Consider the following 53425-nt stretch of genomic DNA (forward strand, 5'->3'; position numbering starts at 1 on the left):
TTAACAAAAAAGCAAAAATAATAGCTCGATCCAAGGCTCCAGCAAATATATTTTGAAAAAGTTAATTTGAACGGTTTGAGAACCATATATGATCATAAATTGATACACAACAACAAGAGCAATTAAAATTACAAGAATTTGCAATTCAAATTAAGAGTGTGACATTTGGAGGTCACGAATTACACATATTTTCCTCGATCATGCAAGTTGGGAGCATCGCCATCTTGAGAAGATCCCACGTTTTTGCCTTTGAAATTGACCATACTGACCCCATAAGATATGGTGATACTAATTATAGTCCTTTCCCCATAAGATATGGCTAGATTTGTCTGAAAAAGTGACAGATAAATTCTCTGTCACAATAGATCGATGTAGATCACTACTAACTGGTGTGGCACAAACAACAAGCCATAGCTAAGGCAGCCACTAGTGAAAAGATAATTCGATACGGAAGGCAGAGAGGCAACCCATGCGGGCATATAATATATATAGGCTCCTTCTGTTGAGGTATACCTCAACAGAATGAGCCTGATATACAGGCTCCTTCTGTTGAGGTATACCTCAACTTATTTATGTTGAGGTATACCCTGTTAGCATCTTCATTGATAGATCATCCTTGCAAAAAATTAGCCAAATCGGAAACCATTTGCTTATCTAACTTTGATAAAACAAATGGACGGTTTCATCGAAAATACTTGGTTCGTCCATTTATTTGATCAAAGTTAGATAGGCAAATGATTTCCGATTTGGCTAATTTTTTGCAAGGATGATCTATCTATGGAGATGTAAAAATTGAACGGTTCGGATCGACACAAAACGACTCGTGTGGGCCCTAACAGGGTATACCTCAACATAAATAAGTTGAGGTATACCTCAACAGAATGAGCCTGATATACAGGCTCCTTCTGTTGAGGTATACCTCAACTTATTTATGTTGAGGTATACCCTGTTAGGGCCCACACGAGTCGTTTTGTGTCGATCCGAACCGTTCGCAAGGATCATCTTCATTGATAGATCATCCTTGCAAAAAATTAGCCAAATCGGAAACCATTTGCTTATCTAACTTTGATAAAACAAATGGACGGTTTCATCGAAAATACTTGGTTCGTCCATTTATTTGATCAAAGTTAGATAGGCAAATGATTTCCGATTTGGCTAATTTTTTGCAAGGATGATCTATCTATGGAGATGTAAAAATTGAACGGTTCGGATCGACACAAAACGACTCGTGTGGGCCCTAACAGGGTATACCTCAACATAAATAAGTTGAGGTATACCTCAACAGAATGAGCCTGTATATATATATATATGCGCACTTGCACCAAACCAAAGACCATGCGGGCATATATATATATTATATAATATATAATATAAATATACATAGACTCTTGTGTTACAACATTGATATAGAATAAGCTAAAGACCATGCATGCCCTCTTAATTTTCCTCATAACTCCTATTCATTTACATATATTATCATATAGATGTGATCTCTATATCTGACCTAAACTTACAACTGATATAATATAAAAGTGATCCTAATATAATTATTAGCTAGAATATTGAAATTTATTTACTTTATTATAGGATTATAATTAACCAACTTCAAGCATTGGTTGAAGTTAGTTCCACATTGGGTTTAGGTTTCTCTTCTACGTCTACACTAATACTGGTACTGCGCTTGTAATGATACCCCATAGCACAGTAAACGAAGTAGAAAAAATTGAGAGCCCCAATCCCAGCCAAGAGGAAGTAGAACAAGTCCAACCTCCCAGCATTGATATCATTGGTGAGCCAGTCCGGTTTCCGGTGCGTCTCTGTAACATGGTGCACAATGGTCACCAGCAGGCTGCTCAAGTAGCTGGACCCAGCAAAGGAGCAAGACAAAAGCGCATTCCCAATACTCCTCATGTGGTCCGGAAACTCCGTGTTGAAAAACTCAATCAGTCCAATGATAGCGAATGCCTCACAGAGTCCCATCAGAACAAGCTGAGGGGCTAACCAAATGAATGAGACGGGCTCATGCGGCTGCAAAATAGCCATGGATCTTCTTTCTTTTTCAATTAGTCCGGCGGCTATCATGGACATCACGGAGAAAATAGTCCCCATCCCGATTCTTTGGAGGACTGTAATCCCGCCCTCGTGGCTTGTGACTTTGCGGAGGGCGGGGACGAGGAACCGGTCGTAGATTGGGAGCCAGAGGCCGATTGTCAGGAGGGAAATCACGCCGAGCGACCCGGCGGGGACCTCGAAGTTTGGGCCGAGGTGCCGGTCCATTTTCAGGGCTTGGGACACGGTGAAGGTTCCTTGTTGGGTCATGGACGTCAGGCTGACGATGGCGGAGGCCCAGACCGGGATGGTTTTCAGTACGCATTTCAGTTCTTCGATTTGTTGGACGCTGCAGAGCCTCCAGTTGTTGGTCGGAGAACCGTCGGGGTTTAGATCCTTGTCTAATATTATAGCAGCCTTGTTCAAGCACCTATTGAAAACAAAATGAAACAACAAGCAATTAAAAAATTAAAAAATAAAGAAAAATAAATAATAATATGGACAAATTAAGAGCCATTGTTCTTTATCAACAAATCACACTATCACAGTCTCATATTCGGCATTGCGTAATGAATAAACATACACTTATTAGAGATTTGCTGATAAGAATGAATAACTCTTTACGTGTAAAAAACAGACATATTTTAAGTTAGAAAATAATTAACACCACCAAAATAAAAAAAAAAAATTAAAAATACAATTACTTCATGTCATTTAGCCACATTTTTGACTCATATATTGTATGATAATGAGTTCACCTTTCCCTTAATAGGACCTAGCTAGTTTTTTCACGTTTGGATGTGGATGTATAACATCAATGATATTCTCCAAAATATAATCAAGTGGCAATTAGTCACAAGACTCACAACAATTAATTTAGAAAATATATGGTTCCAGAAGCAACTGAAAGTAGGCCCCCCCACCTTATTCAATCTGAGCCTTAATCAATGTGATGGTGGATAATATGATCGACTGACTTATTCATGAAGAGGACTTCTAATTAGTTCAATTATCAGCATGCATTACTTGATTTAGGTATATGTTTAAGTTCTATTACTCAACTTGAGATCTAGGTATATGTAATTAATAGTGCAAGCGATTCCTCCAGAAAGAAACACAACTTAATTTGCCAATTCTCTGTCAGTATACCTAAAATGAATGGTGAGCAATTAATTAAGCCAACTCATCCCTTTCATGATTAACGATAGTAATTAACTAACAGTTAATAATATGAGGTTATCGACAGTGATTTGTCACCTGAACTGGTTGGTGAGAGGCAGCTTTGACACGGAAACCCCCTCCACTGGAGGATCATACAACTCATTGCCAATATCCAATATTTGTTTGTCCTCCTCCGGAAGCTTAAGCTGACGTTTCTTGTGAGCAGCAACAACAACTTGTGCAATGTTAGAGAACATGCTGCCTTGTGGCTTTGCATGCACATAAATCCTGGCCCCAATAAGCAGAAGCACAATTGAGCATCCCATGAGCAGGGTTGGTATCCCAAAACCCAAACTCCAGCTCACTTTGTCTTGGATGTACACCACTAGGGTTTGGGTGGTCAATAGGACAAGTGTGAATTAGGGCTCACCAAATAGCCCAAGGCCCGAAGCCCACCCGAAGCCCGCCCAGCCCATTGGGCCCGAAGCCCGATGTGGCCCGACATTTGGGCCGGGCCGGCCCGGCCCGAAAATTTTTTGGGTTGGGCTTGGGCCATCCCCTTGAAGCCCACGGCCCGCCCAAAGCCCGGCCCGCTTAGGCCCGCTCAAAGCCCGCCCAAAGCCCGGTCCAAAGCCCGGCCCGAAGCCCAAAGCCCAAAGCCCAAAGCCCGAAGCCCAAAGCCCAAAGCCCGTTTAATATCTTCAATAAAAAAAATATAGGATTTTGGCTATGTTCTAAATCGAACTTGAGACCTCATAGAACAAATTTCAACTCTCAACCAACTGAGCTAACTAGTTTATTTGTCTAATTGGTGAATCATAACATATTTAATAGGTTTTTCGTTTGTTTATTCTAATAAATTATTAATATGTTTATTAAGTTATTATATAATTCTATAATGTTAGTAAATACTAAATAGTAATAGTGTAAACTATACTATGTAAGTATGTAATACCATAAATAATAAACTTTTAAAATTATATACAACATTACAAATTTACAACTATAATAAAACATAAATGTATATGTGCATATACAATTTTTATAATACAACTATAATTGAAGTTATTAAACCATGATGGCATGATTGTTCATTACTTTAACAATTTGAACCGTTCATTTTATATGTTGATAGTCAAATATCATCCTTACAAAAAATCGGTCGAATCGGAATTCATTTACTCGTTCGATTATCATTAAAAAAACCATGATCGTTAATTAATTCGACCATCATTACGTCATTTTTACATCTTTGATTGAGCTAATTTTTTGCAAGCAATCTCTTTGAGTGGGGAACTAAAACTTGAACGGTTCGGATCGTTGAAAACACGATCGATATATGAGCTTCTACATATAAATACACTTGAAGAGTTGAAGAGTATAATTCTAATAACTTTATCGTTGAAACCTTATTGTTTTCATAATTGTGAAGACCACAATGTGATTTCAACAATCTGAACCGTTCATTTTCTATATTCATAGTCAAAGATCATCCTTACAAAAAATCAGCAAAATCGGAATTCATCTACCCATTCGATTATCATTAGAAAAACAACGATCGTTCATTAATTCGACCACCGTTACGTCATTTTTACATCTCTGATTGAGCTAATTTTTTGCAAGGATTCTCTTTGAGTGGGGAACTAAAACTTGAACGGTTCGGATCGTTGAAAACACGATCGATATATGAGCTTCTACATATAAATACACTTGAAGAGTTGAAGAGTATAATTTTAATAACTTTCTCGTTGAAACCTTATTGTTTTCATAATTGTGAAGACCACAACGTGATTTCAACAATCTGAACCGTTCATTTTCTATATTCATAGTCAAAGATCATCCTTACAAAAAATCAGCAAAATCGGAATTCATCTACCCATTCGATTATCATTAGAAAAACAACGATCGTTCATTAATTCGACCACCGTTACGTCATTTTTACATCTCCGATCGAGCTAATTTTTTGCATGAATTATTTTTGAGTGAGAAATTAAAATTTGAACGGTTCAGATCGTTAAAAACACAATTGCATCATTTGTTTATAAAACATATGTAATAAAATATATAATAAAGCATATATTACACATGTAATAAAATTAAAAAATCCAAACCCCATCCAAACCCCATCCAAACCCCATCCAAACCCTGAAACCCCATCCAAACGGACCAAACCCCATCCAAACCCCTAAGCCCAAACCCCAAAATACCCTAAACTAATAAAATATTAAACCCTAAGTCATAAGTATATAAACGTCTCACACTCTCACTGTCTCACACTTTCACTATAACCCTAACTCTCAACAGTCGCCGCCTCCTTCACACTCTCAACATCAGTCATCAGTGATCTGTGATCTCGCCAAACTTCACACTCTCAAAGTCTCAAACTTCTCACTTCTCAAACCCTCTCGGCCTCTCCATCATCACCATCATCACTCTCGCCATCTCGCCACCTCGCCATCTCGCCATCCACCTCGCCACCTCGCCATCTCGCCACCTCCGCCTCGCCATCTCGCCATCCACCTCGCCACCTCGCCATCTCGCCACCTCGCCATCTCGCCATCTCGCCACCTCGCCATCTCGCCATCTCGCCATCCACCTCGCCATCTCGCCATCCACCCTCTCGGCCTAACCCCTAAGGCCCTAACCCCATCTCGCCATCTCGCCATCTCGCCACCCTAACCCCGATTCACCATCTCGCCACCCTAACCCCTTCAACATCAGACTCTCAGACCCTCTCGGCCTCTCCTAGGGTTCACTCAGTCTCAGCCTCTCTCCATCATCACCATCATCACCGATTCACCATCTCGCCACCCCCAACTCCGATCGAACCCAGGCTACCTAGCAACCCAGCCTCTCTCCAGAAAGCAAGCCCAACCCACCAAACTCCGATCGATCGGACTCGATCCGATCAATTAATGATCAGATCGAGATCTGAACTGCGATCGGATAGTTGATAGCACTATCGCTCAGACAGTCCGAGCACCACCGCAACGCCACCTTCGCACCAGCGACTCCGCCGCAAGCTCCCTGCCAGTTTGTCTCCCTTTGCGTGTAACTGTGTAAGTGTAAGTCATTTTCCTGCCAGTTTGCCTCCCTTTGTCATTTTTGTGATTTCAGCAAAAAATTCATCACTGTTTCACTAATTGTGTTTTTTTTTTGTTGTGTGTGTAGCTGTGGTGAAGATTAATAGCTTGTGGTGAAGCTGTCCTGTGTAGGAGTTGGCCTCTTGTGTTGGTGCTGGTGCTGGCTGCTGTGTGAGTGGCAAATGGCAATTTGCTGAATTTCAGTTTATTTGCATTTTGCTGGTATTTTTTTTATGATAAGATCTGGTGTTTATGATAAGATCTGGTGTTTATTTGCAGTTTGCTGGTATTTTTTTTTGCTGGTAGTGTTATTTGCAGTTTGCTGGTATTTTTTTGCTGATAGTGTTATTTGCTGGTATTTATTTGCTGGTAGTGTTATTTGCTGGTTATTTGTTGGTAGTTTTTTTAGGATGTCTACTCACCCAGAGTCTAGTGTAATTGGAATCCATGAATCCATTGGTTCCCCCCCATCCACACCCCAATCTAATTCTATTCCTAAATCCAGTAGAAGTGAAGTGTGGAACTGGTTTGAAAAAGTTGTTGAAATTGAAAATGGTAAATCTGTTACAAAAGCAAAATGTGCAATATGTGGAAAAAAATTAGATGGCAGTTCTTCAAATGGTACTACTCATTTAGCTCGTCATTATAGGAAACATCTTGAAAGCCAAAATGTTAATATTGGTAATCAAATGCTTTTACAATCAAATGCTGCTGGTAATTTGTCAAATTTTGTTTATAAAGAGGAAAATGCTCGAAAAGAAGTAGTTGATTTTATAGTTAGGGCAGAATTACCTTTTACTTTCGTGGAAAAACATGATTTTAAAGGAATGATTCAAAGAGGCTTTACTCCACAATATAAAGGAATTTCTGCCACAACTTGTAAAAGGGATGTTATGAAACTGTTTGTTGAAGGAAAATCTCAATTGCTGTCTTATTTTGAAAAATATGAAGGCAGAATTTGTTTGACTTCTGATGTTTGGTCTTCTAGACAAAAAATTGGTTTTATGTCATTAACTGCTCACTTCATTGATGCTGATTGGAATTTAAATAAAAGGATTATTTGTTTTAAAATGATTGAGTATCCACACAGTGGACAGTCACTTGCAACTCATATACATGAGGAACTCAACTCTTGGCGTATCCACAATAAAATTTTTTCAATTACACTAGATAATGCTTCAAATAATGATGTTGTTGCTGATTTGCTGCCTTTATATCTTATGATTGATGATGTGCCTAGACAAATGTTTCATGTGCGTTGTTGTGCTCATGTTATGAACCTGATTGTGCAAGATGGTTTGGCTATTTTAGGTCCTTCTATTGATAAAATTGTTGCAATTGTGCGTAGTTTGAATTCTTCAAATAAGAGACATGAAATTTGGAAAAAATGTTGTGTTGATGTTCGTTTGGATAAGAGAAACATAGACAATGATGTTCCTCATAGGTGGAATTCCACATATGCATTGTTAGAAGTAGCGATTCAATATAAAGCTGCCTTGCATAGATATGTTCAGACAATAAATCAATCAACTAGAAGTTCTACTTTACCGATTCCATCTGAACATGATTGGCTTGTTGCTCAGTTTGTTTGTGGTTTTTTAAAGACTTTTGATTCTTCAACAAAAATATTATGTGGTGTGTATTATCCTACTTCTAGTCGTGTGCTGACTTGTTTGATTGATATTCATTGTGCATTTCAATCATATTCTCATATTAATGCATTTGAAACTGCTATGGTTGCTATGAAAAGTAAATTTGATAAATATTGGGCAACTTTTCCTAAATTGTTTTGTTTTGCTACTGTTATGGATCCTAGGTTCAAAATTTGGGCAATTAGTGAGTGGTTAAATGTTATTGGTTGTGAGGAAGATGACATAAAGGTAAAGGTAGATGAAATTAAGTCTTCTCTGTTTAAATTGTATGACCATTACAAGACTAATGTGCCTGCTGCATCATCACGAAACTCTACTGAAACCACAACTAATCCTCAAAGTACTGTTTCTGGTAGTACTAGTTCTTCCCCAATTTCTATTCCTAACTTTCAAAACAGTGCTATGAGAGCCTTGAAAATGGCAAAGGTGCAATCCTCTGTTTGTTCTACTTCTGATTTGCAATACTATCTTGATGCACCGGTTTTAGATGATGTTGATGAAACTGCATTTTCTGTTTTGGGATGGTGGAAATCACATGATACACAATATCCTGTGCTTTCCATCATGGCCCGTGATTTGCTAACTGTTCCAGCTTCAACTGTTGCATCCGAAGCTGCTTTTAGTGCAGGTGGTAGAGTGGTATCGGAGAAGAGGGCTAGCTTGAGTCCGAACACTATAGAAGCTCTAATCTGCGTCAAAGATTGGCGCTTAGCTGAGGCAAGAATGCAAGAGGCTGCTCAAGAGGAGGATTGGGCAGAGGATCTAATGAATATCAAGCTATCAAGACCTGAATTTGTTGAAGAAGAGAGCCTTTCCCCTGCTGAATCAGCCACCTGATTAACTGATTTTATTTTTTCAGTTTCACTATTGGTTTGTAATTTGTAAACTCCATAAGGAGTTAAGCACCATAACTCATAACTGCATATTGTTACTTTTAGTATAATTAAATCAATACATTTCAGTTTTGAGGGTTGTGTATGTGCCAACCTAGTTGGGATGTACATGTGAAATGCAAATGATAGATAGGTTGTGTAGGTGCCAACCTAGTTGGGATGTACACATTCTATAGTGATGCATTTCCCCCTCTATTTATAATTAAATTATATGTTGTTAACTTGTTAAATTGTGACTTTGAGAGCTGACATTGCAAAATTTTGGCAAGTTAAAACCAATGAATTAGTCAAAACCAATGAATTAGTATCTGCTAAGTTTTATAACTAGACATAAATTAGGCAATAAATTAAGCAATTTGAGAAGCCAAAAAAGCCTAATTTGGGCTGCCCGTTCGGGCCTATTGGGCTGCCCGTTCGGGCCTAGTCCGGCCCGGCTCTAAAGCCCGTTAGTCTCAAGCCCGATGGGTGGGCTTCGGATTTGTGTATTCAGGCCCAAGCCCAGCCCGGCCCGGCCCGAAAGTTCTGTTGGGCTCTTGTAATTCAAGCCCGAGCCCGGCCCGAGCCCGAAAGATTGGGCCTGGGCCAGCCCGGCCCGGCCCATTGCCGACCCCTAGTGTGAATGTGGCATAGTACCAATTGAAGAAGCTTTTGATTCCTTTCTTTCCTTCATCAGTGGTTGGGTCAAATTGGTCAATGCCAAAGGGAATGCTGCATGGCCTGATTCCACCAGCCCCTATGGAGAGAAAGCCTAGACCCAGCAGCAAGAAACCCAGTTGAGGTTTGGTTGGACCTCTGCATTGACCCAGTGATTGCAGCTGTCCTGGGCTGCATGGTGGAGGGTGCAGCTGTGGCAGCCAGGCTGTTAAAGTCACTGTCGCCATTCCCTGTCGATCATAGAGATATAAATGTTACAGTATAAACAGATTTAACCATAAAAAGATTTATACCCTAACTAATTAGAAGAATGTAAACTAATTAAGATCTAAGGATTAAATGTGTGTTTGTATGTCATACAATATTTGTGTGGTATAATTTTTCAATTTTAATTAATTAAGTCATTCTATTAAAAGTTTGTGCATTGAAAAGTGGCTTAGCGCGCAGTTGAGATATTAAACATTATAATTTGTTTATGTGGTCGAGCTAATTATAAAGCAGATTTGTTCACAGTTGAAGTGAGCTTCTTAACATGTTGAAATTGACATTAAGGTAAGTGATAGATGGAGATGGGTTGACGAACAATAAAAGGGTTCACAAACAAACAAATGAGACAATTTTTTTATATCTGGGGGAACAAATGAGACAATTAATATTAGTAAGAGTGAACGACATGACATACATGATACATACAGATATATATGTATGCATTAATTATCAATTATTGAGTTGTTTACTTTAAATTAATTAAACATATTACTTACATGCTAGGTACACAATGAACCATTATTAATTAGTTATTAATGCATGATGAGGGCCATACAAAGGGTGAACAAGGTAGAGAACATGTAGTAGTAGTAGTGTAGTACTAAAGATAATTTTAATTTTCATCACCATATCTGATAATATATCTCAGTAAGGCAGCTAGCGGTTTTACAAAACCAGAGCCACTCAAACCACCAAAAGAAAAACCACAGTTTTAATTAATTAAAATTAATGAGAAAGTATTTTATGAGACATGTTTTATGAGACATTTTTTTACAATAAGATGTATTTTACGTTTGTGGATCCCACCTAATTATGGAGAATGCTTTATATGACGTACTCTATTAAAAAATTAGTAATAAATCACATAATATGTACATATAACAATAATGACTTAAGTAAAGAAACCGGAGTTACATACAGATGGAAGTAGTTTAGGAGAAAATTAGAAAAAAGGACAGATTAAGAGAAGAAGAAAGTACCAGAAAAGATGCAAAAGATGCAAAAGCAATAGTGCGAAACCGTCCGACATAGGCATCGGAGATAAAGGCACCGAGGAGAGGTGCGAAATTGGTGACCCCAGACCAAACATAAATAATGTTGGAAGCTGAAACCTGGTCCAGGTGGAGCAACCTCGTCAGGTACACCATAAAGTTTGCCTGCAAACCAAATGAGGCCAACCTCTCAAATGTATCATTTCCTGCATGATATGCAGTCCCAGAAGTGTCAAAAACGTGTGTACTTTTGTCATTTACTGACACACTCATGTGAATAATTGAATATGTCTCAGTACTACTCTCTCACTTTCTGTCATTTACTAGCTAACACACATCTAACAAGTTAATTCAATAATAAATTTGATTACAAAAAAACAAAAAGTTTGTAAATCAATTTTTTAAAATTTGATTTTCATATTTTGAAAATATCTAATTTTCATCAAACTCATGTATTAAATTTTTTGATATGGAAAAAGGAAAATTCATATTTTTTTGAAGATTAATCTGCAAAATAAATAAAAATATCATTAAACTATTAGCGAGTAATTCAAATACATAAATTTTGTGTGTGCTTTGTGCACTCTAAAATAGTGCAAGAAGTTTTCTATAGGGTGCAAATGAATAGCACTTCCCACATATTTCACAAGTAATATGAGAATATGAGTGAGAGTGAGAGAGAGACCTAAGATGTAAGGCATGGCCTTCCATCCTCCTGGTTTTCTGAGGGTAGTGTCTGAATGATCTGATGGAAGTTTGCCACTTTTTTCATCTCCCTTTTCTTTATTTGGACCTGGTGATCTGTGTGATGGAAACCTCGAATTCTTGTCTTGGAAGCATTTTGTGACGTAGAGGCAGTATGAGGACGAAGAAGAGTTTGGCTGCGTCATCTTCCTCTTACCTTCAGACATCATCATTTCCACGATCTACTAAGCTTGTAACAATTTTGATCAATATATCATCACATATATGGAACTAATTAAGCACACACACAAACACAAACACACACACTTTCTTCAAGATATATGAAGAAGTTATGAGGTTGAGTTAAAGGGTGGGGTGTGGCACACCTATATATATATATATATGCCACACCGACAGGGATACCAAGATGATAAAACCACTGGCGAAATTAATGTGGGTGTCTTGCGTCAGCTAGCCTTCATGCATACTGTGCTGCCAAGAGAACATTACAAATGTGCACAAATGCACAATACATGAATTAAAGTAAAAGGCAAGCCCAATTATTTGACTAGAACACAAAAGATCAGGCCCAATTTTGATTGTTGATACGAAATCAGGGAATGGGCTTAAAAATTGGGTCATTCACTGTCGTTGATTTTAGGCCAAATGATACTTTTGGTTTATGTATTTTTATGAAATTTCTACTACTTGATCTTGTATTTTTATTTTTGACAATTTTGATGGTAATGGCGATGGTAGTGGTATTGTGATTAATTGGCAATATAATGGGTGGACATGAATTATTTTTCTTTTGTAAAAATTAGAATTTTGAAAATAACATTAATTTAGGTGAAATTTAAAGTTGAAATTTAGAGCTCTCAAATCCAAGTTTTTTTCACATAAAAATTACAAAATTATGTATTTATGGATTTCAACAAAAAAATTAGAGTATATAATTTTTTAAATGCCCGGAATTTTGTTTAAATTTCAAGTTTTTTTTTTCTCATCCAAACACATCAATGAAATTCATTACTTCTCACAAATACACAGCTTTCTTTGTCAAAAAATCATGAGGTTCAACTAATTACATACCAACAAGGTTTAATTAAATAATCATTCTTGTTAGACAACAATGTCGGTCTGATGATCTGCTGCTTTTACACTAGCCTTGTAAGTATGTATACCCACGAGCACAATACAAAAAGTACACAAAATTCAGTACCCCCAACGCAGCAATTAAGAAGTAGAAATAATTAGGGCTGGGTCGGTTTGCCCGAAAAACCGAGACCGTATCCGAAACCGCTCCAACCGATGCCGAGAATAACCGTACCGGAGAGAAACCGTACCGAGATATCGGTTTGCCAACCGAACCAGTATGTTCGGTTCCGGTTCCGGTTCTCAGATCCTAGAACCGTCGGTTTACCGAACCGAACCGAGTATATATAACATTTAATTTAAATATTACATTTTTATACATTTCTATATCTTAAAATACATTTCTATATACATTTTTATAATTTATATAAAAAATATATAAATTTATAAATCCTAAACCCTAAACCCTTTCTATACCCTAAACCCTATAATTAATAATTTATATGTTTTTTAATTTATAGAATACATTTTTTTATAAAAACTAATTAAAAATACCCTAAACTAATATTATAACATATCCTAAACAATTTATACCATATAACTATCAACTAAATATTAAACCCTATATCATATTCTTATATCTCATACCCTAAACCCTATTGTGTATTTTATCAAATCTTATACCTTATAAGGCTTATTATATCCTATACTGATATATTATATACCATAAGACTATAATTGATAATAATTTAATAATTTAATAATTTATAGTTGGTATATAACTAATAACTATTGTCTATATAAATGTTTAGTATGATAATAGTCTATAACTAATAACTATAGTCTATATAAATGTTTAAAGTATAGAAATGTATTATATAAAATATATTTTATATAAATTACAAAATATATTTAATACAAGTAAAAACTCCAAACCCCAAAATATCCTAATGTCTAAATTACTAAAATACTAATTTTTTTTATTTTCTCTTTCTTTCCCATTCTTTTTTATACTTCTCTAAAGCAAAAAGGTTTGTTCCCATAAAAATTACTGACACATACAGCTACAAGCCTACAACTAGAAAAATTGACATTTACTCACTTCTAAAAGAAACAGACCTATATAAGTATATAACCCCATCTAAACCCCTTTTTCACTGTGCGTGCGCACTGCCCAATGCCCCACTATCCTCCCTATTCTTATCTTCCTCTTTATTTTCTCTGTAACCATTTCCTCTCTCATTCTCTCTCACTTTCTCTCCATGCGCGACCCTGCCCGGCCAAGATTCACCGTCGCCGGCCACCTCCCAGCAATCCAAGGCCATTGGTCGACTCCCCAAGCCGGCGCCAACACAACCCAGCCGCCACCTAGCTCGGCCGGCCTCCCCACGCGACAGAATCACCACTCCAAGCCGTGCCTTCCTCGCCGGATTTCTTCAAATTCCGGCGGTATTTTCCGTCGACCCAAGTATCAAAGTTTATCCTCTCTTCATTCTCCATCTAATTATATAAATGGATTGGGTTGTTGCTTAAAACTGAAAACCCTCTGTCTCGCTGCCCTCTCGCCACCTATTCGTTGCACCGTGTCGGTCAAGGCCCATACCGAGCCGAGCCGACCGAAAATGCCGGTCAACCGAGTGCCGGTTTACCGGCATTTCGGTTCCGATCTCGGTAACCAAAAGGGCCATCCGAGAGGGGTTCGGTCGGTTGCCGGTTTGGGGTTTTCGGTTCGGTAACCGGACCGAACCCACCCCTAGAAATAATCCAGTCTCCCAGCATTGATATCATTGTCCAACCAATTGGGTCTGCCATGCTTTCTTGTAACACTATGCACAACACTCACCACTAAACTGCTCAAATAGGTGGCCCCAGCCGCGCAAAGATAGACCAGAGAGGTCCCAAAGCTTCTCATTTTCTCAGGAAACTCTTTGCTGTAAAACTCAATGTGCCCAACAATGCTGAACACCTCAAAAAGGCCAATCAAAACAAGCTGAGGAAATAGCCAAAACACAGATATGGGTTCCACCCCATTTGGGGAATTAGCCAAAGCTCTTCTCTGTTGCTCAACCAATCCGGACACCACCATGGACAGAATTGAGAACAAGTACCCAATTCCTATTCTTTGGAGGGTTGGGATTCCATCTTCATGTTTGGTGACCTTTCTTAGGGCAGGTTGTAGGACACGGTCGTACAATGGAAGCCATAGGGTCATTGTAATCAGTGGCATGATTTGGACCGACCCAGCAGGGATTTGGAACTTATTGGGTCCGAGGTGTCGGTCCATTTTTAGGGCTTGTGATGCTATGAATGTTCCTTGCTGTACATATATAGGCAATCAAGCAGATGGCACCAGAAGCCCATATTGGGAGGGCTTTTATAACACATAGTACTTCTTCAACCTGCTGTATGGTACACAGCCTCCATGGATTTGCACAAGACCCATCATGGTTTAGTTCATTGTCCACTATCAAAGTAGCCATTTTCAAGAAACTGAACCAGCAAAAATAGCACTCGATTCAGCAAGAAGGCCAAAAATGTTATTTTGCTAGACAGTCTATTATATTGTAATGTTAATATACATTATGTACGATGTCAGATTGATAGTATTATGACATAACATATCAAGTATTTATAAGAAAAAACTCCGAATACATAAATTTCTTGATTGGAGATATACATTACCTAAATTGTGTGGAGAGAGGCAGCTTGGACGACACTACATTTCCATTGGATAAAGCATCAAAGAAAACTCCATGAACCCTGGGATCATTGTGAAGCTTAAGATGGCGCTTCTTATAAGAAGCAACAAGAACTTGTGTAAAGCTGAAGAATGTGCTTCCTTGTGGCTGGGCATGCACGTAAATTTTGGACCCAGCCCAAAACAGGGGAATTGCACACAACATCATGAGCAGGGTGGGTATCCCAAAGCCCAAGGCCCAACTAACAGAGTCTTGAATGTATACCAGCAGTGTCTGATTGATCAACAAGATCACTGTGTTTAAGGTGTAGTACCAATTCAAATATGAATTGGTTGCTTTTCTTCCTTCCATAGTGGTTGGGTCAAATTGATCAATGCCAAAGGAAATGCTGCAGGGCCTAATTCCACCAGTGCCTATGGCTAACCAGGCTAGGCCCATAAGCAAGAACCCAAGCTGGGCTTTGGTGTTGGAGGTGCATTGCTCGAGATGTTGTTGCTTATCAATTAGGATGCAAGGTGGAGGTCGTAGTTGTGGAACAGAGGCCGTCAGAGTTATTGTTACCATTCCCTGTAAATCATTAAGTTGTGTTTCACTAATCTTATTCATATATATGAGGTTTAAGTGAACCCTGTTGGAATAAATGGAAAACTTCTGAACTATGTGCGATACGTCCCTTTACCTCTAAAATTCATTTTAAGCACTTAACTACTTCTTTTGTTTCAAATTACCTCATTTTGTCAAGTCTTATTAACACAAGTATAATTTAGACTTTAGAGAGCAAAGTAAGTCAAGAAGAAATTTCAAGTTCAACCATATGCATATTTTAGGGGTAAAGTGAGGCACGATGTATAGTTCAAGGCACAAATTAAGTCTAAGCATAATATGTTACAAGATTTGACATCATTTGATGAGTCTAATAGTGATCATTGAGGAAAAAAAAATTGGGGGGGGGGGGGGGTGTCCAAGGTGATAGAATGAGTAAGTGAAAGTGTACTAAAAGAGTTGAGAAGGATGCGAAAGCAATAGTGAGAAATTTGCCAAGAAAGATATCAGCAAAGGAGGCCCCAACAAGAGTCAATAGGCAGTAGGCGCAGGTCCACAAGGTAAGAATGTTGGCAGCAACCATCTGATCCATGTGATACTCTCTCACCAAATACACCATCATGTTTGTTGTTACCCCATACGTTGCCATCCTCTCAATTACTTCATTACCTGTTTAATTAATTTCTCAGATGTACATAAATAACAACCTACAGTCCTACGACGTCGTTTCTGTGAGACCTACCTAAGATGTAAGGCATGGCCTTCCATCCAGGCTTTGTTTGGAGAGCTAGATCGTCATTCCTTTCTGGCAATATTAATGGCTCTGAGGATTGAGACTCATCACCATAAGAATTGCGTTTTCTAAATTTGAAGCAGAATAAGCACAAGAAATAAGAGCCTTTGATCTTCAATAATGCTAGTTGTCCCACATTTTTTTTCCCACATTTGTATCCCACATGATGTGTCATTACTTTACTGGAAGGGTATTTCCTTTTTCTTTTTTAGGTTTTATTTTTTAATTTTTAGTGTCCAATGTATGAATGCCATGTAAGATGGTATAAAATTGTGGTATAAAAATGTGGTAAGTGTAGCATTACTGTTAGATCTTATCCCCCACCATTTTTCTCTCAGCCATGTTTGGACTCTCAAAGTTCTCAACTTTGGATTTGGATACCATCAACCAACCATATATGCCTGCTTCCTATTTTCTCCTATCCAAGCAATTGAGCCCCTAGATATACAATTAATGTAATGTAGTATCATCAAAAGCCTGGATATACAATTATTTCAGTATCATCTATAATTTTTCAAAAATAAGATATCCAAGTAGGCAACTACCAAATAACAAATTAAAATTTATATTATCTTATGGACTTTCAAAATTTCCAAGTTTGTATAGAAGATTCTTAGCCCAAATATTAGGAACAACCTAGTTAGCTAGTAGCTAGTTCAACCTAGTTAGTACTGGCCGGTATCCTAGCTAGCTAGGTTTATTTGTTTTCTATAAATAGTGTCCGGGTTGTTTTTTTCAGTTAATTTTTTTTTTCAAAGGACACAACAGAGTTACAAAATTTACAAAAAATGAGGGTTTATTGAGCAAAGGAAACTCTAATAGAATCATTTCGCTTTTCGAGAATGTATAATATTTACACTTGAACCACAAGGCTTAAAAACAATAGTAAAATATATACTAGTACCAAATTGCTAATAAATTTTGTGTAAAGGATCTTAACTTAAGAAGTTTGTGTATTGGACAATTTTTTAATTTTTTTACAAATAAACATGTTGTATTTTTACAAATGTATTGGTTTTTTTTTCATAGATGCATTGATTTCGCAAATGCATTTGTTGTATTTTTACAGATGCACTGAATTTGAGTTGTATTTTTTTTAAAGCATTTGTTGTATTTTTTTTTTCCAAATACCTTAAATTGACCCTTATTTGAATTTTGGCCTTCAACTCAACTTATTTTGTTAATTATCCTTTAGACCAACAATTTTAGTTGTTGGAACCTACAATCTAACAGACCCTTTCACATTTTTGTATTTAATTTTTGCAGGTCATATGATGACTTTCTCCTTTGATGTCTAGAGGTAAAAAGTTGTTTAAAATAAGGGCTGGGTAAAAATACCGAAAAATACCGATACCGAACCGATTTTATACCGAAAAATACCGATACCGAAAATACCGATGAATTCGGTAACGGTATTGGTTTACAAAACCCGGTACCGACGGTATACCGATACCGACCGCATATTAAAAAAATATAATTAAAATAATTCATTTTTATACATTTCTATACTATACTGGTATATCCTAAATATAAAATACTTAGTATTACCTTTCTATATAATTTACAATTTTATATAATACATTTCTAATTTTCTATAATTTATATCAAACATATATAAATTTATAAACCCTAAACCTATAACTTATATGTTTTTTAATTTATATAATACATTTTTATATAAAAACTAATTAAAAATACCCTAAACCCTAATATTATACTAAATTATAAACCCTACATAGTATATAGTATATGTATATGATATCTCATACTAAATTACTAATTTCGATACCCTAATAGTCTAATACTATAAATTTATAATTCATAGATTCATAATTGGTAACTTAGAGTTTGGTATATAGTATATAATATAATACTAATATGATATAATATGGTATAGTATAGTTTAATATGATAATTTTAGTAATTTAGTATATTAATATAATATGATAACACTAGAAATTTAAATTTTTATTCAACTATGGTTTTAAGAGGTTTTTAAAGGATGTTGAATTGTGAAGCCCCGTATTTATTTCCGAAGGTTTATTTTGAAAAGTATTTTAAAGATTTTGGAATTTATTTGGAAAATAAGAAGAGTTTTGATTTAATTTGGGCTTGACTCAAAGTTGACTTTTAAAACTAGTGGATTTTTGATTTTGACTTTTGGCCCATTAGAAAGGTCTCGAGCTTACGATTTCATAGACACGTAACACACGTTGATCAGAATTACGGTTTAGAAGTTACGGATCATACAAGTGTGAGTCAATTGTGTAAAATTTGCATAAGGGTTTTAAAAACTCATTTTAATTTCTGAAATCCCTCATTCTCTCTCCTCTCTCCAGAAATTTCAACAAGTTTCTCTCTCTCTCTCTCTTATTCTCACTGACTTCTCTCTCTCGGGCAGCACTCCCCTGCGCACACCCATCTCCACCCAAGTCCAGCCCCTCCGACCACTTTCCTCGACAACCCATGATCATCGGCGGTGAGCTGTTCTCGCCGGCGCCAACCCCCCCAGACCAGTCCCCTTTGCCAGCCCGCCGCTCTCTCTCTCCTCTGTTCTCTCTCTCCTTCGCGCCCCCTGCAAGCGCACATGGCCCAGCCACCATAGCCACCTGACGCCGACCACCTTCCCCGGCCTCTCCTCCAGCCAGCCCAACTCTCGTGCGCGACCCCTGCTCGGGAAACCTCCAACAGGACCGCTGGCTCCTCCAATTTTCCGATCGATCTCCTCTGTCGCACCCCCTCCCTCTCTCCCTCTCTCCCTCTCTCTGTCTTATCTCTCCTGTAGTCGGCACCGCCACTCTCCGACCGATACCGCCACTCTCCGACCGATACCGAAGTGATCGGTTACCGACCCATATCGGTCGGAATTCGGTATGGGTGTTTCGGTACGGTAACCGTACCGAACCCACCCCTAGGCCTCAGTGTAAAAAATGAAATTATTGAAATAAGCCAAAACCTACTTAAAAAAAAAAAAAACAAAAAATAAATAAGCCAAAACCTGAGGTTTTACGGTTGGAATGAACTCTATGAAATAATGCTATCCAGGCTATCCAGCCAAGCATGCCCAAACAGCAAAAGCGAAACCAATCGCGTTCTCACTTTCCGAGCCGAAATGTCAAACACAGAATCAGTTGTCGTATTATTAATTAAGAAAACAAAACTCTTTCTAATTATGTGCCTCAGATAATTTGGCATTTAATGCGCGTTACGCTTTTCGGTGATTTTGTTCGTTGCTTCGCTCGCGCTCACTCCCTTTCCCATCAGCGTTTGCTCCGCATATTTCCATCTCACCTTGCCCGCCAAGTGTTCGTCGAAATGCCTGAGCGATGCTCTCCTTCACAGCCCCCACGACCAACTTGCTCGTCTCTACCTACTCGCTCCCAAATTTAATCCCTCACGCATTTCCTTCGTTTTTTTTCGTCGCTCATTCAAGAACCAGAACGAGCCAGCAACGTTTTAAGCTCGTGAACCTGGCTTCGGTATCAAAATGCGGGTGTTCTTTGTTAGGGTTTTCAGACTGGACGAAATGGTATGCTAATTACAAGGGGTTGTTGCACTGTGGGTGTTCTGGGTTTGTGAGGCGATGTAAATTTGGGGACAGAGAGGGCGAGGGGGATTTTGCCTTGGAAGCTGAGATTTTGGAGTTCATGAAGAGCTCAAAGAAGCCCGGGGCGTTTCCGAGCAAGAAGGAGTTGGTTGAGGCTGGGAGAGGGGATTTGGTCGTTGCTATTGTGAAGAAAGGTGGCTGGCTTTCGTTGGGTTGGGATTTGGAAGAAGAAGAAAGAGCTCAACAAAGTAATTTTGGCCACTGGGATTCGGTAATGGCTGAAGAACACGAGAGCAGTGTTTTGGGTGGCAATCAAATTGGCGCGGTGGTTTCTTCGTTTTCTGATGATTCTTCCCAAGCAGCCTCGTCGTCTGGTAGATCACTGTGAGGATTCTATATTGTTGAAGTTTTAATTTGTGTTATTTGCTGATATATTGTTCTATTCGTTTTCTATACCCATTTTTGGGAACATATGTGCAAAACGTTTTATATCTAGGACCAATAGATTGACTTAGAACCACTTTAAATGGTAAATTTCTCATTGAATATGTGGACCATAAGTTGCAAGTGTAAGTTGTACACTGTTCCTTGATTATCTATCTTTAATGATTGAATCAACCATTGATTTTTTTGGGACAGTGAATCAACTCAACTTTCTTTATATGTGTAGAGAAGCTGCAACGACAGAGGATGATACTGGAATCGAGGGTATATTGAATCGCTTGGAGAAACAGAGAAACTTGACCCTTGGGTTTGTTTTGGGAGATAAAGAAGATAGTATGTTCTTGGCAAATAAGGATAATAGATATGATCGGAGTACCAAAACGTCAACTGATGCTGTCGGTAAGTTTGTTTTATTTACCTCAACATTGATTACGTCTTTTGGTGCATGATATTCTAGGCGAAAGCTTATATGTACCTTTATCATTGTGAGGTGATGTTGGATATTCAGAATTGAAATGCATTTTTGGTAGATTCCTTCAGGATTTCATATTTAAGAAAATTTGAATTCTAACCTATCAGCATATGTTAATGAAACCAAAAGTATGTTTTGGTCTTTCCAAATTAAGTTGTTCGTACCATTATTTTTTATCTGAGTTCATACCGTTGAAACTTGAAAGAGAGATGATAACCTTTATGTTTGAACTCTACTGAGTGGCAGTCACCACCACAGCATCTGGCTGAAGTAATTTATTTTTAAGAGTTTGATGTGATTGTTTCTTTGCATGTAGAAATTCTAAAACATAATGTGTGATGCTTGTTACATTGTAAAAGACAGTTTCTGGCCTTGTTAGAAGCAGCATACCTGCATCATTAAACTCCAACAAAGCCATTTTTAATGATTCAAGAGGCAGGCCTAATCACAACGAATTTCTTTCAGAGGTTGGTGCTCTAAGAAACTCACTAAAACCTGAAATGTGGAGAACTTGGAGCACCAAGAGGGATGGATTTTCAGATCTAGATTTAGGAGGTATTCAATATTTACTTGGTTTCACTTTTCAGCGGCTTTATGGTTAAAAAGTTTGGTTCAAGTGACCTTTAGTTGTTGATATAATGTATAGCTGCTGAATTTTCTTATGATAAAATGGGAGGGTCAGAGGATGTTTCAAGAGATGAAACACTTGAAACAAGAGAGGGTGCTAATGAACCTGATGGAAGGAATGAGATGGGTGCTAATGAACCTGATGGAAGGAATGAGATGGATTCTCATCATAAAGGGATCAATCACAAGCAAATACGAAGTCGCATTCAGCACCTTGAATCAGAGCTCTCCTCTGTACTTCGCTCATTGAGGTCTAAAGCTGATGAAGTTGCATCACAGAAGGTGGTTATGATCACTAGTATATATATAAATTTGTATGACCTACTTTACTTTGACATTTTTGTCTCTAAGTTGGAGCAATATATTCATTTTCATTTTCTTATCTGTGGAGTCCTCAAGTTCTGTTTGCACTCAGTTTCTCTTGAGCAGCTTTCTCATACGGTGGTCATGTCTTTGGAGGATTTGGAGCGTCCTTTTAAAACCACTTTAAATTTTTTTCATTAGGGTCATGAAAGCTCCTCTGAAATTTTTTTTCATTAGGGTCATGAAAGCTCCTCTGAAGATTCGTGGAAGCTTTCTGATGCTTGGGAGTTTCAGGAAAATGAGATTATGCATGCCCAGGACAAATTACGTTCAACACGTGCAAAGTTAGCTGTTTTAGAAGGAAAGATGGCACTGACAATAATGTATGCACAATTTCTGTTAATTTAAAAACAAGACTGCAAATTGCTTTACCATTGACATCTCACCTACCCATACCAGTGATGTGCAAAAGAGTGTGGAGGAGAAACAGAAGAGAATTAATCATGCTCGTAGAGCCTTACGTCTTCTTCGTACTGCTTTCATAGTGTGGCCAAATTCAGCCTCAGAAGTGTTCATAGCAGGATCATATGATGGTTGGACTGCCCAGGTACTCTTCTTGAATTGATCAATTAGATCCAATATATGTTAGCAAAAATTAGACCTTCAATATGATTATAACCTGTTTTCTTCTTTGCATTTTTTTTTTTTTTGTTCTATGAAGTATTCGTTGAAGCCTACTTTTGTAGTAATGTCTCTTAGTAGTACTCTTCAACTGGCTCTACTATTACAAATGTTTTTTTTACCTGTGGTGATTGCTTACAGAGAAAGATGGAGAAGTCCAGTACAGGAATCTTCTCTTTGACCCTTAAGCTGTATCCGGGCAGATATGAGGTAGGCCAATTTTGTTGGTCATGTTTTTATATTGTGGGGGCCATTTGAGCAATGAGTGCCTGACAATTTTTCACCTTGCATTACAGATCAAATTCATTGTTGATGGTGAATGGCGGGTTGATCCCCTGCGCCCTATTGTTCATAACAATGGATACGAAAACAATGTACTGATTATAACGTAAGACACAGAAGAGGGGCCAGCAAGCATGAGAAGACATTGTATAATGAATTGAGTACAAGCAACAAATCTTCTCTCTTTTTTTTTTTTTTTTTTTTTTAACTATGAAGTAGGTAGTAGATATTAACTATTATGATTCTTTTACGTCAGGATTCATATGTAACAATTGGGTGCCTTTTTTTCTCATTCTTGTAACACCCAATTTTTTGGCTTGTGGTAATTTAATTCAATGATGAAGTTTGCCAGCAAATTGTCTAATTTTCTAAATTTAAGATTGTGGACCGAGCAATTCAGCAAGCAAACTCTAGTTAAATTTTCGTGCATTAACATAACAACTGGTGAACATAAGACAAGCTATAGTGATTATAAATTTTATTAATAAGTAAAAGCACAATGAGATTTGAATTTACTAGTGAAACAAGAAACTTCTTACTGCGAAAAATGCAATCTTTGACTTGCAACTAGTAGACCCTCTCCATGTGCATAAGGGCAGAATTGCATCTCAGAGGTAAAAAGGGATTGATCGACATTTTCTTTTAATTTTGAAGAAAATAAATGCTAAAAAGAGAGAGCATAAGGAAAGAAGGCTAGCTGAAGGAGGTAAAATTCTTCTTTGTATAAACAATGATTGGCCAAATAATACAACTCCATAAAACAAATATTTATACAACATGAACCAGAGAAAGCCCAGGGTAAATGATTTTACCTTCTCAGTTTCTTCTATCAGTCATTTCATGTAGAACAATCAGTTTATGATGGTATTCCATTTCAGTTATTTAGGATAGACAAGGTCCATCATAATGAAGTCTAAGAAGGAAGACACAAAGTTCTTATGGCAATTGTGAACCCACTACCACAGTAAATCTTGATTGTAGCAGCTTCTTTCCGAAATTTGTGATTGAGGCTCACGTGTTGAGGACTCGTTTGATCACATGTATTTCCCAAGCCAAGCTGACCATGTTCACCCCAGCCCCATGTCCTAACTACTCCATCCTCTGCCATCAAGATGATACAGAAAGAGAAAATAAGAGACTATCAAAGTATAAATGTAAATGACATGGTAGTATGATAAAATGATTTTTGCCTGTTACAATAGCAAAGTGCTCAGATCCAGCTGCAATGTCCACAATTCTATTCCCTTCAAGACCAGAGACTTTCTCCAGAATAGCTTCCCTTGAATCTATCGATGTGCAAAGAATCACACATGTAATCAGCAGCAATCACAAATCAGAGTACGATGATCATTTGGATATACAACTGCAGTTGTCAGACTATCGAACCAATTGCCATCACTTAACACTTTAACAGAAATGCATATGTATAGTTTATGAAAGTTTATTTGTATCAAATTACCTGATAAGTTCTTGGCTGGAGTCATTTTATCAGGATTAGCAAGGGCTCCATGGTGATTTCCACCAAGCATAAAAACTTCTCCACCTGTTTAAGATATCCCAGTCTGCTAGTTAACAATACAATATCTCTTCACTAGAGAAGATCAAGAAATTCAAAAATAAATGAATAAACGGAACTAGTTGAAAAATGAAATTAATGCACATACCAGTTAATACTAAAGCATGATTCCATCCGACAGCAACTTTGGTAAACCGGAATGATGTGGGTAAACACTGTGGGGAGTGAGCATTTGAAGTGCCACCAAACCCTCTTCCCCAAGTGTACAACTGCCCATCAGCTGATGTGACAGAAAAAAAAAATCAGAAAAAAAAATTACTGAGACTACATAGTGTTCGATTGGAAGTTCTTAGCTGCTTTAAAGGACTGTAAGCTACAGTTCAAGATATCCATGTTACAAGGCTACATGCAATATGCTATGCTTTTAAGGGGAAATCAAGAAAGAGAAAGTTTACTGAGCTCACCAGATACTGCTGCACTATGATCTCCATTTGCAGCGATGCTAGCTATTTTTACACCTTCAAATCCATAAGTTCGTTCAGGAAGAATAACTGAATTGATTTTATCCTCGGAGATACCCAGTTGACCACGCTTCCCGGAACCAAACCCATAAACTTCATCTCCCGAACCACCTGCATTATATTGATCTTAGTTGCGAAAACTTAAGCTGGATTGGAATGATTAGGCTTTACACTACGACAAATGGACTGTTTCGTCTTTCATTGTATGCTGGCATACTTTAAGGTATCAAAGAACAGAAACTAAGAAAAATACAGGAAAACTTTAAGCATGTCATAGAGCATATACATCCAAATAAAACAAGCATCTCTACAATTAAACCTTGTGTCAGCAAAAATATACAAGATCTACCTTTCAATTACCTTTCAGCAAAACAAGTGAATGGCGCATTCCACATGATATCTGTTCCACATGCTTATTAACAAAGAAGGAGACTTTGACAGGAGAGCAATGTGAGTTGAAATCACCATGCCCGAGCTGACCAAATGAGCCATCTCCACATGTGAAAAGATCCCCTGTATCTGAAACAAAGCAAGAAAAATCCAAAACCAGAAATAAGTTGAATGAGACCCATGTTTCAAGTTGCCTTAAGAGCCAAACACACCAGAACCAGATATTGACACAGTGCAAAAGAAGTAAAAGCAAGTAGTGGGTGTTTTTTTGATGCTAGACGGATACAAACAAGCATAAAAATATTATAGATTCATAAACACATATCAGCAAAGAGTCTAATATCAACTGCCTGAAAGTACCTGAAACGAAACCCGAGTGGTTCCAACCAGCAGAAACATGAGTAATGAAGTAGTTGTTCAAAGACATTACAAGCTTGGGATGTGGGCTATTGACCATATCACAATGGCCCAGTTGACCAGATGTGCCCCTTCCCCATGTCAGTACCAACCCACCTGCAACAGAGGTCATATTTTGTTTTTTGTTCCTAACAAAAGAAAAGATTTTAACTTGTAACAACAAATGAAAGACAGGAACAGACCGGAGGTCAAAGCTAGAACATGAGCGCCGCCGCAGGCGAGGAGAGAGATGGGTCCGGCGGAGGAGGAGAGAGAAGGAAGCTGAAGCAGTTGAGGGAGGTGCTCGTCCTGTAGCCTGCCCGTGCCCAGCTGCCCGTCCGTTCCTGCCCCCCAACTCCATATTTCTTGCTCTCTTCCTTCTTCTTCTTCTTCTTGGTGCTTTTCTCTGCTTTCTTCTTTCTCTTCCATTCTCACGGCAATTACTTTTGCTTTCTGTGTAATCCTTGTAAAAATGCTCACCATTTGGGCTCTTTGGGCTCCGACCCAAAGGATCGTGGATTCGTGGGCTCGGACATGTACATAAAGTTGATGAACCACCAGATTTCTTCTCTGTTAAGTTCGCGAATCGTGTGTAACCTTGGTATTAATTATTTTATTGTGAATAAATTTTTTCCCAACTACCATGCGGTATGTGCATGTGTTCAGCAGGACGGCAATACCTTTCATACACAAAAAAAGAAAAAGCGTCAGTGTTACAAGTCTCATTGTTCTTCCTATTCTTTCATTACTGTGCACCTTGGACAGTCCGATAAAGCGTCAATTGGAAACCATGCCAAAGTTATGACTTTCAAAAACAAAACTTGAGTCTCAAGTTCAGCCTCAATCTAACCCACTTGTAATCAAGTACCACAAATATGTTTGAAAGAAATGCAATCCCATTCATAATCACAACGACAACATTAGTAAAACAGAGTACATTCACAAGAATCACAACCAAATATGAAAACATCATGATCTGAAAGCCAAGCTTTTACATCTTTGAAGTACCTAACCTTAAAAGCAGCTTAATACCTACATAGTCTTCAACTCTCAACTATATGATTGGAAACCTAATGCTAATGTTACAAAAGAGGATTATATAAGCCCTCAAATTCCAATTAACTACTAGCAAAGTTACAGAATATCATCGTAAGCAACGATTTCTCTGGCTCTGGAAGGCACATCTAACCCTGAAGACCCATCACCGCCTCTGGGGTTCACTATTGCCGAAGCAAGCTTGTTACCTCTACCATGTCTCCTGAGAGACACCTCAGCCCTCAAAAGCTTGGACGATGAGGACGACGACCCATTACTAGAATCTCTATCACTAGCCCCAACTCCAACTCCTTTCCTCCATTGGGCTAGTGGGTCTGTTGCCCACAGTACCTGTACCTGCAACAAAATCCTAAATTTCTAAAATTTGCTAAAAAAGAAAGTCTTTTGGGGAAAATTGAAGAGAAAGATTACTTTTTTGGAGTGGAGGGTGATGCCAAAGGAGGGGTCGTTAGCAGCGGCAACGGCGGCTTGAGCCGAGTCGGTGGTGCGGTAGGTGACGTAGCCGACCGCATCACGGTCAATGCGGATGCGGGAGATGGGTCCGTAGATCTCGAACCGGGACTTGAGGTCTAGGACTGAGCAGTCTGGCGGGAGACCTATTACGACCAGAGCCGGTGGCGGCGCTGGCTTATAAGTGGGCTTGTCGGGTTCGGGTTCTGGATCGGGATGAGGAGGCAGAGGACGACGGCGTTTGGATCCGGCAGAGGGGACGTGGCGGGAGAAGTAGGGTTTGTCTCTCTTCCGGCTCATGGTTTTTGGAGGACTGGAAGTAATTGGCGTGCGTCGTTGGATATACAACTTCAATTCCCGGGTTCTTTTTCTTTTGGGTCTGACACTTCCCGGCTTGTCGTATGATGTATGATTTCTGAGTTTGAGTTGATGTGGGGGTTGAATCACTAATGGACCTAATGGTCCTTTTGGATTATTGAAAACTCCTCCAGCAAATATACAAGGAAAAAAAATAGAGGGAAAAATCTTGCAACTGTTTTTTTTAAGGTCAGATGACTCAGATCTTACAAGTTACAACCTTGTGGAAAATCCTCTGTGAAAACTGAAAAGCAAAGGGATAAATTTTTAAACAGGACACCTATTTTGAGATTAATTTTAGTTTAGAACACTTATTTGGGTTTGTCTTAATGTATGACACATATTTAGGTTTTGTATTAGTTTAAGACAATTCGTCAATTTCATTAACTTTTCCGTCCAAAAAGAGATAATTTGATAATTTGATATTTTTAAAACAAATAAAAATTAAAGAAAAAAAAAACTAAAAAACAAAGGTTACCCCCTAAAAAATTCAAAACTTTTTTTTTTTGAGGAAAAAAAAAAAAAGATGCAGCAGATCTGAGATTGCACTAATCTAACCCACACCGCCCAACCTACGGTCTATTGTCGACAGCAGCTTTGTCGTCGGCAGAGGCCTTACCTGCTGACTCAACCCCAAGCTCTTCTCTCTCTCTCTCTCTCTCTCTTTCTCCCGGCCCTTTCCGCCCCCAGCCTGCCCGACCACCTCCCCAACTCAGCAAGGTTGCACCCCATTCAACCTAGCCCCAACCCGGTTCGCACCTCCTCCCCCCAGACCCAGCTCCCGTCGCACCCCTACCCAGCACCAGCCCCCCCGCCCGCTTTCTTCTTCCCCACCCAGAACCATCCCTGCCTCTCTCCCCCCACCCCCAACCCCCGTAGCACCCCCCACCCACCACCCAGCCCCGACGACTTCCAATGAGCTGGCGTCGCCGCCGTTTAAGTCACCATCTGCGAGAGAGAGAGAGAGAGAGAGTTTAATTTTTTTAGTTTTTTTTTTCATTTTAATCTTTTTTGCTTTTTTGCCTTTTTTTTTTTAGTTTTTAATTTTTATTTGTTTTAAAAATATAAAATGACCAAATTATCCAATTTTTTTACGGAAAAGTTAACAGAGTTGACAGATTGTCCCAAACTAACACAAATCCTAAATATGTGTCCTACACTAAGACAAACTCAAACTGGTGTCCTAAACTAAAATTGACCCCAAAGTAGGTGTCCTATTTGAAAATTTTTCCCAAAAGTAAATGTAAAAGATATAGGAAAAGTCTATCATATATTCTATGAATCTATGTGGTACAAAATTTTTTTTTTTTTTTTTAACTCTTATATTTAAGGATTTACATTTTCACTATTAGAATATTGATTCTTTACCTTCATATGTGCTTGTTAGTTACTTAGTAGTAAGCAGGGGTGAAACTAGCAATTGGGTTAGCTAGGGTTGTAACCGGAGCTTGCTCCACTGAAAATTTCTTTTACCTTAAATATATTATTTTTGTTTATTTAAATTTTAACCTGTATTTAAATTCAAAGAATTATGTAACTCCAATCAAATTTAAAAAGTATTACGAATGAATTTCATCTGTTACTCCGTACATATTTTTAAATAATAAATACATAATTAAAATTAAAAATTAAGTAAAAGCAAGTAGAAGATCCTAATCCGATTCCAACCTACCCGAGCTCCTTTTGGGTCCACCCCAGGTCCCCAACCTCATAAGCACCTCATTCTATATTCATATGCACTCTAGACTATATGTAGATAAAGTGTAATAAAGCAAATTTGAAAACCATGCCTCAATGGCTCCGCCCCTATGCATGTAGAATTGTAGACTCATGTAGACGGAGTCGAAGATATATTGTATGACTTGAAACTTTTATTGTTTTTGTAAAGTTTTGACTTGAAATATGATACATAAAAATGTAGTGTTGATATGTCACAATTATAGTGATGTTATCACAATTTCTGATACCTAGTTTATATGAGATTGGGAGCGCTGTCTATACAATTGCAAAAAGGACCAGTTTCCTTGTTGCTTCCTTTCAAACCTCGGTAAGTCCTTCCTTCTTGTTTTCTTATGCCGTTTTATGCTCATCTCTAACTCCACTTTAGCCATTCCCGAAATTCCCATACATTGCTGACCAAAATTAAAATTAAACCCAAAACCCTGAAATAAAAAACAGCCTATAGTCTTTATCCACATTGCAACTTTTTTCTGGCTGTTTCTAAAAACCAGTTTGGATGCAGTGAAACTATCCTTTCCCCTTTCCATAAATCCGCAACAGAAACCCCTCACACTTCGGCTCAACTCAGGAGGCACCAAATGTCTATTAGATACCAAACTCGGAGTCACAGAGTCTGAGCTGAGAAGTCGATCGTTTCCCCAACTTCCCATTAGCAATGGCTGTATCTTTATCATCATCATCAACATCACCATTGGCATCAAAATTGTCTCTTGGAAAGACCCACTTCAAATTTTCACCAAAACATGGCTACCCCGCCATTTCCCATAGCAGACAACCCCCATTCAACTCAAATGCAGGCTTAAATTTTCGAACTTCGCACCCTTCAAACCCTCGTTTTGCAACTTCTCTCTCTCGCACTGCAACAAGAGTTTCTTCATATGGGTTTCATGATGCAGATGAGGAAGATGAGATTTTGCCGTCCACTGAGGAACGGCCAGTCAAATTTGTCTTTTGGGTCTTGTTTTGGGCTTCTCTGTCCCTTGCTTGGTTTGCAGCTTCTGGGGATGCTAACGCTGTTGCTGATTCCATTAGAGCCTCCTCCTTTGGCCTAAAGATTGCGAGTGCGCTTCGAGGCTCGGGCTGGCCTGATGAGGCTGTGGTCTTTGCTCTTGCTACGCTTCCTGTGATTGAGCTTCGTGGGGCTATTCCTGTTGGCTACTGGATGCAACTTAAGCCTGTTATGCTAACTGTGCTATCCGTTCTTGGGTTAGTCGTTTTCTTGCTCTTCCAATTTTTTTTTATTTTTTTTATTTTACATAATTTTTTTCTCAATTTTGTGTCACCAATGTTCTTCGACTACTTTGCTTTTAATGATTTTTGTATCTGTTTGATAGAATATGCTGGCTTGTAGTGATATTAGAGCAATGAACAACCAAACTTTTAAACTATTTATCATCTGTTCAGTATTTTCCTAATGCCCTTTTGCCCATTCGATCAAACGCGTGCTTCAAGTTTCAGCATTTTACCCTTTCTATACTATCTCTGACTTTGTTGTGCCCAAGGTGTTATTATGTGATATTTAGGATTGAAATTAACAAAGTTTGGTACTATGTATCTCTGTAGGAACATGGTTCCTGTGCCCTTCATCATACTCTACTTAAAGAGATTTGCATCTTTCCTTGCTGGAAAGAACAAGGCTGCATCTCGGTTCCTTGACTTATTGTTTGTGAGGGCCAAAGAAAAAGCTGGCCCTGTAGAGGAGTTCCAATGGCTTGGTCTGATGCTGTTTGTGGCTGTGCCTTTCCCCGGAACAGGAGCATGGACAGGTGCCATCATAGCTTCTATTCTTGATATGCCATTCTGGTCTGCCATGTCTGCAAATTTCTTTGGGGTTGTATTGGCTGGGCTTCTGGTTAATTTGCTGGTGAACCTTGGTCTCAAATATGCAATTATTACGGGTATTATCCTCTTCTTTATTTCCACATTCATGTGGAGCATCCTTCGGAGTCTTAGGAAGTCTATAAGGTCATCAAATTGACACAAAATTGGAAATTTTTTAAGTAATCCAACCCCTCAAGAGGATTAACTGATAGTCATTGTAATTTGAGACTTGTATTGCTTTCTCTATTGTCTTGCTGAATGTTTATCTGTATCAATGCATATTTGACTCAATACACAACATGCTGTAGAGGATTTATGAATGCTTTGTGATGTTCGTAAAACGGAGATGAAGCAATATGAGATGAATATTTCTCTCAAACAGGTTATTGCAGCTTGAGTGTGGCTATAAGCAATATGATCCGTTCAGTCATGATTTGGAGTAACTAAAGCAATGCATCCTGGTCATTTCAAAACAACAGAACTGAGGTTCTACGTTGGACCTACGACATGCTTGCCTTTTGGATCAAGTTTGTCTCATCACTTGACGAATATCTCATTTTGTATATGCTACTAGTTAAACTCAATGGATGGGTACATATGTTGCTCTCCAAACAAATTTTACATGAGATGGGTTTAGTTTAACCATGAATCTAGATTCTATCCTCTCTGATTTGTAAATTCTGTTTCCATACCCCCTGCTATATGCTACTTGTGTACCTAACAACAGAACTTATTTGACATTCTTCAAAGGAGAAGGGTTTATCTTCTGATAATGAAGAGAAAGTCCTGGCTACAACCTTTCAAGAATACTCTCGTGTGAAGGTTCGCAAAGATATACCAGGAGATAGTACATGTTACAAAATTCTCTCCGGCTCTTGATCTTAAGGTACCCTTCCATATATGGTTCTCAGGAAAATTTTGATAATGTAGCCCAATTTAAATTTGGGCTTTCAATGACTTTCATGTTGAATCAATCCACTTCAATAGCTTGGATAAAAGCCTGCAAAGCCCACTTGTTTCATATAGGCTGAGATTGAAAGTTGGGTGGGCTATGGACTTCACAATGCAGGAGCAAGCCCAGTTGGCTTTTCTGGCCACTGCAACCGTTGACCAGTCAAAGTAGTACCCTATCTGAAACTGAAGAAACCATCGTTCAATGAACTGACACAAAGATATGGCAGGCACGTGGTTCGAGGGACCCACTAAAGAGACCTCACACGTGTGAGGTGGGGTGGATGGTAATGTTCTGTCAATACCAGCAAAGCCCATATCCCAGTCTTGGGGCCCAATTGCATGCAACACCCGCCCATTACATTCTTATCCTGCTACCTCCTGGAAGAGACTAGTGACAGACTGAAAGGGACGCTTGTTTAGTGGGCCATGCCTTCCGACGCCTTGGTTTCGGAACAACCATGCACTACTCGCCACGTTGCATTGGATATCTGTATTCATGGCCCAATTGTGGGCCCGGCCCATTAAAATGCCATCGTGCATGCGTTCTGTGTTACGTGGCGTATTTTGTACGGGGCCACGTGTATGGTAGATTTTGAGTCCTGACAGTGAGATGGTCTGTGATTATCTGTTTCAGAATGGGATTTCGATAGTTGGTACTTGGTAGTGAAATATGTAAGTTGAAGTGGGCCAATGGTGCCAACAATGAACTACTTCTACTTGTTGGTTCTCTATGTCGTTATTATTTTTTTTTTTTTTTGAATATTCGATCTTGAAATTTTTACCAATAAAATTGATAAATGATAAATGGAGAAGAATATGATACAAAGAAACGTTTTCTCTTTTTTTGAAGGTCAAAGAAATGTTACAGTTTCTACTCTTGCACCGAAAAAGTTGAAAAAAATTTCACATCAAGAAAAAGTTGTTTTCACGTGAAGTGCGACAAACCAGTAAGACTCATCTCTCTGAAGCTGCTCCATTTTTATATTGGTCCATGGACCATCCATGATGCAATGTATATTCCATCAAATTAATTAAAAAGGACAGAGGACCATATTATACATTTATTTACACACACACACACAGTTTTACATTTTCGAGGACACAGTTTCTTTGGGCAATCCTCACTTGCATCAGCAAGATTTTCTGTAACAGACGCAATCTTGAGGAAAAAACAAAACATTGCATTAGAAAAATGTAGATATAAGTTGAATATTTAAGCTTTAACGTAACCAAGCTGTCCACATCCTCTATAAGCTATCGGGATTGGGGTGTCAAAAAAGTCCTTATTGCCATTGAAGATGAACCATCATACCCCTATATTTGACTTCTTCAAGAGACTATATATTCACCATCTTTTTCATATGTTTCTCTCTGTTCGGATTCAAACTCAGTTTGTCACGCTGCTAGTAAAATATACTTGTCTTGGACGTTACTTCACAAAGATGTAGCATTCAACACATTATAATAATCTCTCTTTAGTCTTTAGTGTGTGTTGTGTTGATCAACATTTAATATAAATCGAATACAATTAGGGCCCGTCTGGTAACGTTTTACAGAACAATTTTCTAAAAACTGTATTGTAAAATGAAAATGACAAATTAAATTTTGCATTCTCAAAATATGAGAAGACGTCTGGTAACGTAATTAAAAAGTAATTATATAAAACAAAAATAATGAAAAACACATTTGATATTAACCAATTATTACAACCAAATAATTATATTCACAAAAGATATTAATTATAAATTATTATTAATCAATTTCATAAAATATATAATTAAAAAGAAGAGAAGTTTTATAAAACCCAACCCACCTTGGCCGGCGCGACTACCTTGGAGGTGGAAGAGTTGTTGGTGGCCGTATTATTAATGGAGACAACACTGCAAGCACCTATGATCTAGTTGAACATATGTATTTTCTCTATGTAAAAGTTGTTAAGGTTCGTGAGCTTCCTGCCATGGATGTTACGGAGAGTCTTGATCCGTTTATTGAAGCAGGAATTGGAAACTATAGAGGGATTACAAAGTATATATTTTGAGAAATGGGAAGAGAGAGAGAGAAAAAAAGAAAAAAAGAAATAGAGAAATAGAGGAGAGATGAAGAGAGATGGGTGAAGTGGGCAGCGGCGGGGGGTAGGGCTGCCGCCGGAGGTGGGTCTGGCTAGGTGGGGAGGAGGTGCAGATCACATGTTTTTTTTTTTCAGTTGTAATTTTTTTTATTTGTATCTGTGTTATCTATGTTTTCTAAATTCACTGAAAACATCATTTAGTCGTTTTCTGAATTTACACTGTAAACTAGAAATTCTATTTTGTGTTTTTCAAAAACTGTTTTCTCAATACGGCAACCAAACACATTTTTGTCATTTTTTGAATTTGTAAAATGAAAAACCGTTTTGTAAAACGTTACCAAACGCACCCTTATTTTCTTCCAAACCTATAACAATCAATATATATTCTTTATTACAATCTGCATAATAATAAATGCGCGCCTGTGTATCTAATTGCAGAAGGATCAATTTAAAATACAGATTATCAAATTCAGCATGATCCGAATTCCATAATATGCATTTGCTTAGTGAAGTTTACTCAAATCCCAAGACGTCTAGAACATTTATAAGAAGTATTTCAAACGTTATCTACATTTTTCTCTCTTTTTTACACAATGGAAATGATATTATCCCTCCTAAATCGCACCCTTTGTGTTATGAAATAAGATGCATCTTCTGTCTTGATATCGTGCTTACGGCTAAAACAACGTTGTTTCAAAGTTCCCACTAAGAAAAATAAAAAACCCATGCGGGAATGAAGCATAAACATTATGTTAACCGCTTAATAATTCGATTTATTGCTAGTTAACCATAATTACAACTGAGAACTTGAGCATTGCACAAATCGAGAAATGTGGAAGACAATGTGAAACATGATCATATTATCTCAGTAAGGCCAGAAACAAAAGGGTTGCTGGTCTTCCAATGGAAATCCAAAATTACTAGAGATTGCAGGGGGGTCATCATAACAGCTATCTTCAAGTTTTAAGAAGTATGGTGGTGGGGGAAAAAGGTTCTTGCTGAGGTCATCATCTTCATCTTGTGAGAAATCTGAGTGGTCAGCTGGTTCAAAGCTGTGAGAGGAATCAGCAGTAGGCTCTAACAACGAAACGTGGTTTTCAGTGCAATGTGGGCTGTCCGAGTCAAAAACATCACTTTTGGCAGAACTTGCATAATCCTCTTGCTTGCACACCACCATTGGCACAATATTGGACGCATTATCAGAAGCTGCATTTGGAGTTGCAGTTTGGGGTTCTATTTCTGGTGAATTGACTGCATCATGTGACTCCAAATTGCCCTTTGGCCCCTTTCCTTTCTCTCTCAAAAGCAACTTGTCCTTGAGGGAATCAATCTGTTTCCACAGGCAAAAATTGAACCATTACTTTATTTACTTACTGGGTTAGGGGGGTATACTGTATAGTCTGTATACATCATAGGAGTAACAATTTACTCAAAAGAGGAACGGTGAGCTGAGCATGTTCAATTTGTTTACCTCATTCTTCAAACCTCCATTTTCCTTGAGGAGGTTGTCATGGTCAGCCTTGAGCTTGTTATAGCTTGCTTTCAATGAGTCATACTCCTTTTCCAGCTGTTTGGTTTTGAACCGAGCCCGCCTGTTTTGAAACCATATTGCAACTTGGCGAGGCTGCAAGCCAAGTTCTTTTGCAAGTTGCACCTTCCTCTCTGGTTCAAGCTTGTTTTCCACCTCAAAGTTCTTCTCCAGAAACTGAACTTGATCGACCGTCAGCCGTCTCTTCTTTCCAGGTTGATGAAGGCTACCACCATCATAATCCTCATCCCCATTTTCTTCTTTATCAATTGGTTGGAATGACCTGTCCATGTTGTCTCCTCCACCAGCATTTTCAAAATTTACCATTGAAGTTGAACCTGAACAAAAACAAAGAACACCCAAATTTTAGATGGTCACACCTCTTTCAAAAAACTCACGGGTGTGAATTTCAGATAAGCGTATTTGATGAATTATTCCTATCAATCTTTTTTTATGTAAACAATTAAAATGCTGTATGAAGTATGAACAAACAACTTGAAATTAAGGACCTTTGTGAAACTCTCCCCATTTTGTTTATTTGACTGAAATTACCAAATAGAGAGGGACTACTAGTGATCCAACATATGGTACACGGAAAATGAATTCCAGAACAAAACACAAATTTAAGAGAACAGTAAAAAAGAAAATAATATACATAAACACAATGGATCATAGTGAGAGTTTAAGCAAAAAGCTTCAAACTTTCCACCTTTTACATGTTGGCCAAGCAGGTTTACCCTGTTGTTCAACCGAAATAGGCAAAGTTCCACAATTTTCGTGAACAGAAAATAAAATATAGGCGAAGTTCTCCTAAACAGAAAATATATATAAATCGAATTTTACCCAATAAGCTGCATAAATGCAAAATCTTAGTGTGAAAGTTAGAAGCTTTATAATTAATTTATCGACAAGAAAGGGAATGAAAAAGGACATGAAGAACCCATTAGTGCAGATAGCTCAGAAAGGTATTGAAAAAGGAAAAAAGAAAAGGAAGGCAACAATCCCAAGAAGAAAAAAAGCATCAAACAGAGTGACAATAGCTAGCTAGCTGGTTCAAAGGCCCAATAACCCACAAAGACTAAAATGCAAAGAAAGTAAAAAATTACCAAGAAAAGATTTGGAAGAAGTGGGAATCCAAAGAGACTCGAGAACGTCAGAAGAGCAAGGAGGCCTTTCGTTTTGGAAAATAGCATTCATGTCTGAACCACCACCGTAGAGTTTCCCACCCGCAATATAATCTATGCACTTGTATATTGATCTTTTCAATGGCGTGTGTGGTTGAATTCCCAGGGGCTTAAAAGACCATGTGTTGTTGGGTTTAGTCTACGGTTTACGGCGGTAGAAGCTTGTTGTGAGAATTACTGTAATGTGGAAAGTCTGAGAGAAAGTGGAGCTCACACCCATCACTCAGAAGAAGCTTTGTAAGTTAACAGCTCCAGATGAAGGGTCACTGATTACAAAGAAAACGGGGAATGAATTCTTTGGTTCTTTTTCATGAAGAAGGATCTCTGGTATGAGAAGCTTTTCATTCTATGGTTGGGAACTTGTGAAAGCCAGAGATTTTAAAAACCTTGGGAGAGAGAAAGAAAGAGAGAAGAGATTCTTTCTTCTCTTGGGGGTAGAGCTTCGTGGGGTTATAAGGAGCTTGGTGAAGAGACAGGGGGCTTTCTTTTCTGGGCAGAGTAGACAGTTTGATGAAATTACCTAAATACCCTGCATTTGTTACTTTGCATTAAAATTATTTTTTTTTCTTTTAAATTAACAACAAAATGTTTGAATACCAGAGTGAAAAGAGTCTCTCAAGTCTCAAGAGGAATCTTGTGCTTTGCTAATAATAAAGGTTAAGACTAAATCTGATTTCCCATTTCTTGGTTGATTTGAAAAATGGTTTGGGTTCAAAGGCAGAATCTGAACTGTTCGTATAAATGGCCAAAGCTGTCCACTACTGGTGCTCAAATGACAATGCTCATGTTGAGTGATGTGATGCTTGAGTTTGAATCACGTTGCTCAACAGTGGGTTCATGTCTCCATCTCTGCATCTCATTTTCGAAACCATTGGGAGAGAGGATTTAATGTGCTTGGTAACACTTCTTTGCTTTGATCAAATTTTCGTAACTTAAGAAGTTAAGAGCTAGAGTTATGCAAAAAGCTTCAAACCTTTCATCTTCATTCATTAACATGTTGGTTATGACTTAAAAGTTAGGACCAAGTTATCACATTATGTGATATTGTGATGTCTTTGTAAGTTTTACATAAACATTGGGAGTAACCCAGCAAGCAAATGAGAGCAGAGTGTTATTACAGAGAACATGCTTGTTCAATTTAGTACTTTTTGATTCTTGTATTTTCTTTACTTCATATATGTTGGGCCTCTTAAGAATAAAGGTTACAAAGTCAAGCAAGTATCTGTTTTCATGTAAAGAGAGAAAGTTGCTCCAAAAGCAAAAATATCTTGAAGTTCATAAAACGAATTTGTGTGGACAATGGAATTTGATTAGTAAAAGAGAAGCCAAAGCAAGAATTTTGGTACATCTAGAAAGCAACAAGGCGCGTTTCCATTTAACTGAAGTTTGCTTGTTCTTAGAGAACTGATGGAAAGAAAAATATCTTCTAGACATTGCCATTATGACTTGTGAGTACAAAAGGCTGCATTGAAATATTTGGTTCTATGTTTAGCAACATGATTACAGAAAGTTGGAAATTAAGGAAAGAAATATCTCACTACCTCCAAAATCCACATAACCTACATTTTCACTGTCAAATCTCACAATGTCATTATATATGATTGAAAAGTTGATATGCTATGCAACCGCATAACATATAAATGGACCTGGTGATTTATAAATGTATTTTTATACCATAAAATTTTCATACTATGTTGTAATGATCAGAATATGATTAAAAACATTAACTTTACTATGGAATATGGTTTAAAATTCACTTTTTGATAGTGAAGGTTAGAAAATGTATAGAAATTATACTTTTAAGTTTGGCTTAATTACCGATTTACCACCCAAAATTGTAACTCATTCCCACTTTGCCACATGAAAGTTTTTTTGTTCTAGATTACCACTTATAACTTACATCCGTGTCCCATTTTACTTTGTTCCATCAACAATTCCGTTAAAAATGATGACCTGGCCGTTAATGTTGACGTGGCGTGCTGGATGTGCGCCATGTGTCACATATTTTCTTGTATTTTTTGATTTTTTTGATTTTCATATTTTTATAAACTTTGAAAATTAATTAAAAATAGCTCCGAACTTATAAAAATACACGGAAAATTCCTATTGACTTATCTTGACTAGTACTAATTTACTATGTGGTCAAAATGCCAATTTTTCCTCTAAAAATAAAATTTATTTCTAGAAAATTAAAATACTCTAGACTCTTTGAAAATTCATAGAATAATCTCCCGAACTCCAAAAAATATGAGGTCTGCACCGTTAGTCTTCTAAAAACTAACAATACATTTCTCGTGAACACCTGCTACCCCAATGACCTCTCGGTCTTAGAGGAAAATAAATTTCCCTATAAAATAAATTTTAGAAAAATTATAGAATTTCTGTAAAGTCTCGAAATAATTCTCTAAAACAGGCTTTTGGTAATTTCCAAAATATTTTTGAGAATTTGTCCAAGAGTTTACAAAAATTCTAGAATTTATTTAATAGAGGGAAATTTATTAAATTTGGACTTTCTAATTTTTTTGAAAATTTTTAGAGGGCAAATTGGTAATTTAACCTAATAGTAAATTAGTGCTAGTAAAGATGAGTCCATAGAAATTTTCTGTGTTCGGAGCTATTTTTAATTAATTTTTAAAGTATAAAAAATAATAATAAAATAAAAAAATTTGAAAATAAAAGCAAAGATGTGACACGTGGCGCACATTCAGCGCGCCACGTCAACATTAACTGCCAGGTCATCATTTGTAGTAGAATTGTTGACGGAACAAAGTAAAATGATATACAGATGTAAATTACAGGTGGTAATTTGGAACAAAAAAACTTTCAGGTGGCAAAGTAAAAATAAGTTACAATTTTAAATGATAAATCGATAATTAAGCTTTTAAGTTTTAACAAAGCCAACTGATGTGAGAGTTATAAATTATTAAATTTATCAAACAAGATTTATTTGTTTATCAATTATGGTGCTCGGTGCTCCTCTTTACAAAAGGTTGCATGTTTCGTTTAAAGAAATAATAAACCAATCATATAGGTTTTTAAATTTGGTTATTAGAATTGATAAATGGCAATCATATAAAAGAATATAACACATGTCCCATTGACAATTAAACGAGAAATGAGCCTATTTATAAACTGAAAATCTAAAATAAGACAAATTTAAAAGCAAAAAAACATAAAATATATAAAATAAGAACGAGGATACTTTGGTAATTCAATGAGATAGATGACAAAAAGGGATAGAACAGAAGGGGTCATCACCCCTATGGGCTATGGCACCTATGCTATCAGTCTATGACCCTACCATCTTTATTTGATTTATTTTCTGTCCCAAAACAAATCTTTATTTATTTTTCTCGAGTACTGACTGCTGACCTACCACTGTTTCAGTTTCCGACTCTCCTTGGCTCCACCGGCGAAACCCACCAAGCCGCCGCGTTTTCTATATTGGCTCTTTTCCTTTATTTATTATTATTTTTTAAAATTTCTTTCTTGGCCACTATTATTTTTAAAAATTTAATGAGACGTTAATTTACTAATTTTATTTCTATATAACAGGAGTCACAGGACAAACAAATGGGAAAGGAGAACTTCTTTCATTGCATTGATAAAAGTTTAATTGAGACGTTATTTATCGTTTTCATATTTCATATTTATTATCAGTTAGTTTCAATCAAGTTAAATTTTATGAGCCAAAATAAAAAATGCTTAAAGTCTCATACAAAATTGTTTATCACTAATAAAATAATAATCCAAGTCTATTTCCCTATTAAGATTTTGGGGTTGAGTTAGGAATTCAAAGTTTCACATTTCATTTTGGTCAAAGAAAAAAGTTTCGCATTTCACATATTTTTTGTTTGTTCACGTAACACTGGGAGTAAAATTAAACACTAAAGTTTGACATTACCCTCCTTTTCACATTTCCCTTCTCTGTTTTACTCTCTCCTCCTTTTGCCAAAACGTTAACTTAATTTTTAGCTTCTCGGTTTCAACGGGACATGGTGAATTTGAATCTGATCCAAGCTATTGTGAAATTATTTCAAATATTTGGGGAACTTGAAATTAATAGGTATGGTTATGAATTTAAATTATGCAGTGGCCACGAGTGTGACAAAATCATAGATAATATTACTATAATTTAAAGGGTAGCAGCAAGTTGTGGTGGATGGACATAATATTCAACAGAGATTACAGCAACAGCACTCGGTGTCGTTGATAAGCGAGCGGTTAAGTGTGTTAAAAAGTCAAGCCGGCTTCTGGATGCCAATGTCATACGGTTTGAATTTTGGCTGCTCAATGTCAAACATTGTTATGCTTCATTTCAACTTTTCATGTGGTTGACATTTTAGCATTAATTCGTGCATGGTTCTTGATCAGATTAGACTCAGAAATTTTCTTTTTCTATACAAGTGCATATATTTTATAATATATGTATTTATCTCTATTATTATGTGTATATATTTAATGTCAAATACAATAAACATATACACATGTAACATGCATGTTACATAAAAGTTTCACTCGAAATTAAAGTGGCTAACAAAGAGTAGTAACCTTTGGCTCCTTATCCGATCAAATGTGGTTGTGGCATAGGAGAACAACTTGAGTCATATATGTTTGTGATCAATGAAGGTGTTGAAATATTGTTGTAATGAAATATATATATATGTACTGTTTGCAGCTGCCAGGTCCTTTTTATAGATATATTCTGAAAGTGCATCATCTATATGTATATGGATAGAATCTCTCTTGAAATTTCAGAGAGCCACTTATTAACAAGTTCATGATCTATTTTCAGAGGGAGATACAAAAATGATGATTCTAGATTTTCAAAATCAACCTGCAGAAAACACACTCTGGCTACCCTGCATGACCAATTTCAAGACAATTAAGTTCTGACCAAGGACATGTAAATCAAGTCTGGTGTGCTTTATTTTTTATCTTCCCTTTTGGCAATGGAAGTAAATCCATATCCACTTGCTAGACGATTCTCTGATTAAGGGCGATTAACATTAGGTACTGAAGTACATCTGTACATATATATATGCTCATGTTTGTGTCATCTTATTCTTAGACAGACTAGCTAGCAGCAATGCATGAGTTGTTCACTTGCTTTAGCTTTCCTGATTTTCATTTGTGAGGTTTCTTATCAGTAGGTTGTTCTGTTTGTGTGTCATCTTAGACACAACACTTTTGTCCTTAATGTGGGTATAACAACAGTTCAGCTGGTTCTCACTTTACTAGTGCTTGTAGCAAGCTGGATCCATATCTTTTCTTAGTGCACCTTAGCCAATTGATTCAAAAAGAAAAAAGAAAAAAAAAAAACTATTTCTATCATGCATGAGGATCACACCATGGTTGCAAACAATTGTATCATGCCCAACTTTAACTTTACCTTTTTTCCTTTGCCTGCCACATGCATGCATTGCTACTGGCTAGCTAGTCTTGATTCTTTTCAAATTGGAGATGCAATTTTTTCCTAACAGGCAATACTTTTGGAGCCACCCAAATGTCATATTCACAAAATGAAATCTAATCATAGGATGTAGCTACTTCATGTTTATGATATTGCATATAAAGGTATAAAGGTACGATCTTCTTTCTTTGCCAACTGGTTCCTAGCATGGTTGATATATAGATACAGACGAACTGTAGTGTGTAGACTCTGTAGTTGCATTCACAACTTTGTCATTGGCTCATTGCCTGTTAGGCACACCCTTAATATATCAGAAAAATGAGTTGAATTTGCACAGATGCCTTTCATGGTGCATGAGAACCAAAAGGGCTTTATGATTGGGTATTGATTGCTTTCTATGGGGCATAGAAAGTATGTCATCGAAATATGCAATCTAAATAATGTATAGAATACTAATACTAATAGTTAACTTTCTATCAATGCCTTTTGGGCTTTGTGACATTAAGAGTCTATTAGACTATTACTCACATAAGTGCTCCACATACTAATACTAATTGTTACCTATCTATCTTTATTTGCTTATTTTCGAGTCATGAGCTCCCTAAGATGCATTGCAAGACACCCAACCATTTCACTAGTGGACTCATGCACTACACTCAAAGAACTCAAGCAAATCCACTCCCAACTTCTCGTTAACGGTCTTCTCAACGACCCTCACCTCTCAGGCTAATTTGTTGCCTCCATAGTCCTCAGAAACCCCAACAATTTGGATTATTCCAATCATGTCATGGACCTATGTGAGAACCCAACCCTCTTCACTTTCAACTCCATGATCAGAGCCTATTCCAAAAGCTCCACGCCATATAAAAGCTTTCACTTCTACAGCAGAATTCTCCAATCTGGTAACAATCTTTTACATGTTAACTACACCTTCAACTTCTTGGTTCGCACTAGTGCACAGCTTTTGGCCCGTGAGACTGGTCCTTCAGTCCATGGTGCATTGGTTACACATGGGTTTGAGAATGACCCACATGGGCCACATGTTCAAAGTGGGTTAATTTTCAAGTATGCTGAATTGGGTTAGGCTTGTTTGGTATTCTATGCAAAAATTAAATTTTTTTTTTTCAAAAATAGAAAAATAAATTTTAGTTAAAATAACGTATTTGGAGACCATTTTTAAAAACTATTTTTAGAAAAAATTTAAAAAACATGCCTCTTTTTTAAAATAATAAAACATCGTTTTTTTTTTTACACTTCTTTCTTTCTTTATTATCATTATTTTTTTAATTTAAAATTTCATACCAAACAAATTTTCAAATTTTAAAAATTGATTTTGAAAACTCACATTAAAAAAAAAATCTTAATTTTTGAAAAAAAAAAATTTGAATAGATACCAAACGGGCCCTTCCTTAAATTCTTGTGATAGAGTTTTGGAGAGATTGTTGAGCCTGATTTGGTATGCCAGACTGCTATGGTGAGCGCTTGTGCCAAATGCGGTGATGTTGGTTTTGCAAGGGAGTTGTTTGATTTAATGCCTCAGAGGGACCCTATTGCTTGGAACGCGATGATTGCAGGGTATACGCAATGTGGGAAGTCTAGGGAAGCATTGAATTTATTCCATTGATGCAAATGGAGGGTGTGAGGGTTAATGGGGTGTCTATGGTTTCGGTCTTATCCACGTGCTCTCACTTGGGGGCATTGGATCAAGGGAGATGGGCTCATGCATATATAGAGAGAAACAAGCTACGGATGACTGGGAACATGAATAAGGCTATGGAAGTGTTTTGGGGGATGAAATAAAAGAATGCTTACACATGGAGTAGTGCCATTGGGGGAGACTAGCTATGAATGGATTTGGTGAGAAGTGTCTTAGCTTTTCTCCCTCATGCAGAAAGATGGGGTTCATCCAAATGGAGTTACATTTGTTTCATTACTAAGGGAATGTACTGTGGTTGGACTAGTTGAGGAAGGTCGTGAACATTTTGACTCAATGTGGAAATTGTATGGGATTGAACCTCAGCTAGAACATTACGGGTGCATGGTTGATTTCTATGGCCGAGCTGGGCGTTTAGCGGAAGCCCTGAACTTCATAATTAACATGCCCTTGAAGCTTCATGCGGGTGCTTGGGGGGCTTTACTTAACGCTTGTAGAATGTACAAGAATATGGAAATGGGTGAGCTTGCCTTGAAAAAGATAGTAGAGCTAGAGGCCAAGAACCATGGTGCTTATGTGCTTTTGTCCAATATATATGCTTTTGGCTTGATCAGTATAAAAGAAGGCGTGCCCATTAGGATTGTGAAGAACCTCAGGGTCTATTGGGATTGTCATGATGTGACAAAAATGATATCTAAACTTTCTAACACATAGATTATTGTGAGAGATTGGAACATGTTTCACTATTTTTAGGATGGTGAGTGCTCTTGCACGGTTTATCGGTGAAATAAAATGGGTCTAGTTGTAGTTCAAGTCAGATGGTTGTTCCAAATTCCCAATGTCCCTTGAATTTTTTATTTGAAAGAAAAAAGCAAAGGAAATGAAAGCTGATTATTTATTCTTTTGTTTGTTGTTCTTCTTCAAAAGTGATCAAGGAAACACTACTTTAATACTTTCCTATTTTTTTTTCTTTCTTTCTCTGTGTAGAGGGCTTAATCTCCAATGGCTATGGTATTCAGCAGAACTTTTGAGATGGCCAGGTGATAATTAGTGAAAATCAGTAACTGATATCAATGCTTTCTTGAAACACATTATAATATTATTTCATGTAATGACGATCAAAGAGCAGAGCATTTCTTCATAGATTCAGATTCAATATGTGAATAACATCTAATTAACTAATTAAGTCACCTGATGAGCTATCAGTGGGCTCAATTGGGCTACAGCCCAGCGTAGTCACGAAAAAACCAAAGTTCCAAATCATTAGACATCAGCCCACATAACCCAGTAGCCCATTTCAACCCATTTCTCCAGCCCAGTAGCCCATCACAACCCACAATTCAACTCGAGAAAAATGAAAAGATACACTGATATATACGACGTACAGATAAACCTCAACTGAACTTTATTTAAAAATGAAGTTGTCAGTGTCCCAATCAAACAAGTTAAGTCTTCTTATGGGGAAGCTAATATTTGTTTCATTTGCAAGAGAGAAGAGAGTAGAGACTATAGCAGACGCATGTATGTATTTAGAAAATAGACATCAACCAAAACTCTGCCATTAATTGTTGTCTCGCTGATTAAGCTTGGGCCTAATCCTAATGCATTTAAGGAGAATTTATGAATAGCAGTCCATGATTAATTCTATATTGGTAATACAAGATAGATTCAATTAATCTGATCAATGTTTAAATGGAAATAACTTGCAGAACTGAACCAACCAAAGTAAATGGTCCTTCCATTGTGAGTCTGTGACTAATCTATTCTACAAATTGAGAAAGAGACATTTGCAAGAAAAAAATCTACACTTCTTTTGAAAATTAGGCACGGTCTCCTTTTTTATTATAAACAAACTTTGGGGGAAGTCCTAGTTTGGTTGGTCCATTTAGGAAAGTCAAAAACTTTGTTGTGGCATAACTACCACTACACACTACCACCAACCAATAAAGTTCCACTTATCTGATGAAGAAGACAATTAGTTTAATTAAAAATCAATCGAGGGTTGGTTAATTAGGTGCTGATCGAGTGGTTTTTATAATTGACTCAAATAGAGTGATGGACAGATTTATAAATTGGAAAATTCTGCTTATTTCTTGCTTAGTGATCTTGCAGATTATTTTGACACAGTCCAGCACCAATTGACCAAATGCAATTCTGGCACGCAGGAGGCAAAAACTGTATAAAACCCCAGTAACGACTAATGATCAATGATGCAAAATTAAGCTTAAGCAGGCATGCTAATTGAATAACTGGGATACGAATCAGAATTGAAAGTTCTACTTCTGATACAATTTTTAAACTATAATAGCAAATTAAATAATTACTAGATTCTAAAAATTTAAACTTTCGAAAAATAAGCACGAGCCAAAAATTTCTATTTACTATAAAGCAAACTAACACTAACCATTTTTTAAAAAAGAGGGTCACTTAAAAATTTCCCCTTGCCTTAACTCTCATTGCAATTGAAAGTCATATTGGTTTATTGTTGAACTAATGCTTAAAGAGGAATGTTTTATTTTCAAGCCCTGAACCTCATTATTATTGGCAGGAAAGTAGGAATCCATATAATCATATTAATTAAATTAAGTTAATCAATGATAAAGTGATACATTGATAAATTGATAATTGTCCAAGGTCAATGGTAGGAGAACAGGAATCCAAATTCTTAACTCATTATATTATATCTGTGAAAGAGTCGAAGCAAGACCTTTCAAATGTATGTAAAAGGTACTCACTCTATCATCGCTTAATCAAGAGATAGCGAGAGGGTCTTCGGTGGGGCGTGCCCTAGTGCGGCAGCTCTCACATGAGGTGGGATCCACAATCATGTGGATCCCACCTCATGTGAGAGCTGCCGCACTGGGGCATGCCCCATACAAGATTAATGCGGGGATAGCCGGATAGGTCAATGGTTTATCAAAGCTTAATTAAATTTGTCATCATTACTTGACTTTTGTTTTAAGTGAAAATAATTTAATCCTTGCACGTCGGTCCCTCCACCCTTTAAAATAGTACTAATAAATTAATAATACTATATTACAGAGTACTTTAGCTAGGCGTTTACTCTTTTGCAGCCCATGACTGGTGAAAGGAATGTTATATTTGATATCAATAATCTTAATGTCTAAACCTTGTTAATTAAGTTTATCGGCCTATTTGATAATATTTTTCTCTATAATGATGAACAGATTGTAATTAAGGTCGAATCTTCGTCTGTCAGATAAAGAATAAAACACGCACTTGAATATTAAACCTCATTTTCATTGGGCACTAGCTGGCTAGAAGCCTAGAACTATATATACGAAGCTAGAAAGCAAAAATAGAAGGGTTTTTGTTTCTTGGACCACCTTTCAATATCCAAAATAGAAACTAAATCTTTTGCTCAGATTACACTATGCATGCCCAGATGTTAAGTTTACGAGAGGTACGTGTCATTGTAGTAATCTTTCGTAGTGAAAAAGCAAAGCTAGTGGTTCTTGCTATTAGTTTAGTAGTGTCCAAGAAATTAAGTAGACGTACGGTACCTACTCTCTTCTTCTTCCCAAGAAAATTACACCATACAATAAGTCTTCTTTCTTCAAATTGAATGTAAACATCTTTTGTTAATTAACATGGGTTTACGTGACTGAAAATAATTAATCAATTTTTGGGAAGAAGAATATATATGTTAAAGTGTATACTGCCTACTTTAATTTTGAGAGTGCAAGATGTCCTTACATAAAGATTTGAGCTGAAAATTAAGAAATGCTATTAATTTTGACAATATATTAAGGCCTTTTTTCTAATGAATGAGATTCACTTAAATGAGTCTTTAACTCTATAAAAAAAATACCAATTGGTAAGACAATCGAGTAAATATAGTTCAAATAATATAATACAAATTAAAAATAATTATACTAATTAGTAAGACAATACAATCGTTGAATGTTGTGAGCTTATGTTATTCTTCACTTAATATAAAAAATTAGAAACAAAAATTTTCTCAACTACCAAAATTCGAAGAGAGAGAGAGATCCTCGATGGAAAAAAAGAATAAAGAAAAATGTGCTCTTCTACGTACTATCATTATGGATAATGATCCTCAAAAAAATCAAAGCACCCACCATTTGCATGTTGTGGCTAGTTGAGGCATCTTTCTTTACATAGGAGCTAGGGCGGTTTATTAAGATTCCAAGGAAAATGAAGTCACTACTCAAATCGTGAACACAAAGCACTTTATAACTAGATAAATTCTAGGGCGACTGCCGACCTAATCTTGTATAATATTGCAAGTAGTGCAAACTGGACATATGAACTTTTAATGTCCGGTCAATATATAATGTGGTTTGCAGGGAAGAACAAAATAAAGCGATCGGGTAGAAGCTCGAAATGATGCACTTGACTTGAGATCGAGCGTGGGATAAAAATAGGGATAACAATTAAGGCTGCAAAACAATATATTCTACACCATTCCTGTCAACACACCAAGATGCCATTTTGGCAGAAGGGAATAAGAATTTCAGGTAGCAGCCCTCTACGTACAACTTATTGGGATGACCTCATGCTTATATTTAAATATATATTATCTTCAACGGTTAATCGTATTACAGATAATTTTAGGTTATAGAAAAGTCATCTAAAGCTTAAATTCTAAATTATTAATTCTCGAGTTTTTGTCGAAAATTCGTGAGTTAAAATTTAAAGACTCAGCGATTGATGTGCTGATCATTTTGTGCTTGAAAAAGTATACAATTTTACAGGACGCCCTCTATAATTTTACAGTGTTGTTGACCGTTTTACCGTTCAGTACTTTTGGGTGTCTAGCTAACTGGATTTGATTTGATTTTGAGCCACGTCTGAAGGGAGAATATATGATAGATTCTATATATGATCAGCCTATGGTTATCTTCCATTTATCTGAGCAACATTAATTCTCTGTATTATATGTTGATCTATTTATTCATCTAAGGGTAGATAGATGTTTCTGTTTAGTTCTATATTTAAATATGTCCTTGACTTCTGGCCTCTTCTTTGGCATCTTTTGTATATCATCAAGTTGATTATTCTAATATCTATTTTAAGGAAAAAACAAAGCATTAATTGTCATTTCATTTCCTAGCTCCTTACCATCAAAACCATTCAATTTCGTCTGAAACCATCCAAAAGATATGGGAGTGGGCAACCGTTAAGTGAGCATGGTCTCACAAATTAAATAGAATGGTAGGTAATTAAATAAAAGAGTACATCCAAATGTTGAATTTAACAAATTGTAAAATTAATATTTTATTAAAGCAAATCCAACCTTTAGATGTGTTGTGTTTCTCACTTATCCTTCATACTAGCTTGATTGTTAAATAAAAAGGCTGCATAGAATTTCCCCTACTAACAACAACTAGCATAAAATCTATTTTTTGAGAATAGGTTTTGTTTAATTCTTGAAATCCAATTTTATAAGTCTCTAACATCTGAAAATGAACTCGTAGGACAAATTTTCTTTTTTGGTTATATATATTCAATGGTCGAATTCTTTACCCCTACCTATATATTCTTCACCAATTAAACCAATTTAAAAGGCGGATAAATTTCTTAATTTGAAAGTACAAAAGTGGGTTACGATTCCTAAAAAAAGTGTGTTATTCTGTAGTCTAGTCCTGCAACCATTGACGGGGGACCAACAATGATGGGCTTAGACTAAACTCTGGTGGGTTTAGACCAACAATGATATTAAAGGGCAAATGAGCGATGACTGCGGCGGCCTCTGGGAGGTTCACGTTTCACACAGGGGTCAGGCTCAGCTCCAAAGTCACCTAAAAAAATTCGACCAGGGAAGAGTTTGGTTTTTTTGGTGAGGAAAGGGAAGACTTTGATTTAATTTGGTCGCTTTCTTACATATTTTCTGGACAGAAAATGTTTTCTTCGATCCATAATTTCTGTGTACATCTATTTATTCAAAGCCTTATTTAATGATGCCAGCTCTCTCCTTCTTCTGACCCATTTTTGGATACGACTCTACTTGACTATATATGTACGTATAAAACAAGAGCTGTATTAAACACTCATATGATGTCACAGTGGGGAAAAATTAAAGAGATCAGAGAGAGAATGAGAAAAATTTACTAAAATTGTTGACCTTGAAACATATATATCTAACCTTTTTAATATTATCTTGATCGATCATTAGCTTGGATAATTATTTTATCAAATATATATAAACCGTTTGTTGACAGATCAAGGTATCCCAACCACGAAGGAGTGTTATATATACTTCGCTTTCAACCACATCATATCTAGGTTAAAGCCAGAAATAAAGAGAAAATGAAATCGAATCAAATTAATGAGGGATCAAACAATTAAGCAATCAAATTCTCACGCATCACATACAATTAATTTTTATATTCAGCTACCGAGTTGAGTAGTGACATGTTCACGCAGACATACATTAAATAATGCAAAGGCTTTACTCAAATATCATCAATCGATGTATCATTTTTTTTTTCATTTGAATAAGGAAAAAATTTGAATTTAGACCTCTCTAACCTTATAAAAAAGCAAATAAGCCGACAGGTTAGAACCAACAAAATATTATAAATAATTTGGTGTCAATGATATATAGCATCCACGTTGCAACACAAACTTACCATCTAATTAATCCATATATAATTTGTTTATTTATTTTATTTAGTTCTTCTAAAATGACATATATATACGGTGTTGTAATGCGGGCCATGCGGCAATATATATTTGCAGTCAAAAGATCATAAAGAGAGCTGCTATTTGCACATCCTTTTTTTCTTTTTGCACACATTTTTTTCTTACACACCTTCTACCATCTTTTAAAATTTAAAATTTCTTTTTTACACACCCCTCCCATTACCAAAATACCCCAACCTCATTAATCTCACCAAAATTTCTCATTACACACCCACCTAATCCAAATACTACACACCCCACCCCAACTATGAATTTTTTAATTAAAAAAAAAAAAATGTTGAAACCAGCCCAGCCCCTCCCTCAGCCTCTGCCATCCCAGCCCCTCCCCCTCCCTCACCCACCCCGACAACCTCTCTCCCTTCCCCTCCCTCACCGACCACCTCCCTCCCACTCTCTTTCCCTCACCTGACCACCTCCATCTCTCTTTCTCTCTCCTCCCCGCAACACCGACCCTCGTATTTCTCTCTCCTCCTCGCAGCACCTCCTCCTCCCCCACAACACCAACTTAAAAAAAAAAAAAAAAAATTGCAGGTTCGGCAGGTACCCACCGAACGAACTAGGTTTGTTCGGCAGTTACCTGTCGAACGAAACCGACGGGTTTGGCACTGGTCTGCCGAACCACCTGCCACCCTTTTTTTTTTTTTTGCTATTTGCTTGGGCGAGAAGAGAGAGAGAGAGAGAGAAAAGAATGTGGTAGTGGTGGTGACTGTTTTGGCTTAGGTAGGGGGAAGAAGAAGGTGGTGGTGGTGGCTGTTTTGGTGGTGCAGGGGCTGGGGGGGTCGGTGCAGGGGCTGAGGAGCTAGGTGGGTTGGGAGGAGGGGCTCGCTGGGGGAGGGTTGGAGAAGAAGAAGAAGAAAAAAAAAAAAAAACAGGGGAAGGGGGTGTGAACGAGAGAAAAAAGAGAAGGAAAGAAGAGGGCTGTATAGTTTTTTTTTTTTTTTTTTCTTAATAGGGGTGTGCAAAAAAAAAAAAGAGGGCGTACAAATATCAGTCCTCATCATAAATCAAGCGAAGTTGATCATAAATAAAGTAATGTGGATATGATCGTTTCACTTCCCCCTTCATATATTTGATATATTTAAAAGAAAAGAAATAATAATTCCCTTAAATATAGTTTGATATATCACTTCCCCCTTCGTATATTTAATAATTCCCCCTACATATATAGTTTCAAATTTCAATTTTCCTCGTATTCAAATATGTGATATATATGTTGAATAATTAAAACAATTTTATATATGTACTAAAAAGAAATAAAGAAATTATTATTATTATTTTTTTTTTTGTCGAAGAATTAAGTATTCCTTATACAGAATGTATGCAGCCTAGCTAGAATAACTAGGCGCAAAAGTGCATGCACCATGATATTATTGCTTTACTGATGCTTTGATATTTAATTTCATAATCAGTTGCAGTTGGAGTAGCAGTACTGCAACTGCAATCCAAACGGGCTTTAAATTCAATGTACAGTACTGTCTCTGTTCAACAGTGACCTTCTGTCACAATTACGTAGCAGCTTAATTATGAGACCACAAGTTGAAAATTGGTATCAAAAACTTTTGCAGAGGGAAACCCCGTGTTGTTTCTGCTAATCACTTGTTTGTCTCTTTCAGTGAAAAATTATAATTTACCTAACCGAAACCTAGCTATCCTTTTTTTTTTGCCAACAAACCTAGCTATCTTTAGCTACACATATAACACCACTAGCTAAAGCTATATATATTCTTTCCATTATTATTTCATATTGATATATATGACAGAGAATTGGTTCACATCAAATCATCATTTTTTTTTTTTGGTCGAAAAATTCATCATTTATCATACAAATACATTTTTAATTATTACCATTTTGATATATATAAATTTGTCTACTGTTAGATTTCTATGAATGTCATACAAGTGTGCATATATATCTTAGATGTACGACTTTCATAATCAGATTTTATATGTTATTTTCTGAATGGCCAATAATGTTTTCACCTTTAGTAATGCTAAGAATTATACAAATTTGGATCTCAAATAAAACAACAATAAATGATAAATTTAAACTTGAGTTTACTTTAGTATTTAATTATTTACAAGAGAAAATTTCAGATTTTGTCAACTTATTTTATATCTAGTTCAATTTTGGTCCACGATCTTTTTTAAATTTTATTTTTTCAATTATAATTGAAGTATAAGTTATATTTCATCATTTTTTAGTTATAGAAATCAATTTGAAGTATTAGAATCAAAGAGAATTGAAATTGAGTGAAGTTTGAATATTTGAAAATTTGAAAATTTTATGAGAAAAATTGGTTGTTTCGGGTATCCTACTTTGAGGTTAATTATCTTGAGTTTTAAAACTCTAATTTGAATGATCTTTATACTGTAAAGAGAAAATGCATAGCTTTAAAACAAGTATATATATGTTTGCTGAATTTATGTGAGATTTGATAGGGTAAAATGTGGACCAAAATTAAGAAAACAAATTTAGACTTTTATTGAACAATTAGTAAACCAAAACAGAACTTAAAAAAAATTGTGGACAAAAATTGAACTAACTAAAAAAAAGTAGACTAAATCTATAATTTTCTCTTATTTACAATAATTAAAAAATTTATGCATATACACTTATATGTGATATACTATATTACTATCACATTATTTAAAATTTTTAATTTTCTAGTATTATTCTATCCTCTTTTATCTACACGTGTTACTTGTAAATCCAAGCAGAGTTGCCTGGTCCACGGAACACTAAACAGTGGGAGTGTCGTGGTTGGG

The 53425-nt window shown here is 36.8% G+C and overlaps 5 protein-coding genes and 3 pseudogenes across 18 annotated transcripts; 3 read left to right on the forward strand and 5 right to left on the reverse strand.

The window, feature by feature from the left end:
• Positions 1-1327: 1327 nt before the first annotated feature.
• LOC147295066 (protein NRT1/ PTR FAMILY 2.13-like) lies at positions 1328-11881 on the reverse strand (annotated as a pseudogene). The gene is made up of 5 exons (XR_015120575.1): positions 11437-11881; positions 10740-10957; positions 9447-9722; positions 3307-3635; positions 1328-2479 (listed from the first exon to the last, which is right to left on the reverse strand). The product of XR_015120575.1 is annotated as a protein NRT1/ PTR FAMILY 2.13-like (transcript).
• Positions 11882-14283: 2402 nt separating this feature from the next.
• Positions 14284-19851, reverse strand: LOC147295067 (protein NRT1/ PTR FAMILY 2.13-like; annotated as a pseudogene).
• On the forward strand, positions 19646-23265 carry LOC147295068 (5'-AMP-activated protein kinase-like protein). Of its 8 annotated transcripts, none has more exons than XM_086233090.1 (8): positions 19646-20496; positions 20783-20955; positions 21392-21583; positions 21675-21937; positions 22196-22341; positions 22418-22565; positions 22781-22849; positions 22936-23265. In XM_086233090.1, exons 1-8 carry the CDS (start codon positions 19892-19894, stop codon positions 23029-23031), a joined length of 1692 nt encoding a protein of 563 aa, XP_086089216.1. In that variant the 5' UTR covers positions 19646-19891; the 3' UTR covers positions 23032-23265. The 8 variants fall into 8 exon arrangements, with proteins under 8 accessions (XP_086089216.1, XP_086089217.1, XP_086089218.1 ...); XM_086233091.1 differs by having other exon boundaries at positions 21705-21937; XM_086233092.1 differs by having other exon boundaries at positions 21711-21937.
• Positions 23266-23727: 462 nt separating this feature from the next.
• On the reverse strand, positions 23728-26434 carry LOC147295069 (Regulator of chromosome condensation (RCC1) family protein). The gene is made up of 8 exons (XM_086233099.1): positions 25948-26434; positions 25709-25861; positions 25319-25477; positions 24902-25069; positions 24586-24717; positions 24381-24464; positions 24112-24207; positions 23728-24022 (listed from the first exon to the last, which is right to left on the reverse strand). Exons 1-8 carry the CDS (start codon positions 26225-26227, stop codon positions 23835-23837), a joined length of 1260 nt encoding a protein of 419 aa, XP_086089225.1. The 5' UTR covers positions 26228-26434; the 3' UTR covers positions 23728-23834.
• A 186-nt stretch (positions 26435-26620) lies between these two features.
• On the reverse strand, positions 26621-27672 carry LOC147295070 (homeobox leucine zipper protein). The gene is made up of 2 exons (XM_086233100.1): positions 27212-27672; positions 26621-27136 (listed from the first exon to the last, which is right to left on the reverse strand). Exons 1-2 carry the CDS (start codon positions 27548-27550, stop codon positions 26879-26881), a joined length of 597 nt encoding a protein of 198 aa, XP_086089226.1. The 5' UTR covers positions 27551-27672; the 3' UTR covers positions 26621-26878.
• A 1968-nt stretch (positions 27673-29640) lies between these two features.
• Positions 29641-33043, forward strand: LOC147295071 (small multi-drug export protein). Of its 6 annotated transcripts, none has more exons than XR_015120419.1 (4): positions 29641-30553; positions 30911-31245; positions 31551-32794; positions 32973-33043. XR_015120419.1 is itself a non-coding variant. In XM_086232547.1 (3 exons), exons 1-3 carry the CDS (start codon positions 30003-30005, stop codon positions 31613-31615), a joined length of 951 nt encoding a protein of 316 aa, XP_086088673.1. In that variant the 5' UTR covers positions 29641-30002; the 3' UTR covers positions 31616-32815. The 6 variants fall into 6 exon arrangements, 3 of the variants coding, with proteins under 3 accessions (XP_086088673.1, XP_086088674.1, XP_086088672.1); XR_015120420.1 differs by lacking the exon at positions 32973-33043 and having other exon boundaries at positions 31551-32054; positions 32195-32815; XR_015120421.1 differs by lacking the exon at positions 32973-33043 and having other exon boundaries at positions 31551-32054; positions 32238-32815.
• Positions 33044-34900: 1857 nt separating this feature from the next.
• On the reverse strand, positions 34901-37374 carry LOC147295072 (uncharacterized). The gene is made up of 3 exons (XM_086233756.1): positions 36825-37374; positions 35662-36056; positions 34901-35520 (listed from the first exon to the last, which is right to left on the reverse strand). Exons 1-3 carry the CDS (start codon positions 36913-36915, stop codon positions 35056-35058), a joined length of 951 nt encoding a protein of 316 aa, XP_086089882.1. The 5' UTR covers positions 36916-37374; the 3' UTR covers positions 34901-35055.
• Positions 37375-42907: 5533 nt separating this feature from the next.
• Positions 42908-44683, forward strand: LOC147295073 (putative pentatricopeptide repeat-containing protein At5g40405 pseudogene; annotated as a pseudogene).
• Positions 44684-53425: the final 8742 nt, after the last annotated feature.

The sequence above is a fragment of the Dryas octopetala genome, chromosome 2 (genome assembly GCF_963921425.1).
Source record: "Dryas octopetala chromosome 2, drDryOcto1.1, whole genome shotgun sequence".
Lineage (NCBI taxonomy): Eukaryota > Viridiplantae > Streptophyta > Magnoliopsida > Rosales > Rosaceae > Dryas > Dryas octopetala.

Bases quoted from the DNA above. Each gene is read 5' to 3' on its own strand.
- LOC147295068 (XM_086233090.1), top strand. From the start codon at position 19,892: ATGCTCTCCTTCACAGCCCCCACGACCAACTTGCTCGTCTCTACCTAC. The intron at 20,497-20,782 runs GTGAGGATTCTA...TTATATGTGTAG, and splicing joins TCGTCGTCTGGTAGATCACT to AGAAGCTGCAACGACAGAGG. The intron at 22,342-22,417 runs GTATGCACAATT...TACCCATACCAG, and splicing joins AAGATGGCACTGACAATAAT to TGATGTGCAAAAGAGTGTGG.
- LOC147295069 (XM_086233099.1), bottom strand. From the start codon at position 26,227: ATGGTGAGCATTTTTACAAGGATTACACAGAAAGCAAAAGTAATTGCC. The intron at 24,718-24,901 runs GTGAGCTCAGTA...CTGTCACATCAG, and splicing joins TCATAGTGCAGCAGTATCTG to CTGATGGGCAGTTGTACACT. The intron at 24,023-24,111 runs GCAAAAATCATT...TCTTGATGGCAG, and splicing joins GCACTTTGCTATTGTAACAG to AGGATGGAGTAGTTAGGACA.
- LOC147295070 (XM_086233100.1), bottom strand. From the start codon at position 27,550: ATGAGCCGGAAGAGAGACAAACCCTACTTCTCCCGCCACGTCCCCTCT. The intron at 27,137-27,211 runs GTAATCTTTCTC...ATTTTGTTGCAG, and splicing joins TCACCCTCCACTCCAAAAAA to GTACAGGTACTGTGGGCAAC.
- LOC147295071 (XM_086232546.1), top strand. From the start codon at position 30,003: ATGGCTGTATCTTTATCATCATCATCAACATCACCATTGGCATCAAAA. The intron at 30,554-30,910 runs GTTAGTCGTTTT...GTATCTCTGTAG, and splicing joins ACTGTGCTATCCGTTCTTGG to GAACATGGTTCCTGTGCCCT.
- LOC147295072 (XM_086233756.1), bottom strand. From the start codon at position 36,915: ATGAATGCTATTTTCCAAAACGAAAGGCCTCCTTGCTCTTCTGACGTT. The intron at 36,057-36,824 runs GTAATTTTTTAC...GTTTTTGTTCAG, and splicing joins TTCTTCCAAATCTTTTCTTG to GTTCAACTTCAATGGTAAAT. The intron at 35,521-35,661 runs GTAAACAAATTG...CTGTGGAAACAG, and splicing joins ATGGAGGTTTGAAGAATGAG to ATTGATTCCCTCAAGGACAA.